Source organism: Peromyscus leucopus, chromosome 22, assembly GCF_004664715.2.
Source record: "Peromyscus leucopus breed LL Stock chromosome 22, UCI_PerLeu_2.1, whole genome shotgun sequence".
Classification (NCBI taxonomy): domain Eukaryota; kingdom Metazoa; phylum Chordata; class Mammalia; order Rodentia; family Cricetidae; genus Peromyscus; species Peromyscus leucopus.
This window is the reverse complement of record NC_051081.1, coordinates 31,227,445-31,299,533: the sequence shown is the minus strand read 5'-3', so window position 1 is coordinate 31,299,533 and position 72,089 is coordinate 31,227,445. Positions and strand designations below refer to the sequence as shown.

At 43.0% G+C, this 72,089-nt stretch overlaps 1 protein-coding gene across 1 annotated transcript; it reads right to left on the bottom strand.

The window, feature by feature from the left end:
- Nucleotides 1–16,969: 16,969 nt before the first annotated feature.
- On the bottom strand, nt 16,970–62,325 carry Srd5a2 (steroid 5 alpha-reductase 2). Its single transcript, XM_028873662.2, has 5 exons — nt 61,845–62,325; nt 33,839–34,002; nt 26,417–26,518; nt 22,701–22,851; nt 16,970–17,541 (listed from the first exon to the last, which is right to left on the bottom strand). The coding sequence occupies exons 1-5, from the start codon at nt 62,123–62,125 to the stop codon at nt 17,475–17,477; spliced, it is 765 nt and encodes a 254-aa protein (XP_028729495.1). The 5' UTR covers nt 62,126–62,325; the 3' UTR covers nt 16,970–17,474.
- Between the last annotated feature and the right edge of the window lie 9,764 nt (nt 62,326–72,089).

The following is a 72,089-nucleotide window of genomic DNA, read 5'->3' as shown; positions in this document are numbered from 1 at the left end:
GTCTGCTTTCTTCTAGAACCCAGGACCACCAGCCCAGAGATGGCCCCATCTACATTGGGCTGGGCTCTCCCCATCAATCACTAATTAAGAAAGATCTACAGCCTGATCTTATGGAAGCATTTTCTCAATTGAGGTTCCCTTGTTTCAAATGACTCTAGCTTGTGTCAAGTTGACATAAAACAAGCCAGGACAGGTCCTGAGGCCAAATAGGTTTTAAGTTCCCCTTCTAAACATTGTGTACATGCAGAAACTGTTTAGCCATTCAGTGCCCTTGTTTCTATATCAGTAATTAACAACAACAGGGAACTGAAAGCAGTGACCACAGATCCCAAAAAGCCCCGCTTTCTTCTACTGGAACATGATTTCCCTTTTCTGTAAAGCCTATCTAGCAGGGCATAGTTGTGCAAGACTGAAAACCTGCACCCAGGGAATGCAAGGGGGAGGGAGGTGGGGAGATGTCTCTGGAGCTCAAGAGATGGGTCAGTAGTTGAGAGCACTTTCTACTTTTCCAGAGGACCTAAGTTCAATTCCCAGCACCCACAACAGGTGACTCACACCTACCCATAGCTCCAGCTCTGGGGAGGATCCAACGCCCTCTACTGGCCTCTACAGGCATCTGCATTCATGTACCTACATGGAGACACACACACACACACACACACACACACACACACACACACACATACACACACACACACACACAACATAAATTTAAATAAAAAGACCCTATCTTAAAAAAAACTGGATTAATGCAAAGCCTATATTACTTGTACTATTGCAATAAGTAGCTATGCTTTATATTATTATTAATCAACATTAAAATCTATCATCTTATTTCCATATAATTTCAGGACATACTTACAGTAGTCTATGTAGATAAACAAACAAATAAATAAATAAATACCTATGGCAGAAATTGATGGCAAGCAAACATATAGCATATAGGATGTCACAGCCTGAGGATGAACATAATATCTGTCACTTAAATCCCATTTATTATTGTCACTTAAAAATTCAGACTTCAAGAGAAGATGAAAACCTTGATTTTTATTATTTTTTTTCAGATTTTGTATACACTGCTTAAACAAATGAAATATGACCTTGTCTCCATAGTTTTCAGCCTCTGTTTGGCTCGACCTCCTACTCCTTAGTGTAAGAGGAAGAGAAGCCCTATTGGCTCCCACCGGTTCTAGATGGTCACCACCAACATGACGTCTGTAGCTAGAGTTTTCCTGCCTTACCCACAGTCAGGACAAATCTTTGTCACCGCCAGTCCCACAGCCGCTCAGACCCAACCAAGTAAACACAGAGACTTATATTACTTATAAACTGTATGACTGTGGCAGGCTTCTTGCTAACTGTTCTTATATCTTAAATTAACCCATTTCTATAAATCTATACCTTGCCACATGACTGGTGGCTTACTGGAGTCTTTACATGTTGCTTGTCCTGGCGGTGACTGCAGTGTCTCTCTGCCTCAGCCTTCTGCCTCCCAGAACTCTCATCTCTCCCTGTCCCACCTACTTCCTGCCTGGCCACTGGCCAATCAGTGTTTTATTTATTGACCAATCAGAGCAATTTGACATCCAGACCATCCCACAGCAGACGTCACTCTGTTGCCCTGGCTTTTCAGGATCCAAAAGCTCTTGTCTGTTCCCAACTTTCTGCTCAAGGAAAAGGAGAGTGACCTTGAATATCAAGCTGTACGATAGGCATGTATTCCCAACGAAGTCTGCAGTAGTAACATTCCTGACATGTCATTTGCTGTGATCCCACCAAATGGGAACCAAGCATTCAAATAGCTGAGCCTGTGAGGAACATTCTCATTTAAATATGACAGTATGCTCCCCACCCTACCTTAAATCCAGACTCTGAATGGCCAACCATGACCCACATTCTTCTGTTTTCTAATCCTTCCTGATTTTCATCTTTCTTCTGATTCCCATAGCTGTGTGTGTGTGTTTATTTACTTAAAATATTGGACTTCTCCAATGTCTACAGCTCTGACTAAGAGATGTGTCTAATTGATCCTATTTCCCTTAGCATAGCACCCAGTACCTAGTAATCTGGTTACATAAGGCACTATGTTTTAAATACACTGAACATAGTATTCAACACATAGTGGATTCTCCCTTAACATTTGTCTTCCCTTTTGACTGGTTGGAAGGATGAATGGTTGTGTGTACAAACAGATGTGTGGGTTGACCTAGAGAGGAAGAAAGTTTTGTCTTGGGAGCACTCAAGTGAGACCAAACTGTGTACCTTTAAAATATATACTGTTGTATGTATGTGGAACCGATACACCCAATATCATTGTCATTTCAGGTAGCTAGCTGTCACTTCTCAGTAACTGGTGCAGGGCAGCCCAATGGAGAACATGCCGTGTCCTGTGGTTCTGGTCTCAGTTCGAGACTGCACGCTGGTCTTTTCAATATGTTGCAAATGAAGAAACATCCATAAAAAGCACTGCAAGAGCAGACTTTCAGATTTCAGAGATGTGTTCATGCTTCTCACAGAATTCACATTCATAGCTATTCTATGAGATCAATCAGGCACCTGTCTTTTTATACAATAAAGTTATGGTCGATTCCATGCTGCCAAAACATGTTAGTGCCCTTCACCTTCCTCAGGGATGCAGTTACTTGTGTTTAGTTTTGTTCTGATCTGGTAGACCTGTTCTTGGATTTGAAGTAGTGGGGAAAGATGGGTGTTCATGGAAGGTCCCAGGTAGAAATGAAAGGAATTAAAACCCACACTAATGGACATAAACAGACAGTTTGTGTAGTAACAGCAATGCTAGACAGTGGATGCATGATGTCACTGACCTTTATACCACTGCAAGGAAAACAGTGTCATCCTTATTTCCCAGATGAAAACATAATAACTTACTCAACATTTATAGCTAAGAAACAATCCAATTAGGATTTGAACCCAGATCATCTTCATTCGAAACTTTAGTATTTACCATGTGAATGATAGGGTTTATGTGGGCACCCCAAATTTCATGGATTGGAGCACCCACCTAAGACTTAATCTCTAAAGTCTTAAGCTAGTGGTGCCTCAGATGTGAGACCTTCAGGAAGTGACTGGGAACTGGGGATAGCTTTATCTGCGGTTTGTTACCCTAATGGTCTATGGGGAATCGCTTTGTGGTGGAAGCAAGAACTGTCTAGTAAGATCGCACACTGACTCACAATAAGATGCCCTGTGCCACCCTGAGGCTCTGCAGAGAACCCCACCAGCAAGGTCTTAACCATAAAGTTAAAAGACAAAAAAGAAAAATCTTACCAAATGCTGCACCAGGATCCCAGACTCCCAGAACTGTCAACTACATAACCCTCTCTTTTTCATAATTTCCTAGTCTGTGGTATTCAATTTCAGAAAAGGAAATGCATTAAGGAACTTGTGCAGTGATTTCTAATTCATGGGTGTGAACTGAGCCCCACAGTTGTGCTCTTATTAGATTGTTAGATTGTAACATATCGTGAAGCCCTTTCTATATCTAATTCTCCCCTCAACTCATTTTATATCCCAAGATAACCTGGAGCCGCTGGTCCTTCTGCCTCTTCCATCTTGCTGGGATTATGGACATGCACCACCACACCTGGTTTGGAATCTAATCTGTTGTGGGCATTCGTTCCGCCAATGACTTTGGGGGTACAAACCCTAGGGCATGGCTTTCTGTCTGCCTATGTGACCCCTTAAGAGCAGAGGAAGTGGAGTGGTCACGCTCAAAGCAGCGTGTGATCAGTCCCCAGCTTTCCAAGGACTCTGCAACTGGATTTACCATATCCTGTATCCGTGAGTGTGTTTCTCCATTTCATGTCTTAATAAATCCCTGATACCCCTTAAACAGACTCTCATGGATTTCACTACACTAATCTTCTGAAACACTGTCTCACACAATGGTTTCTTCACTTATTTTTCATCATGAACTACCTTTAAGTTAGAAAATACTATGGAGAATAATAATAATAATAATAAAATAATGATAATAATACAAGCTATGTCTTTGTACATTCTAGACAGCTTTAACAAAGTCCAAAAATTTCCCACTTTTGTCATTATCTTTTTTTTAAAGTAAGTCATTGATAATACATTTTGAGAAATGGCGATGTGTCTTAGTTGGTGGAGTGCTTGCCTAGCATGCAGAAAGCCCCAGGTTTGCCTCTAGAGCACCACATAAAACAGGAGTAATGGTACATGCCTCTAATATCACCACTTGGGAGGTCGAAGCAGGATGATGATTATGGTATGTACATATGAATAAATACATAAGATATAATAAAAATCAATATGCACATAAATTTTCAACAGAAGTTAGAGAGGTACCATACATGCTGCTCCCAGGAGACGTGGTGATTTAAAGAAAACCAAGTGTCAGTCACGTGACATCTCCTCCCTGTGAGTTATCGGCTATGGGGGACTCCAGAATACCCAATACAACACAGACTACAGCCACTCCTCTTGGTGGCCCAGCCTAACTACACAGTAAGACAAGACTGCTGAAGACACCATATGTTTTGGTTGCAGGATGTAGACAAATTAATCTGGAACTAACTAGAACTTTCCTAATACCCAATTTTCACAGTCCCAGAAGGTGCTAGACAAATGACTGGGGAAGAAAACACATCCTTGGTCTTATCCAGCCTTGGAGCCTGCATTTACAAGGTCAACCTACCAGACAAAGAGTGTTCAGTGGTGCCATAGTGGCATGACTGTTATGGGAGTAACAAACTGCTCTCTGATGGGATTTGGAGGCCTCCTTCACAGGATAGAATTCATGTTTAGTACTATAAACCTGGCCAAAAGCCCATGGCTATGGAAGCCATGGGCCCTAGGGGGAGAGTATTACTGTTTTGCTAAATGGCCATGTTGTCTACTGCCTTCTAAATGTGTGTGTTTATACCCATGGGTCTATGCTGCTCTCACCCTTGGTCAGAGAAGCTTCTTTTTGCAGTGGGCAGCAGTTAACAGGGGTTTATACCTGGTCAAAGTTCCAAGAATAAATGGCTGTGGTGTATTTAGCCCTGCATGGGACATTTATATCACACACACACACACACACACACACACACACACACACACACACACACACAAGGCTCAGGAAACTTTGTGGAAGAAAGAAGTAAGAGCTGCCAAATGGGAAGGGGTACTGTGAAATGCTGTTTTCTGGAAACAACACGACCATTACATTCATGAGCTCAAAGCAGCTGTGGTTGCCTGTACCATTTTGAGACAGTCAGAATTCTTGCATAAAAGGAGGGGCTCTCAAAGTTAGTTGGTTGCCACACTCCAGTGGATCTCCCCCTACACACACACACACACACACACACACACACACACACACACACACACACACACATACACACGCGCGCATACACAAATGTATGTATTCAGGCACAGAGGCATGGGTAGGCAGTATCAACTGGATTCAGTAGATTATATTTAAAAAGAAGAAGAGGAAGAAGAAGACATGAAGTTGGGAGGGGGATGTTTGAAAAGGATCCAGACGGAAACTGGGGGGAGAAGAGGGGAAGGACTTCATCAAAATATATTGTATACATGTACAAAATTCTCCAAGAAAAAATTTGTAATTACTTTAAAAAGTGAATATAAGTATACATAACCAAATACACATAGCATTACCATCGTGAATTTCTTGACTCAGTGTCTATGAACATAGATCTTTTTCAGTAACCTAATCTCTCCCAGTCAAAAACCATGTTTATCTTAATATTTATACCTCAAAATAGGTTTTATTTCTGCATAGGAAAGGCTCTAAAATTTGCTTCATATGAATTTTAGAATGATCTTATAAATCCCCATAAATTGTTCCATTAGAATTTTGATTCAAAATGCACTTCATTTACCAGGAAGTAGTTGAAGACTTGACACAATTACACTATTGAGCAGCCTTGCAGAGAGACGAAATATATATCTCCATTTACTCAGGAACAATTTGTCCTTTGATACATTCTGTAATGTTTTCTGTAAGGACTTGTACATCTTTCATTCATAAATAACTTTGGGAATTGCTGCTAGGTGAGCGATGTTTTTCATTCTGTATTGATTACTGCTAATGTAAGAAAGGCTGTTGATTTATATACAAAACTCTTTGTCAACAAATATGCTGCATTCTCCTTTGACCTGCACTCATTTACTGTGAAATGCTTTTGAACTTTCTATGTAGATAATAATACATCTGTAGACAGTGACCATTTATATTTTCATTTCAATTTCTGTACCTCATATTTTCCATGTCTTATTTTAATCGATGACTTACACTGTTGAATTGTAAAAGTAAGCACATTTTCCTTATTCTTGAGTTTTAGTTAGTAAAAATTATGCTTTCCGTGTTATTTGAAGCACATTACTTAACAAGTTAAGGGGACTCTTTTTATTCTCAGTTTAAGAGGTTTTTGAGGGGAGGAGGAGGAAAGCAGCTGGTATCCCAAATTATTCCACAAAATAGAAACAGAACGAACATTGCCCAATTCTTTTTACAAGGCCAGTTACCCTGATTTCTAAACCACATAGAGACCCAAGAAAGAAAGAGAATTATAGATCAGGTTCCCTTATGAACATAGATACAAAAATTCTCAATAAAATACTTGCAAACTGAATCCAAAAACACATCAGGATCATCCACCATGATCAGATTAGGCTTTATCCCAGAGATGCAGGAATGGTTTAACATACATAAATCAATAAATTTAACCTACCATATAAACAATATGATCATCTCATCAGATGCAGAAAAGGCCTTTGACAAAATCTAACACTGTTTCATAATAAAAAGTCCTGGAGAAAGAAGGAACATAGGGACATTCCTCAAAATAATAGAGGTAATTTACAGAAGCCCACAGCAAACATCAACCTAAATGGGAAGAAACTCAAAGCATTTCCATTAAAGTCAGGAACAAAACAAGGTTGTCTAGTTTTGCCATAACTATTCAATATAGTACTTGAAGTCTTAGCTAGAGCAATAAGACACTGAAGGAGAGCAGGGGACACAATTTATTTACAGATAATATGATTGTCTTTATAAGTAACCCAAAAAAAATCCTACCAGGAAACTTCTACAGCTGATGAACACTCTCAGCAAAGCAGCAAAATTAATACACAAAAATCAGTAGCCTTCCTATATACAAATGACAAATGGGTCAAGAAAGAAATCAGGGAAACAATACCTTTCACAATAGCCTCAAAAAATAAAATAATATTGTAGAGGTGGCTCTAACCGAGCAAGTAAAAGACTTATATGATAAAAACTTTAAGACATTGAAGAAAGAAATTGCGGAAGATATCAGATGGAAAGATCTCCCATGCTCATGGACAGGTAGAATTAATGTTGTAAAAAAAAAAAAAAAAAAAAAAAAGGCCATCCTACCAAAAGCAATCTATAGGTTCAGGAAACACCCATCAAAAGTCCAACATAATTATTCACAGAACTTGAGATGACAATCTTCAACTTCATATGGAAACACATACATACACACACAAAAAGTTAAAATGTTCCTAAATAATAAAAGAACTGCTAGAAGTATCACCATTCCCAATCTCAAATTGTATTGCAGAGCTATAGTAATAAAAACAGCATGGTATTGGTACAAAAACAGACACATGGACCAATGGAATCAAATTGAAGATCCAGACTTGAATCTGCACACCTATGGACTCCTGATCAGAAAAAAACACATCTTCAACAAATGATGCTGGCCAACCTGGATGTCTGCATGTAGCAAAACACAAATAGATCCACATTTATCACCATGCACAAAACTCACTTCCAAATGGATCAAAGACCTCATCATAAGACCAGACACACTGAATCTAATAGAAGAGAAAGTGTGGAATAGTCTTGAACTCATGGGCACAGATAAAGACTTCCTGAACAGAACACTGATACACAGGCCCTAAAATCAACAAATAATAAATGGGACCTCATGAAACTGAAAAGTTCCTGTAAGGCAAAGGACACATCAATTGGACAAATCAGCAGCCTATAAAATGGGAAAATATTTTTTGCCAACTACACATTGATAGAGAGCTAATATCTGAAATTTATTATAAAATGCAAAATAGAATGGTATTGTAAAATAAAATAAAAGGAAAAATAATGATAAAATTAACTTGAAAAACAAAAAAATAAAATGCAAAATAACTGGGCATTAAGAAAACACACACAGCCAATTTTAAAAATGGGGTACAGATCTAAACAGAACATTCTCAAAAGAGGAAACACAAATTGTACTTTAAAAAATGTTCAACATCCTTAGTCATCAGGGAAATGCAAATCAAAGTACTTTGAGATTTCATCTTATGCCAGTCCAAATGGCCAAGATCAATGAAACAAACAACAGCTCATGCTGGTGAAGATGTGGAAATACTCATTGCTGCTGGGAGTGCAAACCTGTACAGCCCCTATGGAAATCAGTGTGGAAGTTCCTCAGGAAGATGAGAATCAATCCACCCCAAGATTCAGCTATTCCACTCCTGGACATATACACCAAGGATGCTTCACCCTACTACAGAGACATTTGATCAACCATATTCATTGCTGCTCTATTCATAATAGTCAGAAATTAGCAAAAGCCTAGATGTCCATCATCAATGAGTGGGTAAAGAAAATGTGGTACATTTACACAGTGGAATATTAGTCAGCCATTAAAGGGGAAAAAAAGAATGAAACTTGCACATAAATGGATGGAGCTAAAAAAAAAAATTTTTAAAAAATAAAAAAAACTCATCCTGAGTAAGGTAAGCCAGACCCCAAAAAGACAAATGTGGTATATATTCGCCAATGTGTAAATGTTAGCTGCTAAGTCTTCAATAAGCAAGCTACAATTCATCGAGGTTAGGTATAAAGTAAGGGACTGGTGGGGAGAGATGGATCTCCCTAGGAAGGAAAATAAGATGGAAGAGGCGGGGAGACTGTCGTGGGAAGAGAATCAAACAGGGAGGGGGAGGGGAGTAGGGGGTGACGGGGGAATATGAGGAGGAATGGCTGAAACTAAGGGCTATTTGAGAGGCCGTGTGGAAACCTAATGCGGTAGAAGCCTCCTAAAATATATACGTGTATGAAGGCAATCTAAATGAAATTCCCAACCAACAGGGGAGACAGAGCCCCCAACAGGACCTCTCTCATCACCACATGAAGTTTCCAATGCTGGAAATGGGCTACATCTAATCAAATGGTTGGCCAAAGGGGTCCCATGGGAATCCCCAAGCAACCCAGGTTATTGGTAAGGCTATTAGTTGCTCTCCACAAACTAAGAGTAAGGCGCCTCATGCTGAGAGAAATTCAATGTTATAAATTGGGTTATAGCATACCTTTGATTGACGAGGGAAGGCCCAGTCCGTTTGCCATCCCTGGGCTGGTGGTCCTGAGTTCAATAAGAAAGGAGACTGAGCAAGCCATGAGGAGCAAGCCAGTAAGCAGCTCCCTTCCATGGTCTCTGCATCAGCTCCTGCCTCCAGGTTCCTGCCCTGTTTGGATTCCTGTCCTGATTTCCTTTGGTAATGAACAGTGATACAGAAGCATAAGCAAACAAACCCTTTCCTCCCCAAGTTGTTTGGGTCATGGTGTTTCATCACAGCAATAGTAACCCTAAGACAGGCCCTAATGCTGAAGCCAACACTTACACAAATCATTGAACACAGAGAAGTCAAGCTGGTGCTCGCCTACAGCCTTCACCCCTGCTGACTAGTGTTCATGGTACTGGAAGGTCCCTGCATGCTACCAAAGGAGAAAGGTAAACACCAACCAAGCTATAAACTCTTCAGTCTACAATGATGACTGCCAGGAAGATGTGCTTGTGTAACTGTGGGAAAAAAAAAAAAAAAAAAAAAAAAACATGTAGGAGTAACCAACCAATATCGCTGGAACCCATCCCTGACACTGCTTAAGTGGCCAAGAACCTGAGACCAGATAGGCCAGGGACATAGGGAGAAACCAAACACTAGTGTTCTGCTAAAGGAATGAAAACATAAATTGACAATGTTCTGCTATGCTGCTGGAGCCCACCGAGGTTTCCTAGTAGCTTTACTCAGCAGGGCTGCATAAAAGGATGATTGGACAATGGGTCTGAGTACCAGGTGATTGGAAGTGTTTGCACTAGGCTGTATCTAGCAAGTGGGAGGTCTTTTGCCTCACCCCTTGGCATTGGTATAAAAAGCCTTTTTGAATAAAGTTCTGGGCTGGTGGATTTTGACCCAGGCCCTCCCGAGGCTATCCTGTCTTTCCTCTTATTGTCTAGGTATCTCTTTCTATCTAAATATTTCCCACATCTCCCTGCTCAAGAGTTCCCTGGTCATAAAAGTTAGGCTGGTCCCCCACACTATGCTCAGTGCCTTGCTCGGCCATCATCAGAGAAGTTCCTTCCTTCAGTAGATGGGAGCAAATCCAAAGCAGAGACCCACAGCCAGATAATGTGCAGAGAGTGAGAAACCTTGGAACTTTCAGTCCTCAATGGGATGTCTCCATCAAACCCATCCCCTCAGAGTTCAAGGAACCCTGCAGGAGAGGAGGCAGAAAGATGTAAGAGACAGAGGTCGTGGAAGACAGCGAGGAAATGAGCTCTTCTAAACACAGTAGGACCGACACACATATGAGCTCACAGCGACTATGGCAGCATGCCCAGGGCCCACACAGGTCTGCACCAGCTGGGGCCCCAGCACTGAGAGGAGCATTGGACACAAGCCCTTATCCCTAACTCAGAGCCTACCGCCAATTGATAACCGCTCACAAATGGAAAAACAGGCTTTCTCTAACTTTAGGGATACAAACCATTTTTAAGGGCAGGCCCCATGCTTAACACAAAACGAACTCAGTGGCATCTTTGGAGGTTCCTTGTCTCAAAATGCTTTGTCAAGGCTTTTTTTTTTTTTTTAGCTTACAGATCTTTTGCTTATATATTGCGGTTTTCAATTTCGTTCTTCTATGGGATTCCGGTGTGTACAAATGTATCTCTGCATCTGTATGTGTTTCTTGTGCTTTTTCCTTGGCTCTGTTTCTCCTGTTGGTTTTGCCTTATTCTGGCTTGTTTGTTTTTGTTTTATCTTATTTTATTTCATCATTATTCTTTAGAAGCCTATTTCCTTTTTAAGGAGAAACAGAAAAGGTGGGGATTTGGGTGGGAGAGGGGGTGGAAAGGATCTCAGAGGAGTGAGGGAGGGGAAAACCATAATCAGAATATATTGTGTGAAAAAAAACCTATTTTCAATAAAAAGAAAAGTAGGGAGGGGAAAGTAACTAAGACAGACACAAAGAACACTTTTTAATGAGATAGTGTCCCAAACCCAGCTCATGATGAAAGAAAGCATTAATTAGCAGATTAATGACATTGAATTGGTATTTGCTATGTAATCAACATGCGAGAGGAGAATACATGCATCCCTATTAGAAAAGGTCAGTGGTTTGGTTTGGTTTGGTTTGGTTTGGTTTGGTTTGGTTTGGTTTGGTTGTTTGGTTTGGTTTGGTTTGGTTTGGTCTGGTTTGGATTGGTTTGGTTTTCTAGGCTCTGTAATGGAGGAAAATCAAGTCCACAAATACACTGGATATTCCCTTCTCCCCACCTACCTCACGGCATTGAATGCAACCACATCTCAGAATCACGCCTCGCCACTCTCACACAAGAATCCCTGCTAGCCAGATCAAAAGCCACGTTTACGAAGTGAGCTGAAAGAAACGCGGCTGAGTTATTTCTTGCGAGGCTCTGCCATATGGCTTGGGTTTAAGCAAATGTGCTTTCTCGTCTTACGAACTGTAAAAAGGGCTCATTCGAACCCTCAGGGGAATTTCTTTCCCTGGGAGCACATGGAAGGCATCAGGACCTTTGCAATCTGGACCCAAGGAAAGGGGGAAGCCTCCATACTAGGGGAGTCCTCCTGCCCATGGTCCTTAGCATTATTTTCATGCCAGCCTTCCCATAACCTTCCATAGAGCTCCTCACATGCTTCCTTTGTTTTTCTGCCACTTCCTCCCTCCTCCCAGCTCCAAGCCAGGTGAGACGGGATGCTGGACATCCCCCATTATCCAGGCTCAGATGGTACTCAACTGAAACAAACCTGGAACCTAACAAAGTCAGGCCAAAAGGAACCAACACAGCTGGACACACATTGTCACCTTTCCCAGTCATTTATTTCAGCTATCCCAATCCTAAACTACATTTGTGGGAAGGAGGGATGATATAAATAACATAGGACCTTATTAGATCACAGCTCTGTGGGCTTACAGAATAAACACATCATCCTACAAATCTACTCGATAGGCCTTAAATCATCCAAGCACCATACTGCCCCTTGGCTTCCTCCCTCTTGACTTTATCATGAGATAGTGTCCTGTTATAAACCCAGTAGCAGCCTGTTCCAGAACGATTGGCTTCACAGTCTTTGTCACCCTGCTCCTTGGCCTGCCTGGGCCTCTGACCACAGGCTGTTGGAGAACCAAAGGTCAGGCAGGAAAGAAAATGACAAGTCATCAAGCATAGAGGTCATCCCTACTATACTAAGGCTGGAAAGTCCTTTTCATGTTAGACAGATTCATGACCCGTGTACCCACCGATCCTCCTGGTGTGAGCAAAGCACATGACTCCCAGATGTGCAAAAAGAGCGCGTGTATCTGAATCAGGGCCCAGAACTCAGCTCTGGATAGTTTTCTCCTGTGTGACTCCTACGCTAACCCACACGGCAGCTTCGCAAGAGCAAGAGACATGTCTAATCCAACAATAGCCTCGGGGCTGTGGGTACAGCTCGGTGGTTCTGCATTAGGGCCTGGCTTCAACTTCCTGACCCAGTAATGTTTTTTTTTGTGTGGTAAATGTTTAATAGGTGATTCCTAGGCAGATAGGTTCGATCCATGGGTTCTGATGGGTCTCTCTTGCAGAAGCCTGCTGTGAAAAAGACTTCTGACCCACAAAGGGACACAATGATGCTCAGATTAGCTCGGCGCCTTGGGGAAGCATTTCAACCCCATAAATCCCAGGGTTTCCGTCTATAATATGAAGGCAGGGGACTATCTGATGTCTACTGTCAGCTTACACATTTTAAATCTAGATCCTGAAAATCAAATCAAGCCCACTTTCTCCAGGCCAGCAGGAATCATTCCCCCTGTGAAAGCTTCTTGATCAAAGGTAAGAAAATGCATCTTGGCAGTTAACCACCAGTAAGATGTTTATTTAATGAAAGCCACTCAGAGGATGCCTCCACTCTATTCCCTTGATTTTGTTGCACTCTGTTTTCAGGGAAAATAGAAATAGAGGAAATGTGTCTATGGAATGAGGACACATTCAGAATTTTATTATGTTTAATATATGCTTACATCCATACATATATACATATATGTATAAATATACATATCCATATATATCCACATATTTGAAGGCGCGTGCGTGCGTGCATGAGTGCGTGCGTGCATGCATGCATGCGTGCGTGAGTGTGTGTGTGTCTGTCTGTGTCTGTGTCCCAGCCTTCAACAAAGAACACTGAGGTTTGAAACAATAGCTTTAGATGACTGAGATTCCTCAGATGTCAAGGGAAGATCTCATTATATGAAAATAACTTATTTAAATTAGGAAGGTCTGTGATTGGGATGCAAGATGGCTCAGTGGGTAAAAAAAAAAAAAAGCCTGCTGCACAAATCTGATTCCTAGAATTTGATCCCCAGAACCCAGAATCTATGGTGAGAGGAACGAACTAACTCTAAGAAATTGTCCTCTGACTTCCAAATGCGCACAGTGTACACTCATGTGCACTCAGTAAAGTTTAATTTTTTTTAATGAAGATGTGTGGTTAATTTAGCTAAGCTGAAATAGTAGTAAGGTTTTATGGGATTAAAAAAAAATGGTAAATTGACTAAATTCACCTGAATAAAATTCTAGCTAGTGCCCTCCTGTGGCAAAAGCATGCAATTGCTGAATGGCAGTTTTGTCGGAGTACTAGGCAAATGGTGGTAGCCATTTACTGAGCATTTTTCACACTTCAAGGATTGACCTAGATTTTTTTCCTCACGTCAATAAGAAAAAAAAATCCAATTAAAAAATATTTTAATACAGGATCTTATGTATCTTAATCTGGCCTCTAAATAACTCCCTATGTCGCTGAAGATGAGACTGCATTTCTGATCGTCAGCCTGGACCCATGAGCACCACCTTGGTGCTGGGCATGGAACTCAGGGCCTCCTACATACTAGGCAATCACTCTATCGAGTTACCTCTCCAGCTCTAAAATAAAAGGTCTGAGGAAAGTGTTTTTCAATCATGGAGAAAATCTTTTATTTCAGGAGAATTGGCCACTCGCGTGAAAGCTTATATAGCTTGCGTCTGTCTTAGGGTTAGTTCCCAGCTTGGCACCACCACGAGGAGGAGGGAGAGCTTTAAGAGGTAGGATCTAGTGGGATGCTTTGGGTTGCTGAGGAGGGGAGGCACGTTCTCGAAGGAGGACTGTGGAACTCTGGTGCATGCCTCTTTCTCTCCCCCCCCCCCACCTCCTTCATTGGCTGAGAGGCAAACACGAATGTTCCACTATATCCTCCCATCAGAGTGTGCTGCCTGCTACAGACCCAAAGCAATTGGACCAAACATTCCTGGACTGTGAGCCAAAAATAAACCTTTTTTCTTCATCAGATGATTTATCCCAGTTATTTGTTTTAGTGAATGCTACTCAAAACACAGTGTATATCCCCCTCTAGGTATCATTGAAATCATGGAGATAGCTAACCTTGGCATATCTTCTTCCCACACCTTCGCTGTACTGCCTGGGATTCTGAACTGTGATTTAGAGGCTGTCGGTCATATACTTTATATCCTGCTCCTAGCTCCTAATTTCAGGCTGGCAAAAAATGAAGACAGAGGACAAGAAAGAAAAACAGCAACACCAAAAAGTGAGAGGGAAGGAAGGGAAGTGGGGGAGGGGGGGAAGCACAGCTTAATCAATAGATTGTAAACAGCTTCGGACGTCCTGTGTCTTTTTATTCAAGTGTTGGCGGTGATCATGACTTGAGAGACATTCCATGAACAAGAACACTTGCTTGGAACACAACAATCCGTATCTTCATATCCATCCTACTTCAGATCTCTCACCCCCCAGGTGTTCATTTGGAGTAGGTGTTTCTACCACTTGATAAAACTGGTGCTCAGTTCTCAAGCATGTTTCCAAACAGTGTTGAACCCACACACCTGAGGCTGAGGAGACACGCATTCAACCATTCTGTTTCAGAGTACTCAGTCCCTTCCTTCCAAAGCCCACACTTCAACCTCTTCAGGGGAGCCAACCCTTCGTGAGAGGCTGCAAAGTCAGGTAGTTCATTTGCTACTCAGTCGCAAGTTCTCACATGGGAATCAGACTCAGACTCAGTATGCTGAGATCCTTCAGCATATATCAGTGGCTCTCAACCTGTGGGTCATGACCCCTTTGGGTTCAAACAACCCTTTCATAGATATCCTGCATATCAGATATTTACATTATGATTCATACTGGTAGCAAAATTACAGTTATGAAGCAGCAACAAAAATAATTTTATGGTTGGGGGTCACCACAACATGAGAAACTATATTAAGGGGTCACAGCATTAGGAAGGTTGAAAACCACTGGCCTATATTCAGTGTCTCGTTACATTTTTTATATGTGTGTAGTGCTTCAATCACATTCACCCTTCCATTATGTTCTGTCTCTATGTCTCTCCCTCCAACTTCTGAAAGAAACAATGTCAAGGTTTCTGTTTATGTAGAAACCTCCTAATTTTCACAATTTGAAACTTGAAATACAAGACAAGATAAAATAAAACTATGTGTGAAACCCTGTCTGAATTAAATGAAACAGGTTTTCTGCCCAGGTGAACATCTGCTTGCAGAGCTCAGCTTCTGCCATTGGGACCTTTGGGGACCGATGTTCAAGCTACTGCCTGCCGGGACACGTCTTCTAAAATATGTCTCAAGGCTCATAAGGAAGAAATTCCAGAAGAAACTTGCTTGGAGCTTCCGAAATCCTTCAGACCATTGTAGACATCTCCTCAAGGTGAACGCCTATTGTTGCCTTCTGCATGAATTTCTCATACTTGATGTGTCCCTGATATTTGATATTCCCATCGGTTCCCCAAAACACGAGTTTACAATGTCTGTCGTAACACATTTCTTTATTTCCTCAGGAGCCAGTCATAGCTATGTATTTTTTGTGTGTGGAAAAAAAAAAAAAAAAAAAAAAAAAAAAAAAAAAAACCCTAACCATCAAGAAAATCCATGCCAGTGGTGTGGAGGAAGCAATGATAACACAATAGGAATTGTGAAACCTCCTGGGAGAGCAGAGTGTTCACTGACTAAGACACTTGTATACATTTGGACATGGGTCAGAGAAGGGAATTCCATTATTAAAGTTCTCCCTTTTCATATCGTCCTAATTAACTAATGAAGAGGAAGATCAGCACCTGGCCATTCCTAGGGACCAGGTGCCCATCATCAGCCCCTTTCCTACAGCCTGTCTCTTGGAAATGTTGATAATTGTGCAGATAAGTACAAAGTAATTTAGGCATGCTCTGGGTCTACGGCACTTAAAAATGTAAATCTCTGCCACTCTGTGAGTATACATAAAGGTATGCTTTTAATTACTCCTGTAAGCACTGCCCTCAGCCCAGACATTCTTTTTTTGCTGGTTGGCTAGTTGGTTGGTTGATTTATTTCAAAACCAGCATAAAAAGTAATGGGTTTCACTATGGCATTTTCATCCACACTATATTTTTGCCAATCCCCCTCCCCTCCTCTTCTCCTCTGTTCTCCTACACTTCTCTTGCTGATCCCTTTCCTCCCTGCAGCCGCCTCTCTCTGCTTTCATGCCACACATATTCTATTCTACTCTTTCTCCTCTTTTTCCTTTCTCATGATCTCCTTGCTAATTTAATGAACTATATGCCCCCCAACACACACATATAAACAGACACATATATACATATAAATTAAAATCTAGGATCTGCATATGAGAAAAACATGCAGTATTTATCTTTCTGAGTTGGGTTATGTTGCTTAATATAATCATTTCCAGTTCTACCCACTTTCCTGCAAATGCTACGATTTCATTTTTCATTAGGTCAGCCCAAAGGGTTTTGACTGCAGAACAACTTCCCAAAATTGATACAGAGTAAGAAAAAGTCACATGTCTTCAGATCATACAATGGAAAAAAAAATGAGGAATGGGGAAGCTTCTAGAAGGAATAGCTAAGGAGAAAATGTCTCCATGGAAGGGCCTCTGTGACGCTCCAACGGGAAATTAGGTCAGGGCTCCCTGGGCTGACAGAAGTAAAGGTTAAGCAGGCATGACTCAGTATGCCTCAGGCAACTGGAATAACAAAGATACCTGTTACCACACACATCATGATATGTACACGTATGAGCAAGACACAGCTCAGTTATAGTTTACAGTTTATCGTTTCAGCAGCTGGGCGGTTCCCCCGTAGAAGCTTTGTCCCTTAAAATCGGGGTTCCTTAAAAGACAAATGGAATAAGGGCTTTCCTAGATTTGGGGTAATCCTTAAACGTCTGGAGGTAGAACCTGAAAAGACAAGAAAGGAAGGAATACTGAGAAATGTAATAGAGTCATGGCAACAGTTGAGTTTGCACAGCCGTAACAAGGTAAGCCAGTTATTTAGCATCTGACCATTCCTGGGGACCATGTGCCCATCATCAACCCCTTTCCTACAGTCTGTCTCTTGGAAACGTTGGTCATTTATGTGCAGATAAGTGCAAAGTAATATCTGGAGGGTAGTGGTGATGATTTTACAATATTATGAACGTACTTGATATCGCTCAACATTTGAAGGTTGTTAAAGTGGTAAATTTTATGCTGTGTGTATGTCACCAGATTTTTTTTTAATAGACAAAAGGAAGTACTCACTACAAAAGGGCTCTCACTTTGCTGAAAACTACAGGAAGCTAGAGCCTCTCAAAAACTTTGGGCAACTGGTGAAATAGTAGCAAGTCAGTAATGGGGGTAACCAACTACTCTCTGATTGGACCTGAGGCCTACTTCACAGGAGGAAATCCACATCTGGGAATAAAAACCTGGACAAAAGCCCATGGCTGGGGAGATCATAGGCCCTACTGGGAAAGCTACTGCAACTGTTTTGCTAAATGGAAAAGACCTGCCCATCAGAGTGCACCCATATGTAGTGGTATTTGAAAAGATAAATTAGATATGAAATTTTAGACTCACAAAAATAAGATAGATGACAGAGTATTTTCTTTAGTTTTGCTAAATATAAATAGACTAGATATTGTAGCTCTAATTCTTGCTTGATAACCATTTTTTATATGTAATTTTACTATGTTAAGGTTAAAATCTTCCTTTTTGATTAGACAGAAAAGGGGAAGTACTGTGAGATGTCTTTCTGTATGCTGTGAATATGTGTTGCTTTGATTGGTTGATAAATAAAGCTGTTTGGCCAATGGCAAGGCAGAATAAGGTTAGTTGGTACATTTGAACTGGAGAGACGGAGAAGAAAGGAGAGTGGGGCAGACGCTGTGAGCCACCGCCAGGAGAAGCAAGACATGAAAGTACTGGTAAGCCACGAAGCCAAGTGGCAATGCATAGATTAATAGAAACGGGCTGAGTTAAGTTGTAAGAGCTAGTTAGAGAGAAGCCCGAGCCATTAGGCCATGCAGTTTGTAAGTAATATAAGCCTCTGTGTTTACTTGGGTCCAAGCAGCTACAGGACTGGGCAGGACACAGGAAAGCTTCTGACTACACCCATCGATCAGTGCTACTGTCAGCTTTGTTCAGAGAGGCTTCTTTTTGCAGTGGGCAGCAGTAACCGCAAAGACTCATAATGAGTCAAAGTGCTGAGAACAAGGAACGGCTGAGTTCTCAGCCACGAAAGGAACTTGTAGATCACTCTCTCCAAGACTCAAGGATTATCATGGAAGGTAGGGCAGGAAGAATGTGTAAGCTGGGAGAGAGATCAAAGTAGAATACTGTCTTTAGAACGTGGCTTCGCCATTTCACTCTTGATCCTACAGCAGTTGAGACCTGCGGAAGACCTGCAGCACAAGACTGAGCCTGTCAATATCCTGTCATGGTCCCCTCCCCCTAGGACCTAAAGGCAGATAATCATAGCTAGCAGGAGTTTGAAGGGTAGCCTCTCCCTAAGGATCTAAAGGCAGTTAATGGTTGCTGGGGAGGAGAGATGTTTTCTTTGGTGGGTGTGGCTACCTACAAGTATCCCATGCTCTTGTAAACACCCCTTTACACAGGATCTTGCAAGCAACTCTATGAGACTCACTCAGTCATGAAAGGAAATAAATAGCTAGACTAGAGAAATAGCTCAGCAGTGAAGAGCACTTGTTGGTCTTCTAGAGAACCTGAGTTTAGTTGCCAGCACCCATGTCCAGTGGCTCACAACTCTCTGCCTGTAATTTAGCTCCAGGAACCTGAGGTCCTCTCCTGGGCGCGCACGCGCACGCACACACACACACACACACACACACACACACACTCATACAAACACACAGATACACATAATACATATAAATAAGATAAAAAATAAACCCTTAAAAATAAGATAAAAACGTTTAAGAGCAGGAGGAAAACAATAAAGAGTAACAATGAATAGTATAAAATACATTATATATGTATGAAAATGTCATGAGGCTCACTATTGTGTCTAACTAACACATGCTAATAAAAAAATGAATTAACAAAAAGCTGTGGGCAAAGTTAACTTCAGAGAATTGGCAGTATTTTTTAGAAAAGATCTCTTTCTAAAGCTTGAGAATGCCACTATTACTGTAGATTTCTATGCCACTGTTACTATGGATTGCTATGCCGCTATTACTATGGGTTGCTATGGATTTTTCCCCCTAAAGGGTAAAGTGAAGTCCTCACTCCCAACCCCTGAAGATGCAATCTTGTTTTGGAACTATGGTCATTGCAGATGTAATTAATTAACATAGCTCATACCAATGCAGGGTGGACCTTAGTCCCATAGATCTGAAAAGAAACAAGAAAATCCCTGGGATGGGAAGGTCATAGGCAGACTGGCAGAGATTAGAATGAGGCATTTGCCCCAACCATGGAAAACCAAGAATTTTAGTCTCCACTAGAACTAAATAAAAGCAAGGATTCTTCCTCAAGCTATTCCAGAGAGCATGGCCCTACCTATACCTTAAGGCCAAACCTCTGATCTCCAGAACTCTGAAGAGAGATATTTCCCTTGTCCTAAGCCCATGCAGCTGAGGGTCATTTCTTATGCAGTCGAAGGAGATTAATGCATCTTACGAAAAGCCTCTACCCTGTGTGACCAAGTTGTCCTCTTAACTAGTTAAAACTAAAGGCCCTTGAGGCATAATAAAGACAAAATACACTCTGCTAAAGTGCTTTGGGCTTAAACTGGAAGACCAAATAAACAAATAAATAAATAAAAATGTGCCAGAAGTGCCTGGCCTGTACTGCTTTGATTTGAAAAGACCGTGTGTGCTCAACCTCCCCTGCCAAGGCCGGCTCTTGCTTCATGAGCACCTTCACAAAGCCCTCTTGGTCCTATTAAAAGAGACACCCCTGGCTCTTCCTCCAAGAGGAATATAACCAGATGGCCTTAATTTGGTTTTGACATTGCACCAGCTGGAAACTTCTGGTAGATTTCCTGACCAAGTACTTCAAGGTCTATGCTTTTTCAAAGACCCTCCTATGCACCAGGCCATGCCCTGACCTCTGCCATTCTCTCACTACTTGATGGGCAGCAGATTCTCCTAAAGTGGAAGGGCTTTTACGCTGTCTCTCAAAGGCCGTGCGTGAACCCTGGAAACCCCGTCCCTTTCAACCCAGGAGGTAATAGGAACAGGTCATGGGAAACTGCTGCTTTGTATAGTTCCGAACTGGTTTCAGTTTCCACTTAGAAGAAAGGAGCTTGTACCTCATTTAATCCTAAAAACTATTAGAGACATCATTAGCCAGACAGAGATGCCGAGGCAAGAACTTAAGGAGCTCTCAGCCCTGTTCTGTACGCCATGTGTTCCCTCTTGGTATCTAGGCTTTCTCTCCCTATAAAAGCTGCTTTAAGGTAAGCAGGGGAAGTAAACAATGCATTACCCTTCTCCCAACATTACTTTCAGTTACCTCTTTTATCCTACTCAACACCCCCCTAGTGGGTTAGAGGTCTAAGACCTTCCTCTAAAGGAACGCCTTAAATGCCTGCAGTTCCAACATGTACCAGCAGATGGAGCACTCAGGGCTCACCTGCTTACCTTACCAAGAAACTTTGGGATGTGCTGGCAATGGTCTCATCCATGGAGCACACATCAAGAAATACGATGGAAGAGAACCGAATTGAAGCATGGACATTTCTTCCACCTCTTGGCTCATTATCTGACATTTCCAGCCAAGTGGTAACCATCACCAGGCATGGAACCTGGACCAACCAACTCACTGTGGGAAGCCATCTTTTATTTTGGTTTTATTATCACTTGTAAATTGTACATAACATAGGCTTCGTTATGACATTTTCATACACATGTAAATGCACGCACTTTGATCATTCAGTTATGTTACCCTCTCTTGTCCTCTCCCACTAATCCCCTCCCTCTTCCCAACTACGTCCCTTCTATTTTCATGGTTTGTTTGTTTGTTTATAGTTCAATGAGTTTCATTAGAATTGCTCATAGGAACATGGGCACCTTACCACTGGCTACACCACTGAAGAAAATGTCTCTCTCCCATCACTCATTAACTATATCCTCAGGGAAGGAGAGTGAGAAACCCTCCTCAACACGGTGAGCACAATGGCTGCCCACCCATCGCTTCTGGTGCCTCTATCTACACAACCTTTTATTTTATTTTATTTTATTTTATTTTATTTTTTATTTATTTACTGCTATCATTATCCAACTCAATTTCAGCTTCAGTAAAAGCTTTAAAAGTGAGAGCTTAATCATACAATTTCATTATTATATCAAATTTCCTTTATGAAATCATTATCATGTCTTTATATATCTAATTCCACGTGCTAAATTTTTATTTGGAGAAGAATACTATGTCAATGCTATAACCTTGTGACAACATTAATTGTCAACTTGACTCCTAGGAGGTAAGCCTCTGGTAACACCTGTGAGGGACTGTTTATATTAAGGATAGCCTCAGAAAATGCCTGTGAGGGGTTGTCCTGATTAAGTTCATTGCTGTGGGAAGACCCATCTTAATCATGGGCAAGACTATTCTCTAATGAGGGACTCTGGACTGTATAAAATTTATACAGAGGTTCTCAACCTGTGGGTTTCAAACCCCTTGGGGTCACATATCAGATATCCTGCATAGCAGATATTTACATTACGAGTCACATAATAATAAATATTAAAAGTAACAAATTCATGGTTAGGAAGTAGTAATGAAATAATTTTATGGTTGGGGGTCACCATAACCTGAGAAACTGTATTAAAGGGTCGCAGCATTAAGAGGTTTGAGAAGCACTGCTATAAATGGAGAGGGCAAGCTGAGCATAGCACACGTGCATTAATTCATTTGCTCTCTGCTTTTGACCATGAATGAATGCAATGTGACCACCTGCTTCAAGTTCCCGCCCCCTTAACACCTTTGCAGTGACTGACCATACCCCAAAAGGGTGAGCCGAATTACCCCTTTCTTCCTTCAGTTTCTTCTGACGGGGCATTTTAATCACAGTGACAGGAAACAAAACGGAGACATGCCTCTGTTAAAATGTTTACCTGTGGTGGTAAAAAGCTTGCATCCCAAGGAAACAAAGTGAGAAAAATGCAAATGCAAGAGCTGGAATGGACCAGGTGGCCAAGGCATAGCCCATCCATTCAATGATCTCACCCAGGAAATTGGCTCCAGAAACATACGTAAACAAGCCACCTGTGTGCAGAGAATCAGACAGACAATACTCAGAACTGCAGTTCTATGACACTGTATCCCTGTGTTTTGTTCCAAAATACACAAAGATGGGTGTCGCTGGAAGTTTTTCTGTGTCCCACCTGACCTGGGGTCAGGACAAATCTCTCTCACTCGCAGGTCCCACAACCGCTCGGACCCAAATAAACACACACAGGCTAATTTTTAAACTATGGCCATAGCAGGCTTCTGATTATCTAGTTCTTATATCTTAAATTAACCCATTTCTATAAATCTATACTTTGCCACATGGCTTCTGGCTTACCGGTACTTTTACATCTTGCTTCTCCTGGCGGCGGCTGGCAGTGTCTTCTCTGCTCTGTCTTTCTCCTTCTTCCTATCTGTTTGGATTGTCTGCCTGCCTCTAAGCTGCCTTGCCATAGGCCAAATGGCTTTACTTATCAACAAACCAGAGCAACATATTCTCACAGCATACAGAAGACATTCCCCCATCAGATGGGTAAACAGATGTAAGATGGGAGGTCCCTTCCACAGTCAGAGTTTAGAGGAATTCCCTTAGAAATAAGGGGAAACAAAGCAGCAATGGCCCCTTGCCTTGCAGAATGTTCTGGAATCCTGGGGAGCGGCCCCATCTACTGATGGGCATTGTCCGGATCTCTTTACAACTTAGGCCACCAGCTTTGAGCAAGATAAGCAAGAGGTGCAGATGGCCTGCTTCTTGTCTTGTTCCATTTTAAAGGACATTTTCAGGTCACGCCTTACCTTCCCAAGCCTTTCCCTGGCAAGTCCCAAGAGCAATCTTTGTGGTACACACCAGTCACACAAAGTGAAACAACACACTTCATTGAAACAAAAACTTAACAGGTGTGAGAAACGATTTGATTCCTTTTGACCCTTTGATCCTCCACTACCTGGCCCCCTGCACTAAACACTGTTCAAGTTGAAAGTAGAGACCATTCGCCCTGCTGGGGTTGACAAGCTCTGCTGCTATTGAGATGTTTTACTTCCACCCACCAGATATCTCCTCTCTCAGAACTATCTAGACATCAAGACATTGCTAATGACGTTAAATATACCCACACGCCAGGCTTATGAGCCATATTAAACTAGGGAAGTTGTGACTGTAACAACTTTTCTCCTTCTGTAATGACATTAAAATGTGCTTTGGGGCCCTTCTCTCTCACTCTCCTAACTCAGTTGGAAACTGACCTTGGCAATAAGGTTTTTAAGAACTGTCCCAGCTCATCTTTACTTAATCATTAAGCTGAAGTTTTTAAGTGTTGGCACGATTGGAATGTGAGTGCTGTCCACGGAGTCCTGTGTGAACCCTTTGTCCCCAGCTGGTGGCACTGTTTCAGAAGACTTTTGGCTATGGGTCCTTGAAGGCTGTTAGGGGTGGTTTAGAAGGGGATAGATGGCCTGGTTCCTGCCCAAGTTCTCTATTTTCTAGTTGGCTATGGAGATGCAAGCAAGTAACCCCATGTTCCTGCCACCAATGATAAGAGCCCTCCTGGCACACCAGGTGTCCTCGCCTTCCCTGCCTCGACACTGTGAGATTACGGTACATCCGTCCAGTATTCTATCCCAGCTGTGAGAGAAATGGCTGAAACAAGAATCAAATTCCTTTACTATTATTTTTCTTAAGGTTGATACCGTGTCACATTGTCTTCCTGCCCATGACACCCTTGACTTTGTGAGGGTCCAATTTTCTATGGACATCATGAATGGTCTAGCTTAGTTCCTTAGATAACAAGGAATGAATAATACTTACTCATTTAAATGTATTACTAATCACAACAGCTTTGTCATTATTAATCAGTGGTGGTCGGTCTACGCCACCGTATCATAACCCAGGGCATTTTTTTACTACAAATGAGGGCTCTGTTTACATTCAGAAGGGTGGAAACCACTTTTGACTTGCCTGTGTTGAGCACCTGGACTTGAGTCATTGCCAAATGCTCATTCACCAGACTCTCATTCCTAGTTTCTTGGGACCAGTGACATTTGCAAGTTTTCTGTATCTTGATCTCTGAAGCAGCGGTCACATGCTGCACAGCGGCACGTCACGTGTCAACAACAGACTGCACACATGATGGAAACATCGCTAACAGACCTCAAGTGTTCACCACCTGGTAACATCACAGTCATTGCTGTGTGAGTCCAGCACACTGCCCAGGATTTGAAAGCTCAAGCCCAGTCATTCCTAGGCAAGCCTAAGGACCTGAGTCCAATCCCCAGGACCCACATAAAAGCCAGGCACAGTGGCACATGCCTATAATCCCAGTGCTGAGAAAGTAGAGACAGGAGGATCTGGAGCTCCATGGCCAGATAGTCTAGCTGAATCTAGGAGTGCCAAATCCATTGAGAGACTAGATCAACAAAATAAGGTGAAAGTGCAATTGAAGGGGACGCTTGACATCAAACTCTAGCCTTCACACGAATATGAACACACATGCTCAAGTGCCCACACACATACATGCACACACCAGACAAAATTTTTAAATTAAAAACTAAATTTTAAGGAAGAAGTACAAGCATATAATTATAGACAGAATTTAATCTTTGATAATTATATTAAGTGTCTATGTTCTGGTTTACATGCTTATTATGCTATTCATTGTTAGAGCATAATTCTTCAGCTTAGAAAAAAAGTTAACCATAAAATAGTCCCATGCTGTATCTGGGAGTGTGGGGGGGACCATCACTCCATGCATGCTGCTCCCTAGAGACCTTCCAGTGGACATGAAGGTAAAATACATGATATTGAAGATTGTGATCATGTGTAGTCCTAGACTAAGATATGTTTTTCTCTTAGTTTTTAGCAAAAGAAATGTTCTTAAAAATTTTAAATTTCAAAATAGGCTGTACACTATAACCTAGGTATGCAGTAGGCTGCCCCATCAAGGTTCTTGTAAGTACACTATGATGTTCACATGACAACAAATTCCTCAGCTTCATTGCTAACACAATGAGACTCACACTCTGTGTAAATGACAGGCTTATATACTAGGCTGTAATCTATTCTCCACTATTTATATCCAAGTCTGGTGCCCTCTGTCACCTACTATGATTTTTCCTATATGGGATGGGAAAGGGATCTTTTATGGTTCTCTCTCTCTCTCTCTCTCTCTCTCTCTCTCTCTCTCTGTGTCTTCTCTGTGTGTGTGTGTGTGTGTGTGTGCATGTGTGTGTGAACATGTAACAAGGCCAACCTTGAACTCACTATGTACTAAAGAATGACCTTGAACTCCTGACTCCTGATCTTCCTGCCTCCCCCTCCTAAGTGCTGGAATCATAGATATGTACCACCATGCCTGAATTAAGTGTTTCCAGGGTGGAACCCAGAGCTTCATGCATGCTAGGCTAGCACTCTACCAACTTAGTTACAGCCCTATGGAGCTTCCTTAGGTTCTGTGGAGGGGACAGGGTATGCAGGGGAGGCTACAAGCAAGTCACAGTGTATAGATTGCATAGTTGTGCTATCTATCATGAGCAATCCCTCCTGTTTGTTAATCACTGGGACGGGCTTCAAAGAAGAATGGGACTCTGGGATCCAGGGAGGCATTACCTTGTGGGATCTTATAGATGACTTCTCCAGGCTTCCTAAGCTGGCGCAGCAGGCAGTCACTATGGATGTTGATTCCCATTCCCAAAATAAATAGGAAGATACCTTGGCAAAGAAGAGAGGAAACAGATCAAAAGATACACTCTGCTTTGCTATTCTTTACACAAGATATGTTTCTTTTCTTCCTTTCTTAAAATAAAGTGAGGGGCATTTAATTGCCAAATCTAAGAATGGTATTCAGATATGATCTGAAACTTTTGGGGAGGAGAGGTTGTCCTGTCCCTAAGTTAAAATGTTAGCACTCACAGTGAAACGTGATGGACAGAGGTGGAAAGTGGGGCAAGCAGGAGGCAATAGCATTGTGTGTGTCAAATAAACCAACGTCATAAATCAATAGTGAGTAACAGCAAGCAAACACTTGGCTCATTCACAAAAGACCAACTGGCTGGCTCATCCACTGGCCGGTTCCACTCTGTCAAGACCCACAGAGGTTTCCTAGTGAGAACTTACTCAGGGTCCAAGAATCTGAACTTTCCTTACCCATCAGGGCTGCATAGGTGGACGATTTGACCACGGGCGTGGTTACCAGGTGTTTGGAAGGGTCTGCACTTGGCTGTGCAGTGTGCTCTGATCTTGCAAGGGGAAGGTCTTTTCCCCTGCCCCTTGACATTGTTATAAAAATCCCTTTTGAATGAGAAACTGACAGATTAAATGACTTTGGTGAACCTTCATAATTTCATTTGTAGATCTTTCCATTTCTAATTTATAAATACATTTGGGGCTATAAATTATAAATGTACTGCCTCCTGTCAACATTGTATACTTCTATTTGATGATTTCTGTGTCAAACATTATATGGAAATGTTTCCAAGTATTTTCTGTATTAACTGTGAATGAATAGAACAAAATAAATTGCCTGTGAAGAAAAAAAAAAATCCCTTTTGAATAAATGGAAGGGGCCACTGGGTAAGTGATCCAGGCCCTCCTGAAGCTATCCTGTGTTTGTCTTTCTTCTCATCAACTAAGTCTTTCTATCTAATATTTTCTTGCCCCTCTCTCATAAGAATCCTTCAAAAGGTGGAAGCTGGCCTCCCACAGATGGTGCCCAATGTGGGGCATGGGTGCAAATGATAAGAGAAGGAGGGGGCACCATGGAAGCAGGGGGACATGTCCGGTTATGAATTAAGGTTATGTGATAGTATTCTATTCTTTGGGAGTAAAACTGTATATATATATGATAAAGTTAAGCTGAAGCAAATAGTAAAAGTTAGGCTGCAGCAAATATCTCTCTCTATGTCTATGTCTATGTTTCCCTGTTTCTCTCTCTCTCTAAAGTTGTAAAAAACTTTGATGAAGTTTAGTTTGAAAAGTGTGGGCTTAGATATATTAGGGTAAAGTAAGCTTTAGGTCTAGGGATATGGTGAAGGTTTAATAAGAAAGTCACTTAAGGTAAGAGTAGCTTTTTCCCTCAAGCACAGACGGGACCTGGGATGCAGAAAGCAGCAGCAGGAGCCTGGGCAGCCCCATCCAGAAATCAGTGGCTGAGACCCATGGGGTATCATAGCTCGGAGATGCTGAGTGAGCCAGCACAAGCAGCAGGGTTCTGCATGCTTTCTGCTGCCATGAAGAAGCTCAGTGAAGAGAGAGCCAGACTGACATGGCTAGAGGCTATGGAGCAGAGATGCTGGAGGAGATATGAATGGCAGGCAGCAGCAGTGGCAGCTTGGAATGCAGCAGAGAGAGCCCAAAAGGGACACTGTGGTAGAAGCAGCAGCCAATCAGGCAGCTGAGATGTACCCCCTGCGTGGAATGGCAGTGAAAAATGCTGAGGTGCAAAGTTGAGTTCTAGGCTCAACAGTGGAGACATGCTGGAAGCCAGCAGCAGCCTGAGAGGAGGCTAAAGTGGCATTTGGCTGTGCAAATGAGGTACCACACAGGGGACGCAAAGACTGCCAGTGGAGCAGCTAATAGGACCCTTGGAAGCCACAACTTGTAGCGGCTGGGTTTCCCCCTGGACTGTGGTTGCTGCTGGAGAGCTGTAGCTCATAGCAGCAGGTCAGCATTCAACCATTCATCACAAAGTGATTAAGAACCCTAAGGTCAGGATGTGCCAATTACGAGAGGCACAGACAGACAGGAACTGTGAAAGCCAGGAGCCAAAAGCCTTGCAGTTTCTGTTTGCTGACTGTATGAAGGTCTCTTTTAAAAGGACTTTGCCCCAGCCAGCTAGCAGCTTTTGCCCTGGACCAGTTTTTACCTAGAGGAAAGCTAACTGAAAGTGCTTCTGTGGCTGAGAATGAGGCTTCAGAGATACTAGTTTGAACTGAGTTGAGTTGTTGCATTCAGGGGAAGTGCAATAAACTTGGCTAATTGGACTCCTCATATTTGGAACTGTTTGCCTAAGAGTTGGACTGTTAGACAAAGACTTCAAGGTGGTTGACAAGCCAGGCCCTGATCTTGGGATGTCAGTTGAACTTTGGGACTGGTATTAGAACTGACTTTTTGAACTTTTGCAAACCTCAGAAATGGGACAATTTTGATTTCACCTATATACATCATCAACTGAATAACTTATGAACTGTTTTTGTGTAGGCATATATGCTTTATTAACTGTGGTGACTCATGAACTGTTTTGTGTAAAAAAAAATGGAATTATCTGTTTTACGTAAAAATGGAGAAATTTGGTTTTTTCTACCCAGGCTCAAGTTGAAGCTTAAAAAATTTATAAAGAAAAGGGGGAGTTAATATTCCTCAGTCTATATATTTTCTTGTCATTTGAGTGAACTGATGTTAACTTGTGTTAATGTACCCTATGTTTTGTATAGTTCTATTAAGAAATTGCTTTTGGTTGTTTGCTAAAGTTTATAAAATGTAAGCAGTTATATTAAGAGATTGCTTTTAAATGTTTGCTTAAGTTTGTAAAGTGTAAATAGTGCTATTGAGAGTTTGCTTTTGGATGTAAGTTTGTAAGAATTGTAATTGTGTATAGTAATATTTATGCTAAAATTATGTTAGCTTGTTGATATTGATGAACCATGGTTTAGTGATGCTAAGAGTCTTTAGGTTTGATGCAGTTGCATCAGTTTACTGATGTATTTGATGCAGTTGTATCAAGAGTTTGTTGATTTATTTTTTACAAAAGGGCTTGGTCCAACTGAGGCTGCTATTCAAAACTTAGACCCATTCAAAAAGACATTCTATCTTAGTCATCCTCTACTCCTTTATTGGGAGGTGTGGCAGCCATATGGATTGCTGTGGTTGTTCCAGCTACTTCCAAGCTCTTAGTGGGGACCTGATTCAAAGCTGCATAGAGTTAAGCTCTGTACCTTCCCCTGCCAGAGGCTGGTAGTCAGAGACAGATAAGTCAACCTTGAGAGCTATCAACCTAAAACAGACAGAGTACACTTGACAGAAAGTGTACCTCAATGACAGGTAAGGCTGATTAGTGAAGAAGACAACCTAAGACAGACATAGTCTATCTGAAGGGTTTGAAGGACCCTTTAAAAATATTAAGAAGGAGGAGTTGAGGAGACCCACAGAGGTTTCCTAGTGAGAACTTACTCAGAGTCTGAGAATCTGAGCTTGCTTTACCCAGCAGGACTGCATAAGGTGATGATTTGACCACAGGTGTGGTTGCCAGGTGTTTGGACAGGTCTGCACTTGGCTGTACAGTGTGCTTTGATCTTGCAAGGGGGAGGCCTTTCACCCCACCCCTTGGCATTGTTATAAAACATCCTTTTGAATAAACAGAAAGGGCCATTTGGGTAGTGATCCAGGCCCTCCTGAAGCTATCCTGTGTTTCTGTCTTCCTTCTCATCAACTGTGTCTCTCTTTCTATCTAATATTTTCTTATTCCTCTCTCGTAAGAACCCTTCAGAAGGTGGGAGTGGCCTTTCATACACTCTCTTCTTTGTCATGCCCCACTGTGAAGGCTGGAAGTGGACATGCACATGCATGAAATTGTCAAAGAACAAACTTTTTTAATAAAAAAAAAAGTGATTCCATATTATTTGTGGTTAAATATAAATATTATACTCAAGGTAATGGGTTAATAAAAAAATGAATGTTGTTGGGAGGCAGGGTGGAAGAATTACAAGCTTTCAAGAGGGTTTGGATTTTTTCCCCGCAACAGGAAATCATCTGTAGGTGTTAAGTTAAGGAGAAATAGAGTCTTATTTCTGTCTAATATCGTTGTAAAAGTAATATTCATATGTATAGAATACTAGGCGTTAACGTTAACCAAACCAAATTACCCATTCCGATCACACCAAATCACCACCATTCAACAACTTAGTGCACATCCTTGGGTTTTTAACCTGATGTAACACTTTCATCATGCAACTTTTAGGCCCTACTCAAGTCCCTTCAGATGTCCCCCAAAGGCCTCTTACAGGTAGTTTGTATAAACCAAGATCAGAGGGTGCCACTCCTGGCTTTTGGTGTCATTCGGGTCCTTTTTTACCTAGTCCAGATTATAACACAAATTGCTAAACAGTCTTATTAATAAAAAAAAAAAACCCAGAGGCAAATATTGGGGTGAAAGCTGAAAGATCAGAGAAATAGAACAAGCCAGTCACATTCTTACCTCTATGAAATCCTCAGCCTCAAGAGAGAGACTTCCTGTTTATTCACACCTTATATACCTTTCTGTGCCCTACCATTAAACTTCCTTCCTAGTGCTGGGTTTAAAGGCATGTGCTACCACTGCCTGATCTCTATGTTTAATATAGTGGCTGGCTTTGTCCTCTGATCCCCAGACAAGCTTTATTGGGGTATACAATATATCACCCCACCAGACCTTTTTTTGGTCCCTCGTTCAGGAGATTACCATGAGAAGAATAGACAGTCATCCTTAGACTGTCCCTTTTTCCTTTGACTAGATGACTTGCTCATGGCTTTATCTGCTGTATTTTCTGTGGACTGGTTTACAATGTTTTCCAGTGTGGTCACATTAGCAGTTCAGTATGTAAGTACTTGGTGTGTCTTCTCTCAATTTGGGGGACTTTTCTTCAGTGCATTTTCTTCCTTTTTATTGTCTTGTGCACTTGTGCATGCATGCATGACTCTGTGTGTGTGTGTGTGTGTGTGTGCTCCTCCCCTCTAATACTTTTTCCATTTATATACATTTTCTATCTCATTTATACATAGAAAATCATAGTGTACAAGTGTTCACACTTGTTCATGTTTGTTTGTTTGTTTGTTTGTTTATTGGTTTTTCAAGACAGAGTTTCTCTGTGTAGTACTGGTGCCTGTCCTGGATCTCACTCTGTAGACCAGGCTGGCCTTGAACTCACAGAGATCCACCTAGCTCTGCCTCCTGAGTGCTGGGATTAAAAGTGTGTGCCACCACTGCCCAGCTGTTTTGTTTTTACTTTTTTAAGGTTTATTTTTATGTATTTGTGTTTGTGTGTGTGTGTGAGAGAGAGAGAGAGAGAGAGACAGACAGACAGACAGACAGACAGACAAACATATGTCTGCAGAGGCCACAAAAGGGCTCAGATCCCCCTGAAGCTAGAGTTATAGGTAGTTGTGAGTCACCCAACATGAGTGCTGGAAATTGAACTTAGGTCCTCTAGAAGAGCAGCAAGTGCTCTTAACTGCTAAGCCATCTCCCAGCCATAATTACTCTTATTTAACCCAGGGCTCTTCCTTCTTTGCTGTTTTGTTCCATTTCCTTGTTTGGTGGCCAGACAACACCCTACAGGGCATGTGTAGCAGTATTTCACAGTGAACTCTCTGGCTCTTTGTGGGTTTTGAATGTTCACTCTGACTACACCATGAAGAAGGAAGGGGCTGAAGGTCAGGATGGAGACAGGATTCTCAATGTAGAGGTTACTGATGGCAGACACCCAGGCTAGATGGAACTGTGGCTTGGTGTAGGCCAAAGCTAATACAGCTAGGGAGAAGAGAGCCTGAAGGGACTGGTTCTGAAGAAAGTTGAAAGTAGCAAGTCAATAGGCAGAATGTGACAGGTGATATTAATAAGGATTAAGAACGATCTCTAAGCCAGGCAATGGTGGTGCACACCTTTGATGCCAGCACTTGGGAGGCAGAGGCAGGCGGATCTCTGTGAGTTCGAGGCCAGCTTGATCTACATAGAGAGTTCCAGGACAGCAGGGGCTGTTGCACAGAGAAACCCTGTCTCAAAAAAACAAAAACAACAACAAAAAAAAACATAAAAAAACAACTGTGGAGTCCATTATATGTTGATCAACTACTCCTAAACATGAAGCCTGTCCTGGAGTGGTTGATATACCCAGTGTCACTCCATTAGAGAAAACTGATTTTCCCTCTCCCGGCAGATATAAATGACAATTCAGTTGTTAACCTTTACCCTAGTGGTTTGGTTTTCATTCATTCATTCACTCATTCATTCATTCATTTTAAAATATAATAAAATAAAATATAATGAGATAAAACAAGAACTACCACATCAAAGTTGGACAAGACAAACCAACAGAAGGAGAAGAGCCCAAGAGAAGGCACAAGAATCAGAGACCCAGTGGTTTTCACACTTAAGAGTCCCATAAAAACACTAAACCAGAAGCCAAAATAAAAGCTGAGAGGATCGAGGCAGTGGTGTCACAGGCCTTTAATCCCAGCACTCAGGAGGCAAAGCTAGGCAGATCTCTGTAAGTTTGAGGTCAGCCTGGACTGCAGACCAAGCTCCAGGACAGACACCAAAACTGCACAGAGAAACCCTATCTAGGAAAAAAAAAAAAAGTGGAGAGGACCTGGTACAGATCCGTGCAGGCCCTGTGCATATATATGCGTTCATATGAGCTTTGCTGTTGTTAATTAGAGGGTCTTGTTTTCTCGGTGTCCTCCATCCCCTCTGGCCCTTACACTCTTTCTACCTCCTCTTCTGCAGGAAATAGGAGAGACTTTTAAAGACCGATGTCTTCAATTATTTCAGGGAAGGTGTTGAGGAAAAGCCTCTTCGAGGAGGGGTAAATTGGTAGGGAGATGAACGAAGCAAGGGAGAGGCACAAGCCTCGAAGCTCAGTGAGCCACACCAATCGGAAAGGGGAATGTCCTGGACAGAATCGCTGGGACAAAACAGGTTTGACTCTTTGAATCCCAGCAGCAAGGCTTCTGGGGCTAGCCCAGAAAAACGGGGTGAAAGGGAGCAGGAAGAACTGCTGAAGTCAGAACGCCCCAAATCATTTGGGTTTTATAGGCAGTGGAACCTGTCTGTATCGTCGGAGCGGTAGAAATCTACTAGACCGTCTTGAGATGGGAGGCGGCACGACATATATTTAAGTGTTCTCCCCGGCTGCCTCCTGGGGAGAAGGCCAGAGGAGAGTCCTGAGTGGGAAAGGAGTTGGTGAAGAGGCTGCTGGAGGATGAGAAGGGACAGTGGTGACTGTCACTGTGGGGCTGGTGTTAGCTGGGAAGGGAGGGGAGCCGGTCAGATTCACTTACCCAAGCTAAACCGGACATCTGTGTACCAGTCCTGAGGGTATTCTGCGCAGTAAATCAGATAGTGGGCTTGAAGAAATCCATTTCCTATGCAGAAGACGGTGGCTCTCAGAAAGAATAACACCGGGAAAGGCCTCCCTCTGGTGAGCAAGGAGTAAATAAATGTTCTAGGATGGAAGAAGAGGGTGATTAAGAGTCTTTATTGATGCGGAGGGGAGGGGAGGGGAAGGAGAAGAGAGGTCAAACCATGAGATAGCCCAAGCATCTAACCACATCAAACTCATTATTTCAAACACATTCCCCTTCAATTCGGCCCAGTCAGTAAAGCGTTTGACTTGCAAGCGTGAGGGCCTGAGTTTGATCCCACAATCTGTTTTGTTTTGTTTTGTTTGTTTGTTTTGTTTTGTTTTGTTTTTGCCTACCATGGTGGCATGCACTTATTAATCTAGCACAGGGTACACAAAGACATGTATTGATTGGACAATTACTATCTAATTCTAGAACAATGATTTTTGCTGGGTTTTTTTTTTTTGGTTTTTAGGTTTGGGTTTTGGTTTTTTTTGGGGGGGAGGTTTATTTGTTTGTCTTATGACATTAAAAATGCATAGGAGCTACCATTTGGCACCTCATTTTACTTACACAACAGCCTTGAAAGGTAGGCACTAACTCCATCTAGCCATTGATGAAGGCAGAGGAAAAGCTGGAAGAATTTTCACCCCCATCAAAATCAAGGTAAAAATTGGCTCCACAAAAAATAAATAAATAAATAAAATGCCCAAACCAATTCTTCTTCAGCACTTTGGGTATTAACTAAAAACCTGCAGCAACCCACAGGACTCTGCAAAGAACAGGCTGAATTTCATCGATGACAACACACCCTGAGATGCTAACTTACCCTAGGCTCATTTACCACGCTCCTGGTCTCTGCAAATTCAAAACCAGGAGCCCATGTTCCAAGCACTGGTGAGAGCAGGAAAGAGCGGGGCTCTTTCATAGTCTCATTCCCAAAGAGAAGCCGTTACTACCTGGCTAGTGGCTCCCTGCAAAGCTCTGCTCCAAGGGCTTGTCTACACTCCACCTGACGCAATGCTGAGTGATTTAGAGGAGAGTTCACGCCTCTTAGTGTTTTCATAGCTTTGGTACCCTGAGGAGATGACAGGAAGAGTAAAGATAAACCATATAAAAGTTTAAAGGGAAAAGCTAGGGGGTGAGATGTTCACGGGAGTTGTGCAATGCTCAGAAGGGGAAAGGTGTAATTGGAAATATCAATACGGATAGGGAGTTCAGAAAAATGGCACTCTCCGAAGTCTGAGAGTACAGATCAGCAATATGCAACCAGGCCTTCATCCATCCACACCACCCCCTGAGGGAGCTAGGGCATCATGGAGAAATAGCTGATCCGACATCAAGGCTGGGGAGGATAGAAGGTATGTCCCAGGGGTTTTATTGAATTGGAAAGGAAAGGAACAATTGAAGAGGAACAGGAAGATGGGAGGTTACCCCAGTTATAGATACCAACTGCTCCACCAGCCAAACTTGTGATGAACAGGGTGTGGAAAAGAATAATGGCTGTAGATGATTGTGAATATTGGATAAATAAAGTTCCGTGAGTCCATACTGATTCACTAAAAATGTCCAGAACTTTGTCACTGCTAGAGGTGACTGTTACATTAGAGTCTTACTCTGATAAAATGTAACTAGAGGGACGTTTAAGCATTTATCCTACATCCCATGCCCCTCCCTTCTTATACCTGTCATCTTCAACTGATGAGCAAAAGCTTATCTTCTCAGCTGAACAGCAGCAAGTCAATGCTACAATTAGGAAAGCTGTCGTTCGAGGGACTCCAAAATCGCCCACAGACTGTCATCTTCCCATGACTTGTTTTAAAAGAGCTGCTAAGCACAAAAGAATCGGAGAATCATCTTGGACAGGATCATGAGGGAGGCCAGTGCCATCCCTTATTATAGGGACCTCACACAAGAAGGTGATCAGCACAAGCTAGTTCCTCCCTTGCTCTTAAATTCACCCCTGGAGAAACGGCAGATGTGTAAAGTCCACGAGAAGCCCCTGCAGGAGACCCAGCAGTGTCTGAAGCCAGCAGTGCTGGGATATAGCACAGGGCTTTTCAATGATGCTCTTGTTAACCCTTCCCCTCTTCCTTGAAGAGAAGTCCTAGGGACCACAGCCACTGATGTGGAGAACAGCTCAAGTCGCCTGGGATCTGCGTAGTCTCATCCAAAGCATACCAGGGCCCCACTAGAAGAGCAGTAATAAAAACAGACATGTATGTACGCCTGCAGGCCAAAAGAGGGCACCAGATCTCATTACAGATGGTTGTGAACCACCATGTGGTTGCTGGGAACTGAACTCAGGACCTCTGGAAAAGTAGTCAGTGGTTTTAACCGCTGAGCCATCTCTCCAGCCCTTCTCCTGTTTCTTAAGTTCACAGGAGGACACTGAATGGAGCCTGCTCTTTATCCCTAGCCTAGCTCACATGACAAAGACATTCCTCGGGAGAAATGACCAAGGCAACTCTTAGGAGCACAACTAAAGAAATAACCAACAGTATGGAAAATGCAAATGTCCTGAGTAAATACCGAACAGCATATAAAGTGGAATTACCACAACAGAACAACTTTAAATAAGCCCCAAAGTATCCTCTGAGAAACATTCTCTTCAAGGCAGGAAATGTTGGTTAAGAGGGAACTACGTGACAATGCAAGCTATGAAAAATACACTAAAGAGTGCACTACTTAGAATAAACAGTGGATGGTTTTGACCTGGAAGTTCGAGAAGGAACGAGTGAATGACCAGACTCAAGATGTTATGCATGGAGGTATGGTGGTATTTTATTTGTACTGAAATGTGATTTTAATTGTATGTTAATAAATAAAGTTGCCTGGGAGTCAGAGCTATTAGAGCCATAGCAAGAGCGTGGCGGTGGTGGCACACGCCTTTAATCCCAGCACTTGGTAGGCAGAGCTAGGTAGATCTCTGTGTGGTCAAGGATACAGCCAGCATTGGAGACACACGCCTTTAATCTCAATACCATAGAAGACCTGGAGGGCTGTAAAGACAGGCAGTGACAAGGCAGTCATGTGTTTGGGTTTACAACCAATGAGAAGGCAGAACAGAAAGACTATATAAAGACAAACACACAGGAAGTAAGTCTCTTTCGGAGAGGTAGGACCACCACAGGAGGAAGGGTAAGGTTTTAGCTCTGAGCTCTGACCTCTTGGCTTTCTTCTTTACATTGGTTCTGTGTTTCTTATTTAATAAGATGGATGGTTACATCTACATGGAGGAAATAACCACATCTGTTAGAACTTTTCTTTTCATTTATTTGTGTGTTTGTGTGTGTGTGTGTCTGTCTGTCTGTCTGCCTGTCTACCTGCCTGTCTTTCTGTGTATTATGTGGGAGGAGGGAGAGCAGGTGCATGGCACCATACACAGTGGTTAGAACACAACTTGTAGACTCAGTTTCCTCTTTCCACCTTTTCCTGGGGGTCTACGATCCAACTCAGGTCCTCAGGCTTTCACAGCTGGTGCTTTTGCGTGCATCTCTCTAGCCCATCAAGGTTGCATTTAAATTTTTCCCCCCGATTAGGAAAATGTTTCAGTACCAGAAATGTGGCAGAAGAGATGATGATGATATTCAACACATTTGTTTGAAAAGATGAGCAGGTGAGGCCTGGTTACGGAGTTAGGGCCACAACACACATTCAGTGCTGTCTAGGATGTCACACTGGGTTTAAGGCCAACGAGATAGTGATGGATTTTCAGAGGCAAATCTTCAGATCAAATTCCTGTCATTTTAGATATGGGAAAGCTAGAGCCTATGGTTAAAAATAATATGCCAATAATTATAGATTCAATTGATGACGTATCAGCAAGATCTAGGTTTTCTGGGTCTGAGGAGATGGCTCAGTCAGTCGGTGTTTGCAACAAAAGCATGAAAGCCTGGGTTTGGTTCCCTGGCACCCACATAAGAGCCAGCTGCAAGAACACACACCTGCAGCCTCCATGCTGTGGCCTCAGAGACAGGAGGATCCCTGGGGGCACTGACCAGGGTTTCTAGCCAAATTGATGAGCTCCAGGTTCAATAAGAGTCCCTGCTTCACAAAATACAATATGGGCCTGGGGAGATTGCTTAGTGGTTAAGAGTACTTGTTGCTCTTGCAGAAGACCTGAGTTCAATTCCCAGCACCCACAGCAATCTATAACTTCAGTTCCAGGAAATCCAATGCTCTCTTCTGATCTCTGTGGGCACCAGTCACACACATGGTATACAGACATACACACAAGCAAAACACTCATAAGATCTCTGCATGCACACACCCACAGGCACCTGCGCACACATATACAACATATACACACAAAATAAAGTTCAATTAAATTAAACAAATATAGTTCTTTTGCTAGGTTCAGTTACCTATGCTAAACTTGACTACTCCTGAATTGATGTTTTCAAAAGCTAAAACATACTGTTATATGTGAATGTGAATGTTACATGTGAATATATGATATGCTCATCACTGCAGTTAAGACTGAGACCTGTTACATCAAACAAGGCCTAATGACATGTTTACTTCTTCAAATATCCAGGTGCTCGAGCTTAAAAGGACACGTGAGCCACATTCATCACAGAACCAGAAACGTGTCTGAAAATCTCAGCCATTGGAGCCGAATTTCATGTGTTGGAAACTACATCCCTCAGGCTCTTATGTTGATGGTGCTTTGGAGATGGAACCTAAGGGGTGTGATTAATCTACTCATGGGTTAACAGGATGCTGAAAGCGTAAGTATGTTGTAAAAGTAACCCTTTCTGGTACATGTGTCCTGTCCTGCTGTGTGGTACCTCTCTGCCATGTTATAGTGCAGAAAGGATGCCCTCACCAGGTCCCATCTCCAAAACACCATCAACATATGAACCTGAGGGGTGCAGTTTCAAACACATGACACAGTATCATGCTCTTGAACTTCCCAGGCCCTAGCACTGTAATCTAAAGAAACTTCTATCTTTTGTATGTGACTGAGTCTCAGGTATTTTGTTATAGCAACAGAAGATGAACTAAGACAACTGTTACTTGGCTTTGTAAATTTCATATTCACTTACGCACACACACATATACTTGCACTCACATATGCATGCATACATGTACACACACACACACACACACACACACACACACTACCCTTTCATCTGATCATCTGCAGACAATAAAGAGCAAACAAGGTCTGGAGACTCTGACAGAAATCAGAGTCTGCACTTTAGATATGACTTCTAGCTCCAAAGCCCTGAAGCCTGCCCTTAGATCTCATCAGCAAGCCTAACCAAAGCAGTGGGTTTGGAGTCAGAAAACTTGGACCAGTTTTGCCTTGCCTAGAAACGGGGTCTTATTCCTTCCCTGTAACCTCCCAAGATTGCAGCGAGGTCAAACATGGTCATCTAAGCATTGCTGTGAGGTCACACTTGGTCATGTAAGCATGTAGTGCAGTGATGAAGAGCTTGCTTAGCATGTTCAAGGCATTGGGCTCTATCTCTAACACCACAAAAACCATTCAAATAATCTATGTAGATAGTCATTTAAACAGTAGCATGGTTGACAAAAGGATGTACACACATATTGTTTTATATCCAAGTCAAATTTTATGGACTTAAACAGCCAGGTAGTCTCACAGGCCCACACTTTTTGCATCTTGGCGCTCTTGGCAAACACCACCAACCCTGAAAGGGAACACAGAGGTTTCTCTGCCTTGCTGAACCTTCCCACTTTGTGGTCCAGTCTCCTAGCCATGTGCTGTATCATACAGAGGACCTTGAATTCTCTGTGTTCAGAACTACATAAGAAGGAAGAAGGGTCCTTTACCAGTATCACCTCTCTTAAAACTACAGGCTCCTCCTGACTCCCTAGTCCCCAATATTACATTCAGATGCAGGTCCCAACATCCTCTATGGAGCCCCCTATCTGTTCAATCACAACAGTGAGCACACTCATTTCCATGAATAAAAATCACCACCTCATGTCCTTCAAAATGCAAAAGAAACAAGAGGAGACTGCAGCTCTAACACCAGAGTATGTCTACAAGTCCAGTGGACTCAGGCAGGGACCTTTCCTCCTGGGCAGAGTAAAAATCTGGCTTGACAGATTCTGCTTCTCTATGACAGATCTTGGGCAAGCATCTTGTCTATAAGCTGAGGCTAATTGTAACTATAGGATTATCATGAAAATGAAATACAATGATGCAAGAAAAAAAATGATTCAAGAAACACAAGATTACTGCTGAGCACTCATTTCTCTCCAGATTCTCATTCTTGAGACCTTCGGGGGCCTAAAGGTAGATTAAATTCAAGGTAGGTTAAGCTCTCAGATGGAAAGGGTCTAGAAGGCCAACAGCAAGTCGTTTTAAAAAAATAACTGTTTGCCTCGTAACAGTATAGTCTTGTTGGTTTCAACAGTGTCCCCCAAATGAGACCAAATGAGTCCAAACACCCAGCTCATGATGCCTCCAAAGTGAACCATGTATCCAACCCAACCTTACGGCCTCCTAAATCAATAATCATTGCTTCCTAGCCAAAGGGATGTGTCAGGGCAGGCTGTCTACAGTACAAAGTGCCGGAGGTGTGAGACGCTAGGAGTTCCTTTGTTGTTTACAGCACAGCACAGTTGGTGTACAGCAGTGATGCTTGGGTGTACAGCCATTCGGGGCTCAGGCTCTTCCAGGGGGGTCTTAGGCATGTAAGTGAGCAAAAACAAGACTGTGGAGGATTCTGCAAGTTGACTGAGAATCAAGCTTCGGGGTGGATGTGGCATCTATTATTACCAACCTCATTCATTTTTCCCCTCACACAGCCATAGGGGAAACTGGGAAATGTAGTGCACTAGTTCACCCAGTGGGAAAAGGAAAAGAAATTTGGTAACTCCAGATAATGGCAAGCCAGAAGTCCTGGGGAACAAATAAAGCTCTTAGGGTACAAACGACTTTGCTTCGGGAAACTGGAAGCAATTCGAAATAATACATAGCTTGGTATAGAAGAAAAGATCAAAACCATGCAGAGAAGAAAAGGAGCTGGCTCTTAAATCAATACCAGAGAGTCGAGGCAAGTTCCCCCTTCAGGTTCATGATGGTTTGGGTTGTTTATCAGCCTGGCAAGAATCTAGAATCCCCCCGGGAGATGGTCCTCTGACCTGCCTGTGAGAAACTATCTTGATGACGCTAATGGATGTGGGAAGGTCCATCTTAATTGTGGTCAGGACCATTCCCTGAACCGAGAATCCCAGACTATACAAAGTCTATACAGACTATAGAGGAAGCAAGCTGGGCATTAGCATGAGTGCACTTACTTACTATTCTCAGCTTCCTGATTGTGTGTGTGATGTGACCAGATACTTCAGGTTCCTACCATCCTGCCATCCCAACTGTGATGGACTGTACCCCGGAACTATGAGACAGAATAAAGTGGCCCCTTCTCCCTTAAGTTACTTTGTCAAAGTACTTTATCTGACACTTTTTTTTCAAATGTTATTTATTTTTATTTCTTGCATACCAGTATTTTGCCTGCATGTATGTCTGTGTGAGGGTGCTGGATCCTCTGGAACTGGAGTTACAGACAGTTGTCAGCTGTCATGTGGAATTGAACCTGGGTTCATTTGGAAGAGCAGCCAGTGCTCTTAACCACTGAGTCATCTCTCTGGCCTATCTGAAACTTTATTATTATTTTATATGGATTTGTGTATGTATGTATATATGTATGTATGTGCAATATGTGCATGCAGTGCCCACAGAGGCCAGAAGAGGGCATTAGATTTCCTAGAGGTGGAGTTGTATGTGGTTGTGAGCTGCCATGTGGGTGCTGGGAATTGAACCCAGGTCCTCTGAAGGACAGCCTGTGAGTGCTGTTAGTCACTGAGCCATCTCTCCAGCCTGAGTAGTTTCATCATAACAACAGAAGAAACTAAGACAGCATGCTATGCCCTCCTATACTCTATTGCTGTGGGAGGGTCTGTATGTCAGATTGCTCTGATTGGTCAATAAATAAAACACTGATTGGCCAGTGGCTAGGCAGGAAGTATAGGTGGGACTAACAGAGAGAAGAAAGAACAGGAAGGCAGAAGGAGTCACTGCCAGCCGCCGCCATGACAAGCAGCATGTGAAGATGCCGGTAAGCCACAAGCTACATGGCAAGGTATAGATTTATGGAAATGGATTAATTTAAGCTGTAAGAACAGTTAGCAAGAAGCCTGCCACGGCCATACAGTTTGTAAGCAATATAAGTCTCTGTGTTTACTTGGTTGGGTCTGAGCAGCTGTGGGACTGGCGGGAGACAAAGATTTGTCCTGACTGTGGGCAAGGCAGGAAAACTCTAGTTACACTCTATGGCTATTTCGATGGTATGGGACCATGTGTCTTTAATTCCTTCCTACACTTCTAATGTAAATTTGAATTCTTTTATGTTCACTCAGATGGAGGCTGATAAGTATTCTGTAAATATACAGCTTTCTGTCATTGCTAAGTAACTGTTCAGTTGGGGGTGGATGGGGCGGGGGGACACTCTCATTGGAAAGGGTTAATTGGAATTGCAGCTCCAAATTAAAACCAAAGGAAGAAGCTGAGAAATAACACATCTTGTGTCGACCAACTCATATTTAACTAAATCTTCTTCAAATATAAGTGCTATTGCTAAGATTATCAAGCCAATCAAAGACTCTCCGCTATATGAAATTTTTTACTTCATTGTCAATCAAAATAAATTCAGATTCTACAAATACGTCTAAAGCTTCTGTGTATTATACTTAGCTGTTCTATGCAGTGACCCTGTGTCCTCTTTCATTCACTGTCCCATTTCCCTGGTTTCTTTTACAGCAAAAGTCCTCTGAAGAGCAGCCCACACTTGTCATCTCTATAGTGTTCTCTCCTCTATTTACCTCCTTCCCCATAAAAACACATCTTGGCATGGTCACCCAGCACCACATTTCCAGACCAAGATCAGATTTTCAGCTCTCTTCGGGCTGGACAAATTAGTCACTCCTGCCTCGTGGAGACAGTTCCAGCAAGCACACCACAGTCCCTTGGTTCTTCTACTTCATTGATTTGTCCTGATTTTCCTTTGTGGGTTTCTCCTCAATCCTTTGTCCTCCAAATATTGATGTCCCAGGTCTCAGGACCTTTTTTCTACTTCATCAACCATCTCTATCGATGTAATGACATCTCAAATATTAAAAAGTGTCATTATGGTCTGATTGTGTTTCACCCTTAATCTCCTCCATGAAACAGCACTGGAAGGTGAGGTCTTTGGGGAGGTGTGTAGGTCTCCAGGGCTCTACCCTAGTGAATGGACAGAGTCCTCTACTGAAGGGTTTATGGGAGTGGCCGCTTGTTCTTGCCTTTCTAAGCCCCGACACGTGAAAACACTACAAGAAAGCCCTCACCAGAGGCCAACACCTTGGTACTGAATCCCTCAGCCTCCAGAACTGTGAGGGCTAAAATTCACATTCATTACAAAGTGTCCGGTGTGTGGTGCTGTCCTAGAAGAGTAAAGTCAGCTAAGACAGTCATCCACCCAATCAATCACTCAGACTCATTGACTACTCATAGGCAGCTCCCTGCTAGATGTTTTCTGCCATGAATGTCATGGAGAGTTCAGTTTTAACCTACCCAAACAAGGCTCGGGATCCCCCACCCTCCTCAAACCTGCACCTCCTCAAGGCTTCCTCATCCCAGGAAATTCCTAGTTTAGTCTTCCAATTCCAGTCGAAAGATCTCTCTCCCTCCCTCTTCCCCTACATCCCTCCACTTCAGGTAAATTTATTAGCAAATTCTGTTATCAGTATCTTAGAACTTTAAGACTAGAATGCAGCTGTATCTCACCCAGTCCTCTACCTTGAGTTCACGTCACCACTAAGACGCTCCTTGAACAGCTTTGCAAAATCCTCCTCACTCGAAGTCCACACTCCTTCCACTATGGTCTAATCTCCATGTGGCAGAACCAGCTAAGCCCTACGCTGGGTCACACTACCTCCCCTCAAACCCAAGTCCCTCTTGCAGCTAAAGAAAAGCACCAATTCTTAGGATTCCCTTGGAGAGTCCAGATTCCCTAGGCTGGGCTCCCTAATGACATCTGCAACCTCATCTCCCATCATTTCCTTCATCTGCCTCCCTCCAGCTGCTCTGGCTTCTCTGCTTTACCCAGGCAAGGCCAGCCCACACCATCTCAGACCTGATGTCACTCAGGCATCCACGGGGCTTAGTCCCGCCATGTTCTCTGTTTGTTGTTGTTGAGTGTACTCAGACGTCAGCCTCCCCGACCATCCCGTACAAAACAGGACCCTCAAGCCCCTCCCACAGTGCCCTTGTGAGCTCACTTGGCATTTCTAATGGCTCTATTTGCAAGGCAGCAATGCAATGTCCTAGGTCGCTTATTAATTATTTGTTTACACTAAAATGTACAGTTCCTACGTGGAAGAAGAGGCCGAAAGATTGTAAGAACCAAGGGGGATGAATGATACCAAGGAAACAGTGTCTTCCAGACACAACAGGACTGACAGACATATGAACTTCCATGTGCATGCATAGGGACTTCACAGGTCCAAACCAGTCAGGATCCCAGTGCTGAGATGGGAAAATAGACATGAGCTCCAACCCCTCACCAAGATGCTATCTCCAACTGATAACTGCTCACCAAGGAAAAATTGGTCTCTCCAAGGGAGTCTCACTGGATACTCAGTGGGTATATAAACCACACTTAAGGCCAGGCCCCATGACCAACAGTAGATGACCAACACAAAACAAACTCCAATGTGTTTGCCGAGATTTTTGTCTCATTCTGTTTTGTTTGGGCATATTTTTTTTTTAACCTTACTGGCCTTTTGCTTGTATATTATAGTTTCTGTTTTTCTTTCTTTATGGTGTGTGTGTGTGTGTGTGTGTGTGTGTGTGTGTGTGTGCGTGTATATGTGTGTTATGTGTTCTTTCTCTTTTTTCTTTGTTAGTTTGTTCATTTTGTTTTATTCTTGTTTGTTTCATTTGCCTGTTTATTTTCTTTCTGTCTGCCTTTTTTTTTTTTTTTTTTTTTGGTTTTTCTGAGACAGGGTTTCTCTCTCCTGGATCTTGTTCTGTAGACCAGGCTGGCCTCAAACTCACAGAGATCCTACTGGCTCTGCCTCCCAAGTGCTGGGATTAAAGGCATGCACCACCACCGCCTGGCTGCCTGTTTATTTTCTTAAGAAAGAGAGAAAGAAGGTATAGAGTTTAAAGGTGTGACATTGGGGAGAATCTAGGGAAAGATGAAGGGGAATCAGTGATCAGAATATATTGCATAAAAAATTATTTTCAATTAAAAAATGCAAAATTCCTAAGGAGTGTGATATTATCCATCCTGTTTAACCATTGTATCTGCAGTGCCTGGCACACAGAGGGTATGGAATGGACTTGGAATGGATGAGAGTCTGTTGCCAGGTATAAGTAGAAGACATCCAGTACACAAATCTTGAAATTCTATCCCCCTGAAGATGTACCCTAACTTTCATTTCCAGGATGGTGAGCTACATGTACTTTTCATCTGTTCTTCTTGCTACACACAACAAAGTTGCTGGACATTGTTCATAAAACAAATGTAAGAGACTTCCAAGTGGTGGCCGAAGAAAGGTACCTAGCAAAGATTTAGAAATCTGAAGAACAAGACAAAGGCAAGTCCTTGGCTTTTCCTCTTGCCTCCTCTTTCTAGAGTTAGGGTTCATGGAGCTAGCAACCATGAGATAGAACAGAGACACAAAACACAGTGGAAATCTTCCCTTTCCCACTCCCTCTCTCCCTCCCCCTCTCCTGAGACCAGAAAAAAAAAATAGTCTAGCAAAATAGAAAACTTATAGGAAATGGGTGTTCTACCACAAGGGAAAAAATGTAGACCCATTCCCACCCACCAACAGAATTCAAGAAAGTGATATTCCCCACTTCCCGACCATAGTGAGGCTGCTCACTCCTACTCCGTGGAGTCGGGAGAGACTATGTGAGAGGAGAAAGGAAACACCAAGTTTCCAACCCGGCAGATGTCAGAGGAGGACAAGGATGAGTCCAGAACTCCCAGCCCCCGCAACTATACCAAGGAGTCTTTGCATTCAGGTAACCTGGACTTCTGCCCACACCTGGCAGCAATGTGGTGCTGCTCCCACATCCTTAGCTAGAGCCGTGGTGAGGAAACACTGGTGCAACAGAAGGCTCCAGGCTGCAGGTACAGCTCAGTGAATGAGCATATGCTTAGCATGCATAAACCCTGGGCTCAGGCCCCAACACACACACACACACACACACACACGAGAGAGAGAGAGAGAGAGAGAGAGAGAGAGAGAGAGAGAGAGAGAGAGAGAGAGAGAGAGGCACCAAAGCAGACTTTAGCAAGATGCAAAGTTTCATAATTCTCATATGTCACAGTTGAAAATCATTCATCATCCCAAGTACTAGGAAGATCTCGAATTGAAAGAAAAAATAATTTAAAGGGATGCCAAGGCACTATCACATGTAATTCCTGGGGCTGAGAAGATGGTACAGTGGGTGCAAGTGTTGTATCACACAGGCATTAAAACATGAGTCAAATCCCCCAGCGCCCACATAAAAGCAGAACGCTGTAGTTCCAGAGTTTGTAATGCTAGCGCTCCTACATGGAGAGGGTGTTAGGATCCTGCCCTCACTCCAGCTATATGTGCAGCAGCTCAGGGTCTTGCGTCTTACGTCATCAGGGTGTTGGCATCTACGTGGTCATGCAATCTGTGCCTTAAAAAGCCAGACGCGGGCCCCACCCTCTCTCTCTCTGTTCCCTCTCTGCTCTCTGCTTGGCTCCTCTCCCTGCTTCCCTCCCCTGCCAGGTCTAGCTGTCCTCTCTTTCTCCCCCACCCCCCTCCCCACACCACCCCACCCCACCCCCACCCCCGCCTAAGCTCCAAAAACTAACATTGGGTTCCGTTGTGACCGTGACCTTCCCACGCAGTAACCAGCACTGCCACCAACGCCACTTACCTATCAGATGGGAGACAGGAATGGAAGAATTTTAGCCTGCTGTTAAAGAAGAAAAACAACAGAGACCCTGTCTCAAACAAGGTAAGAAGGCAAGGACCCATACCCTAGCTGGTCCTCTGACTTCTACATAAGCGACATAACCATTCACATATCTGCAGCATTCACACACAGGAATGCACACACACACATACTCACAAAACTCAAAAATAAATTTTTTCAAGAAAAATGACTCCATGGTTGTGCTGGATAGTGTTATTTCAACTCAACACAAGCTAACGTCATCTGAGAGGAGGGAACCTCAATAAGAAAACGCCTCCATAAGATGGGGAAGCCTGGAGTGCATTTTCTTAATTAGTGATTGATGGGAGAGGGCCCAGCCCATTGGGGGTGGTGCCATCCCTGGGCTAGTGGTCCTGGGTTCTATAAGAAAGCAGGCAGAACAAGCCATGAGGAGCAAGCCAGTGAGCAGCACCCCTCCACGGCCTCTCCCTCAGTTCCTGCCTCCAGGTTCCTGCCGTATTTGAGTTCTTGTCCTGACTCCCTTTGACAATGACTGTGATATGGAAGTGTAAGCAAACAGAGCCTTTCATCCCAAGTTGTTTTGGTCATGGTGTTTCGTCGAGCAGTAATTACCCTGACTAAGACAGTGGCTGTGTACACTGGCAGCTCTTGAAAGAGGATTTAGGTTTAATTCACAGAAACCACACGGAGATTCACAACCATCTGTAACTCCAGTTCTAAGGGATCAGATTCCCTCTTCTGGCCTCTGCAGGCACAACACGTACAAGTGGTGTACAGACATCCATACAGGCAAAACACACATGCATATAAAATAAAAAAATTTAAATATGCTAACAAGGATACAGAGAAAGGAGAACTGCAGAGAATTCGTATTCACTGTTGATGAGAGTGCAAAGTGGTGAAGCCACTATGGAAATAAATATGGAAGTTCCTTTAAAAAGAAAAACAGCTAAACAGAACTATCCTATGATCCATCTACATCATTCTTGGGACTATAGTCTGAGGAGCACTACATCACAGACTGCAACCCAAAGATACCCACTTACCCAGTGTTTGTTGCAGAACTGTTCACAATAGTCACTGCTGAACCAGCCTCGGCCTCTGTCGATGATGAGTGAAATTTTAAAATGTGGCCCATTATATTCACAACAGAGTTTTGTTCAGCCAAAAAGAAGAATGGGATCATGGCACTTGCAGGAAAACAAATGCAATTGGAGACAATCACATTAAACAGAAGAAACCAGACTCAGAATGACAAATTATGACACGTTTTCTCTCATACGTGGATCCCAGATTTTGCATAGATACATGCAATCCATACGCACACACACGTACATGTATACATGATGTGAGGGTGGAAAAACTGTTTGTGGGGAAGAAAGAGAGCTGGAAGGAGGTGGGGAGGGGAAGAAAGGGATTGAACATGGTCAAGGGACATAATATAATTGAATGAAAGGTCTTTATGAAGCTTGCCAACATGCACACTGAAAACACCAATAAGAAAACTACAAAAAAGAAATATCCCAGGGTTCAGTTGCCCTAATAAAAGGGCACAGCCTTCAGAGATGGACCCACCTCCGTGTAGCTACTTTATACATTGATCTCCATTCCATTGTTTACTTGGACAAAAACAGAATAAGGAAAAGCATATTGAAATTTCTATGGCTTCGTTGAGTGAAAGTTTCGGGCCTGTCTGTCATCAGCATTACTAGTATCTCCCATTCTATATTCTCTGCTCTGGGGCCTTGTAATCTCATTGCCACCCACAGCAACATGAAGTACAGGACTCATGGAAAGGAAGTCCTCAATTTTCCATCATCTGTAGCCTCCCACAAGTTTAGAGACACACAGGATAGGGCCCAAAGGTTTTTGTTCATCAAGTGTGAGAATGGATGAAGAAATAGAATTAAGGGGCTGGAGATATTTCTTAATGGTTAAGAGCGCTTGCTGTTCTTCCAGAGGACTCAATATGGGTTCCTCACACCCACATCAGGTGGTTCATGACTGCCTGTAACTCCAGCTCCGGAAGATCTGCTGCCATCTTGTGGATATGGTACACACACACACACACACACACACACACACACACACACACACACACAAATTTTAAAGAAAGAAAAGGATTACAATGGAACATAATAGATACCCTGGGAAAACTGACGCTCAGTTTAGAAATACAAACAATAGCTGGTCAGTGGTGGTACATGCCTTTAATCCCAGCACTCAGGAGGCAGAGGCAAGTGGATTTCTGAGTTCAAGGCCAGCCTGGTCTACAGAGAAAGTTCCAGGACAGTCATGGCTACATAGAGAAACCCTGCTTCAAAAAAAAGGAAAGAAGGAAGGAAGGAAGGAAGGAAGGAAGGAAGGAAGGAAGGAAGGAAGGAAAGAAAGAAACAAAGAAAGAGGAAATACAAACAATGGGCTTAGATATGTCATGAGCATAAGCAGAGACCACACAAACCCACAAATCAGCTAGTACTGAAAATAGTCAAATTAGCAAAGATGAATTATAAACCCCACTGTAGATACTACTGCTTCCAGTAAATTTGGAATAATGGGAACTGGATTTATCCTTCAGCCTGGAAATACGCAAGACAAATTATATGAAACAATTAACATTAGAAAATGAAAGATGGTGTCTTCAATTCTTTTCCTGCTCCTGTGATAAAAATACTCTCTCAAAAGCACCTTAATGGAGGAGGAGTTTGCTGAGTTCTTGGTTCCAGGTCACAATGCATTAGAGCAAGGAAGCCAGAGTGACAGTTAGCAATAAATGTATGCATGTTAGTGCTCAGATTATTTTCTTCACGTATACAGTCCAGAGTCCACTGCCTAAGGAATAGTGCTACCAACCAAGGGCAGGTCTTCCCATCTCAATGAAGGTAATCGAGATAACCCTCCACTGACATGATCATGGGCCATCTCCCAGGTGATCCTCCATCTTTTTTAGTTGACAACACCAACCATCACATACAGGGATCTCTGAGAAACAAGGAACAAAACATATGAACCTTGTAACTAACCTAGACTGCTGTCTTGAGATATTTCTAGGCTGAAGTCCAAGGAAGGGGGATTCTAAGATAAAGCTACAGGATTCTTGAGTCATGAGATTGAGACATGTGTAACGCTCATTACAGAGTACTGAAGAGAGAGACACAGAGTGCTGAAGAGGGTCTTCTTCAATTATTCAGTGATGCTAACTGGTGAATTTGTGTAAGAAAAGAATCACCCAAAGACTAAGAACAGTACCCAGCACTTACATGTGACCAGGCATAGGGTCCATGTTCACCAGCCAGATAGAACACTCATGATCCATGAGACACTGGTAGAATACTCATAAAGACCTTATTTTAGAGAAGATTAATCAATCCTACCAGGGCCAGCACTCTTCCGGAACTACACGCAACACATCAATCAAGACCTGAAAGGATTAAATTGTTTCCAAATAGCTTCCCTGCATCCTAGAAGGAAGATCAAGAATATGTATAGAAATGTAAAGATTCCTAACCTCAACACGGTAATTTCTTCTTTTGTTGCTGGTCTTTGGAGGCTGGGTCTTGACTATGGATATAGATAGATAGATAGATAGATAGATAGATAGATAGATAGATAGATAGATAGATAGATAGATAGATAGATAGATAGATAGATAGATAGTGAGTCAGTCCTGGCCTGGCTCTTCCTATGTAGCTGACGCTGGCTCAAACTCATAATCCTCCTGCTTCAGTATCCCAAGTGGTAGGACGATGGTAACTTACCATCCCATCTGGCTTTAAAGAGCTACAATTTCTGACCATCTAATGCATGCAAAAATGGAGGGGGGGGAATATTGGTCATAACTGGAATAATTATCAGCAAAGTGATAAAGAAATGGCGTAGAAGAGCCACTAAGAGGCGCAGTGAGTTAAGGCACTTGCCACCAAGCCTGATGACCTGGGTCCCATCCCTGGGACCCATAAGGTGGAGGAAAGAAACCACTCTCATGAGTTGTCCTCTGACTTCCATACACACACACATGCATACACCAAGAAAGACAGAAAACTAAAAAAGGAATGGCACGGATATTAGGAAAGCAGACAAACATTAAAATGACTATTATAACTATATTCCACATATTCTTATAATTAAGCCAAGACATAAAAGATTTTCTAAAAATTCTAACTTCTATGCTTGAAAACTGCAGTTGGGAGGGGAAAGGTCTATTTGGCTTATCGTTTACAGTCCATCAGGGAAGCCAAGGCAAGAACTCAAGGCAGGGGCCTAAAATAGAAAACCATGAAGGGATGCTGCTTACAGGCCTGCTTGCTCTGGCTTGCTCAGCTACATTTCTTTTTCAGTCCAGGCCTGTCCTGCCTAGGGATGGCATTGCCCACAGTGGGCTGGGTCCTCTTGCATCAGGTAACCATTAAGAAAATGTTAGGATCCTGCCCTCACTCTGGCACATGTGCAGCTTGGGGTCTTGCATCTTACGTCATCAAGGAGCACTGGGGGCTACATATGCACCTTAAAAAGTTAGACACAGACCCCCATCCTCTCTCTGTGTTCTCTCTCTGTTCCCTCTCTGCTCTCTGCTCTGCTCTGATCCCTTCCCCCGCCCAGACCTGGCTCCCCTCTTTCTTCCTCCCCTTTCCCTCCTAATAAAGCTCTAAAACTAGCATTGGGTTCTGTTGTGACTGTGACCTTTCCACGCAGTAACCAGCACCATTATCAGCGCCGTTTATGATAACCATCAGAAAAGGCCCCACAGACCACTCTGATGGAGGCAGTTCCTCAGTTAAGGATGCTTCTTCCCAGGTGACTCTCGTTTGTGTCAAATTGACAAATCCTAGCTAGCACGATTATGACTGGTCCTGGTTGTGGAAGTGGCCAGTGTGGTTGATATATTGTGCACCCCAATAAACTTATCTGGGATTCAGGGAATAGAACAGCCACTAGGTTAGGTAGAGAGGTCAGATAGTGTTGGCACACACACCTTTAATCCCAGGATTTGAGATCTCATGTCTTTGCTTGGGAAAGACACAGGCCTTTAATCCCAGGAAGTAATATGGCAGGACACAGAAAGATATATAAGGCATGAGGAGACAGGAACTCACTCTCTTGAAGCTGAGGATTTCCTAGAGATAAGACGTGGCTGACTTGCCCTCTGATCTTTCAGCTTTCACTCCAATACCTAGCTCTGGGTTTCTTATTTAATGAGACGTTTTAAGATTTGTGTTATAGACCAGATTTTTTTTTTTTACTAGTAGCCCTGTATCTATGTAACATTTTTTTTTCTTTTGGGGAATGTCCTTTGAACATTTTCCTTGAGCTCAAAATTTAGGTTCTCTCTCTCTCTCTCTCTCTCTCTCTCTCTCTCTCTCTCTCTCTCTCTCTCTCTCTCTCCGTTGTACCCCCAAAAGTGAATTGCTTTTCCAATCTCATTAAACATTACCAGATTATTTTTATAGAAAACTTGAATAATTTTCAGTGACATGTGGCCATACACACAGAATTTCAAATGTTTTTTAAAGGACTAATTCAGGTATATTTAATATAAAACTGAATGAATGCTCTTAAACTATACAATCTGATGTTTTAGATGTGTGCATATCCATGACACTGCATCACATCAAACACAGCCATCACCACTAAGAGATCCTTCATGTCTTCTGTACCTTCAGCAAACCGCAGGGTATCACTTAGGGCACCATAGACTATTTGGACCTTCTAGAAATGGAATAATAAGCCAGGAGGTGGCGGTGCACGCTTTTAATCCTAGCACTCGGGAGGCAGAGCCAGGTGGATCTCTGTGGGTCCAAGGCCAGCCTGGGCTACAGAGCAAGATCCAGGATAGGCACCAAAACTACACAGAGAAACCCTGTCTCAAAAAAAACAAAAAGAAAAAAGAAATGGACTAATAAAGCATGAATTCATTTTGGCTTGATTCCTTTTTCCCAGAATTATGTTATCCTTTTTCCATATTATAACATGTGCCAACATTCCATTCGTTTTATCTCTTAGTAACGGTTCATTATATATTTATACTACAGTTTATTGCTTTCACCTATTGATCAACATTCATATTATTTCCAGTTTAAAGCTACCATCAAAAGAGCTACTGCAAACATTCCCACTCAAGTCATTCTACAAACATGTGCTTTTACTGGGGCAGAGAATAACTAGAAATGAAATGTCATGAACCCAAGAGTGTGTAAACACTTCTTAAAACTTTTTCAATGTTTAACTTTTTCAAACACTGTCAAAATATTTTCCGAAGGACTTACCATTTTACATTTCAATCAGCAATGTATGAAAGCTTCATATGGCTACATATGCTTTTAGCCCACTTAGTAGAGTCCTAATGATATCATAGTTTAATTCTCGTTTTTTCTAGCTAGCTCATGATGAGAATCTTTTCGTGTTCTTATTGGGCATTCAGCTATTTTCTTGGGTAAAATATGTATTCGTGTATTTTTTCCATTTAAAAAATGTAAGGTATGAAGTTAATTACTAGAGGAGAAGAACATATTTGTAATAAGTAGCACTGGGACAACTGACTGCCCATAGGCAGAAGGACTTTTGATTCACATTCTAATGCTACAGATAGCAGTAACTCAAAGTGAATCATAGGTCTAAAAACAAAACTCGAAACTGTACAGCTTCTAGAAGGAAGTCCAAGAGAGTACCCTTTTGACAGAAGGTTAGGCAAAGGCTTCTTAACCAAGACAACAAACGTGCATGGATAAATGGGAAGGCTAGAGCAGCTAAATTAAATGCCCCTGTATAGCAAGAAATTCACGGGAGTCTGCTTAAGGAGTATTAGGGAGTTTATTAGGATATAAATTGAGAAGAACAACCCGCTAAACAAGATAAGGCAAAATCATCACAGAGCCCTGGAAGGCTGATGGTCAGTCCCGCGCTGCTTCTGCGGCCTAAGCGAGTCCACACTGTCCAAGTCCACAAGGGAGAGGAGAACGAGGTTATGAGCCGCTCAGGTCTTAAGCTAGCCCCAAGGCCACACCCTAGGGGCTGGTACTTCAAGGTCGTAGGTGATATAGGTACCCACTACACCCTGCTTTTCAGAAGATAAAGAATTAAAGAAAAAGAAAAAACTACAAGCTGAGAGAGAAATACTTGCTAAGTGCCTACCTGACAAAAATTTTGTGTTCAAAATAAATAAATAACCTTAAAATTTAATAAGAAGATAATTGAGGGACTGGAGAGTTGGCTCAGCAGTTGAGAGCATGGACTGCTTGCTCTCCCAGAGGACCCAGGTTCAGTTCCCAGCACCCACGTAGCAGCGCACAACTGTCTGTAAATCTGAGAACTGACACCCTCACACAGACATACATGCAGACAAAACACCAATGCCCATAAAATAAAAATAAACAAATTATTTTTTAAAAAAAGAAGACAACTGAATAGACTTCTATTTAGATTTGTCCATTACATCTGTAACTTTAGGCAGGTAAAGGACCCTCCCTGAGAGACGGGGCACAGAGCAGGGGAGGCCTAAAGCATAGAAGCTCAGTCATCCATGTTGTTAAAAGATGAGAAAAGCAGAGAGGCAGAGGCTTTCTACCAAAAAGAATCTTCAGATGGTTCATAGGAGAAAACAGTACCCTGCTTTGTTCAAAGTACCCCATTTTGTAATAAAGAGTCAGCCTGGGCAACCTGGATCAAATATAATGGAACAATTTTGAAAATGGCCCAGAGCTTGACTTGAGGCTTTGGTAATAGGACCAGTTGGTAGATACAGATGATGTTTAGAGTTAAAAAGTAGGGAGACAGTCCAAAACAGAGTGTATAGAGTGCAGGATGGTTCTAAGCCAGGGGTCACCAGATGGGGCCCCCTTTCATGACAGAGTATTACATTTCCACCCACAAACCCAGAGATGGACCATCGTTTTGGGGAGCAGCTCAAGCACTTCCCACGGCCACTCCACTCCACTCGCCCACCACAGTGCTACATGTACTTACTGAGGAATAGCACAAGCCAGAACAAGATGAGATGACCCATGTAAATCATTAACATAATGCCTGGAACAGCCAGAGCCCAATAAATATTGGCTTCCCCTCCCCCTTTACCCTGCTTCCATAATCAAATGGAAGGCAAATTGAACTGTTGGCCCCAATTCAGAGGTTTTTAAATTTTAGAGCTCCTGTGTTGGGCTGAGGTTCATTAGAGGGTTCTAGGTTGAGGACAGAAACTTCTGAAACAACTTGAGTCAGGCCTGAGGTCCCCCCTCATTGATCTACAGAATCAACAGCAGGGTGGAAACTATCCCAGGTTCCAGAAGCAAGTTGTCACATCTTGGCAAAACTCCTAAGATGGAAAACTGGTGTATTCCGTGTAATAAAAAGAAGGAGGAGGAGGAGAAGGAGGAGGAGGAGGAGAAGAAGAAAAAGGAAGGAGAGAAAGAAACAAAGAAAGAAAGGAAGAGAGAGAGAAAGAAAGAGAGAAAGGAAGGAAGGAAGGAAGAGAGAGAGGAAGGAAGGAAGGAATAAAAAGAAATAAAGAAAGAGAGAAAGAAAGAAAATGAAAGAGAGAGAGAGAAAGGAAGGAAGAAAGAAAGAAAAAAAGAAAGGAAGGAAGGAAGGAAGGAAGAAAGAAAAAAGAAAGGAAGGAAGGAAGGAAGGAAGGAAGGAAGGAAGGAAGGAAGGAAGGAAGGAAAAGAAAGAAAATTCACGTTTCCCTTTCCAACTGTCCTTGGCCCATTCCTCTTCATGGGAGGAAAGGTGAATTACTCAATTGGCCAATGTGAGAACAGGATCTCTCAGGGTGTGCACAGTTCAGTCTTTCTGTCTTCTCAGAGCAAACATGACTGGGGCCAAACCCTAGTTGCCCAGCCATGGTTGCTGCTGGTAGTTTGAAGCTACAGTGTTAGAAGACCCACGTGATTCCGATTTTCTCATTTTCTCCTAAACCAGCTTTGCCAGTAGGAAGTGTGGTGATCTGTCTCTATCAATTCTCGGTTCTGTCCGGGAGGCAATATTGGAGCTGTCCTGGGACCCCTTCAAAACCCACCCACAATCTGCCCCGTCCCATGTACACTCAAACACAGACAGGCCCCGGGGCTCTCAATGTGTGTCAGTAACATAACTGTGTCCCCCTCGGACCCCTCCCCCTCTGTTCACATTTTCTGCCTCTCTCATACTGACATGCTACCACCCACGTTTCCACCCAGAAAGGGTGCCAAGCATGCACTGGTGGCTCTTACATGCTTTTCCCCTGGAGGCAAGCACCCAGCAGAGTAGTTCCTTTTGTCTCCCATAAGACTCGTGCCTAGGGACATTCAAGACTCTGGCAAAGATCAGGAGTTCAAACCCCACGCTCCCCTCCTTCGTCACGTGACTTGGTGCCCATCACCTCGCCACACACCTGGAACCCTGTTTGTTTCTGCTTGTTCTGCCTCAGTGACCTAAGTTAGCTTTAACATGAGCAAGGAGCTGGCCCTTCCTGCCGTGTGTAAAAGTGAACTGGTCGAGAACCCCACGGAGTGTTTACATCTTGGTAAACAACTATCTATTCCTTCGAATGTGCTTATGACGTCATCCCTTTTAAAAGGAAAATGAGTGCTCTCTCCTGCAGGCATTCACATAAAGGGCCAGGAGCCTGGGAATCCTCAGGACACGACGTTTACTACCAAGTCTCTAAATAAATATAACACACGCTTTTTAAAACACACCTGATGATTTGCTATAGAATTTAACCAAACTTTACTATAGAATTACCAGGGCACTGAATGTAAACCTAGGTCACTCGTTTTCTTAAGGGTTGCTAAACTGTTGTCCCAAGGCCAATCTGGACCACTACCTGTTTTTGTAAACCGAGTTTTATTGGGGCACAAGCGCACACACTCATTTGCTTACATAGTATCTACCACGGCTGCTTTTGGCTACATCCCAACCAGGGGGCCATTGATTGCAACAAAGAGACCAAGTGACTACAAAACCTAAAATAGTCATGGTCTGACTTTCAAGTTAGCTGTGGTCAAGAATGGTGGCACACACCAGTTAATCGTAGCACTCAAGAAGCTGAGGCAGGAGAATAGTGAGTTCAGGCATGGGTTACCTTAACATTCTGTCTTAAAAAAAAAAAAAAAAAAAAAAAAAAAAAAAAAGTCTGCTGACTCTCATTCTAAAAATTCTTTCAATGGATGTTAATAGGTAAACATTACATATTATGAATGTCCTCAACACATAACCACAAGTATGTTGCTTATCTCGTGATAATCTGGAAGAACAGAGATCTGCCCATTGTCACCAATGTAGACATTAATCATCACTGGTTAATTCTCAGCCAGTGAATTGTCTCAGTGAGCCTTAGTGATCCCGTTCCTGAATATCTGAGACATCTGCACCTCCAGAATGATGACGGACCCGCCGACAGGGGCCATCAGGACTTAGATCAGAACCTCATTTTGCCGTTCACCGGCTCAACCTCTGGTTGCGTGGCTTCTGCAAAATGGAGAAGCTGGAAAGGAGAGGAAGGGAGTTGTGAAAGTTGGACAGAGTCTTCTTAGGCTCAACTTTAACCCCTGTGCAAAGGGCCTTTGGGAAACTGAGGCATGGCATCAGAATAAGGTCACTGAGTACGGTGGCTTCTTGCAGGAAATGATGCCTAGCCTGAATCCCAAATGATAAAGAAGAATTTGTGCTGCTGGAGTGTCAGTGGAGATAACAAGATGTTTATTAAAGCCATCCTCTTACTTAGCTGATTGGAAATAGTTTAGCAGCTCTTAGAATTCCAAAGACTCCAATATGTGAATCTCACAGCCTGATACCTTCTAACCTGTTTTCATTTTGGTTTGGGTTGGTTGGGTTTTTTGGGTTTTGTTATTTTGTTTTGTTTTTTGGCGCAGGAGTTTGCATCTGCAGCCCTGGCTGGCCTGAAACTCACCATGAAGACCAGACCATGATGGTCTCAAACACACATAGATCTTCCTGCCTCTGTCTCCCAAATGCTAAGCTTAAAGGCATGCACTACCATATCCAGCTCCTTCTAACCTTTTTGGGGGGGGAATGGTTTTTTTAAGTCACTTTATTATTACTGAGGTCACTTGCAAATCTTAAAGAAGATACCATCTATGACAGGTACTTAAGTATACTGATGGTTACAATGTAGGAGGCCAAGTGTTTTCTTGGGACAGAGAATATCAAAAAAGAATTTGGACAAATAGCCATTCCAGGGCTGGAGTGGAGGTCAGCAGGAGGTGAGATAACTCTGCCCACAATCAACTTGGTAGTAGGGTTAGGCAGCATGCTTACACAGCAGTCATTTCCATCTGGCTAAACATTCACCACAATAGACTCTGAAAAAAAAGACAGTGGTATGAGTTGATCTGGCCATGCGACATCAGCGATAATGATTCCTAAGGGATTGCCAGCATTCCCACAATGCCGTCTGTTGTTGACGGTCGAGTTCATTCCTACTGTCAAAAATTTTTAGTTGAGTGCTAGCTGTATACTAACACTGTGCTCCAAGAGCACAGGGTGTAAAGGAATGATACAAGAGAAAAGAACGGCTTGACCTTATGGAACATATTCTCTAGTGTGTTATCCTTGTGCAAAGGGAAGTAGACTGAGCTTTAACGCCCACCCCATAGAATGAGTAGCTTCTGCAAGGAACAGTCTGCAATGGACACTTGGCAAAAGAAATTGAGCCAAACCTGTGCCTTTCATCTTCCTAATAACTAGTTCCCCCCCCCTCATCTTATCCTCTGTTGTAGCAAGACAACCTGATGCTGCTTACTTAATTATTCTTGTACCAGGAACCTAAAGGGTGTTCACAGCGTTATAACCACTTCTGAAATTCTTATTCTTTTTCTTTTTTTTTTTTTCAGCACTGGGATTTGAATTCAGAACTTCACAAATTCTAAGCAAGTGCCCCATGACTAAGCTAGCTTCTAAAATGGATTTAGATACCAAAAAAAATGCACACTACCTTTTCATCTAACCTATCTATTAAAAAAAAAGTCATATTAATTGTACAACTATCAGTGAGTAGATAGGTAAACCATAGCTTTTACATGAGGTTAAATCCAAAGCAGCCACTGAGAAGATATGTTCAAAGAGTGTGCAATAATGTTAATAAAATGTTAACAGACCCCGAATATGGGTCAGTAGGTAAAAATGCTTGCACCACAAGCCTGACACCCTGAGTCTGGATCTTGAGAACCCACATAAAAGGCTAATGTAGTAGTATCTGTAAACCAGAACCCCTACCTTAAGATAGAGGCAGAGACAGAATTGCTCACAAGTTCTTGGCCCAAGTAGCCTGGAATATGCATTGCAAGAAACACACACGAGCGCATTAATTTTTGAAAGCCTCAAAATGTTAATCAGGTAGAACAAAAAAAATCATATATTCGATATAAGAAGCGTGTGTGAAAATCTGTTAACACCTATAAAGAATAGCAAACATGTTTTATACATGAATAGCATACATATCGAAAGTATATTTCTATTCTTTTAAATTCCAGTTTTTGCTTTAGTGAACATGAATTATCTTGTGTGACTAAAACAATCATAATGTTAAGTCTACGGCTTTTAAAAAAGCAAGAACAAGTTATGAGCAGCCTATCACTGTGGCCAGAGCCCGATATGGGAATCCAAACTGCCCAGGTATCAACTTAGAGTCGTCAAACTGCTGTGTATTGGGGGGGGGGGGGTCGAACAGACAACGATGGGGGGGGGAAGGGGAGGATGGGGGACGACGACTTACTGAACACAGTCCGCTGTTCATTTCAACTGCCCATCTGCAAAATGGAGGTGATCATCGTCCCTGCCTATCCAGCTGGTATAAGGATTAGTATCTACATCATGTGGAGTGTTTGGCGCAGAGTCTAACATCTAGAAAGTACCCACAAACAAAAGCACAGGAAGTGTCCAGGGTCTCAAAGGCAGAGCTGAAACATGGGTGGAAAGGTCCACAGATATCATACCCTTGTGACTTAGTGACAAGTAACTCAGAGCTGTGTTTTCAGGGGGACACATTTCTCTCAGACAGATTCAATCTCCAAACTTTGTACTAACACATTTAAAGTTTCTCTGAAGATGATAGACAACACGTACATATTTGTTTTATGGGCACTTACTTCCTCGTTTGTTTTAAAGGGCACTGGTCATATTTTGTTGCACAAAATGCCTTTGGGGTTTTAAAAAAATCTAAAAACTATGTTTATAGGATTGCCAGAAAACATGCATCATTTTTCTATATGAAATGGCCTCGTAAAAATACTGTTTATAGCCAGGCTATGGTGGCACGTGCCTTTAATCTCAGCACTCGAGAGGCAGAGACAGGGGGAATCTTCTTTGTGAGTTCCAGGCCAGTCAGGGCTCGGGCTATGTTTAAAACTCTGACTAAAAAAAAAAAAAAGTGGGGGGGGACTGATGTTAACAGTAGTAAACTTGAAGATAATAAATGTCCATACAATTGTATTTTCTTGCCAAATATCTATTCCCAAACAAGTAAAAGCAAATGCTTGTCTTTTATCTCCCACACCTAACATCCTTCTTTCTGTACATCTATATAAAATTAAGTGATATTTACCCTGGGATCTTGTCCACAACGGGCTCTTGGTTTACTGGACAAATATTCATGTATTACTACTTGCCAATGCTTATCTTTTTTAAATGATTAACCGTTAACACTGCATGATTACTAAATCTTGACCAATAAAGAAGACTCCCTGGGAGTTAAGAAAGAATAGGTTGAAATTTGTATGTCTGGCCCCTCCTTTCCTGGAAATGAGGTGTTCCTAGAGAGGAAATCCTGTCTTAGGCTCCCAGAGACTTTTTTTTTTTTAATCTAACTTCTTATCTAAATTGATTTGATCTCCTGACCTGAAGAATTCTCGGCTCGGAGCCGTACAGGCAGCCTTTGGCAGCCTTTGGCAGCCTTTCCCTTCCCATGGTCCCTGCTATTTTCCAGCGTTTAAAAAAAAAAAAAAAAAAAAAAAAAAAAAAAAACGGAGTATCTACCGGTTTTTAAAGGTGGGGGCGGGGGCGGGGCGAAGGAAAGGAGGGGGGTGGAAGTAGGGAGCGGGGAGGCTTGAACTGAGGTATTCATGGGGACTCTGCCAGCCACCTGCTGTGTCGCCCTCCTTCTGTTACATAACCTTTCTCAGCCTCGGTTTCTTGGACTGTACAGTGGGTATATGAAGGACGTCTCACAAGTTTACAGTGAAGCCCAACAAGACAGCAGATGTAAATGGGCATAAGCAGGTGCTTCAGCAGCCCGCCCCCTTCCCCTGGTAGTCTCTGTTGGAGGCCACACAGTCCCCGGACTCCCAGTCGCTCTTGATCGCCTTCCTGTCTCTCTCCCAAGAGAAGCAAAATTCTCTTGTCTCTCGCAAGAAAGGCAAAATTCTGAACTCCGAATTTTTCATTTAGAACATTTGCGCTCTCCATTAGCCAAATTTGACTCGCTCACCTTTTAAGTCCTGGAGGACCTGGGAAGGCAGTGAGCGCAGTTTCTCTGGGGTGAGGTCTAAGCAGAAACCCCATCGTATCCTGCTGTCATCGATGAAGTCCAGGTTGGACTCTGCCTTCCTCTTCAATCACTCAAAGACTAAACTGATAGAAGAACTTCGGAGAGTTCCAGAGATATCGCCTCCCCAAATCCCTGAACCAATCTAACCTGGCCCTATAACAAAAAGATGGAAGTCTAGAGACTGAGCAGGCATTTGGAAAGGTACCTGGGTGGAGAGGGAAGCGCCCTGGCCACTAACTCCTGCCCAACCTGAGTTCCCCAGCTTCCCCAACCCACTCTTGCCTCTGCCACCTCCTCTCCAGCGCTGCTGCCGCGGGAAGGTTTGGAGCAGCCGAGGTGCGCCCCAACTCTGGGGAGTCCAGCCTGAAGCCGGGCTCGCCCGGCACTCCAAACCCGCCTCACTCCGAGCTCCTCCCCACCGAGCACGCTGCCCGTCGACGTTCGTTCGTTCCTGCGCTGGAGCCCAGCAGGGCAGCGCGCTCTGCAGAGAAAACGCTAACCTGTGGAAGTAATGTGAGGAGAAGAGACCCAGCAGCAGGTTCCCGGGCTGTCCGAAGAGGGAGCGGGGCTGCCAAGCGAGCATCCCTACTGACACGACGAAGGAGGGAAGCTCCTGCAGGAACCAGGCGACGCGTGCTGGCAGGAGGGGAACTCTGGACGACAGGTTCTGGCTGTGTTTCCCGTACCTGCCGGGTGTCCCTCTGTACAGGATCAGGGTCCCCATGGTAGCCAAAGCGGCGCTACCTGCTAGCACCAGGCCCTGGTGGCACACGACCGTCATCTCGCCGGTGTTCACAGCTGGTGGCTGCTGCCCGCGTGGCGGAGAGCGCGGGCCCTTTATGGAGGGAGCATCAGACGCCACCCCGCGTCCACCCTTCGGACCTGGGTTCCCTCCCCGCTCTACCCCCCTCCGGTGTGCCTCCCACCTTGGCGCAGCCCGCCCTGGCTCTGCTTAGAAGCAATCAATGCCTATTTCGCCCGGCTGGCTCTTTGGTTTGCAGCTGGGGTACCAAAGCTCTTGTAGAGTCAAAAAGTATTTGGGGGGGGGGGGAGGGACGGGACGACTTCCTCCGCCCGTGCCCGATGCAGTCTGTCTGCATCGATTTCAGCTCCGCTCCTCCCTAGGTAGCCCTAGGATGACTTGCTCCTCACCGATCAACTTCTGCAACTTCTGGGATCAAGCAACAGCGCAGACCAAAGCGCTGATGCTTTCCATCCCTTACGCACACCGTACACCACCAGCGCTGTAGCCAGGCAGTGCGCACCACAGATCGCCCCGGTCCAGGACTTCCCACCTGCTCCGGTTGCCCATGTTTCTTCCCTCCCCTCAGTTTCTACCCAACCCCGGGTCCTTCCTGGACCCCAGACTTGGCATTCTGGTGCTTCGAACCCCTGCCATTCCCTCTGTGCTGGGACCTCCTCTCCTTTGTCGCTCGGCATCAGTGCTAGCTCTGCCTCACCACGACCCTCTCTCCATCCCTCAGGCAGGTGCCAGCCTCGAGGGTTAGCGCCCTAATTCTTCCGTGGCTTCCCTTCGCAGCTCCTCGGGGCGGGGGCGGGGGGGGTGCTCAGGGCTGCCCGCCTTAGCGAGGAGTAAGTCCCTCAGATGCTCTGGTTTGCCCTACATCCGCGATCCTGAGAATGCGCACACACTCTACCCCGCCCTCGGGTTCCTCCAAAACTGGCTCACACTCTGCCTAAAGTTTCGGGCTTCTCTCTTCTTCCCAGTTCTGAGCTGGGCTCCACGGGGTGATAAGGATGCTCTCTGGACTGTCCAGCCTTCGCCCTCGGGACCGGGTTCTTTTCAGTTTAGGTTTTCCTGTAGCGGTATTTGCTCCGCCCAGCCGTTGACCCCTAATAAGGAGCAGGGAGTAGGGGCATCTGACCCCAGGAGGACCCTGGGGCCAGACTGGACTGGAGAAAGTTAACCATTCACTACATTTTCCTTTTCTCACCCTTCCCTCAACCTCCACACATCCCGCCCCACCTCCGTTCTCTACCTTTTCCTTGAGTTCTGCACCCAGCTTTTCTTGGCTGCTTTTTCTTCCTCTCTTCCCTCCTTCCTCCCCCTCCTCTGCCCTCTGTTTTGGCCCGACCTTCTCTTCCCACCTGCTGTATCCTTCTGTCTTCCCTTTTCTGGTCTCAGCCTTCTTTGATTACTTTGCACCTGTTCCCCCCTCTGGTCCCTGCTTGGAGCACCATTCACCTGGCTTTCTCCGTTTCTCTCCTCACTTATTTGGGCCTTCCTCTCCCCCTAATTCCAGCTTAATTCCAACTATAGAATCACTCTCATTTTCCCCCTCCACCCCAGCCAGTCCTGGGGCTAGCCAAAAGAATGCACATCCCCGGTCTGCTCCAGGTTAGGGATGTTCCATGTGACAGATGGGGATGATTTAGTGATAGAGGACATCCTCTTCTTGCTGACCAAAAAGTAGTAATATCACCCAGCTGCATTAAAAATAAAATAGTAGCCGGGCGGTGGTGGCACACGCCTTTAATCCCAGCACTAGGGAGGCAGAGCCAGGAGGATCATTGTGAGTTCGAGGCCAGCCTGGGCTACCAAGTGAGTTCCAGGAAAGGTGCAAAGCTACACAGAGAAACCCTGTCTTGAAAAACCAAAAATAAAATAAAAAATAAGCGGGGTGGCGCAGTAAAGCATGGAGCAGAGAGGGATCTGTGAGTCGAGCAGCCTGGCTACCAAGTGAGTCCAGGAAAGGCGCAAAACTACCAGAGAAACCCTGTCTCGAAAAAAACAAAAAAAAATAAATAAATAAAAAAAAAATAAAATAAAAATAAATAAAATAAAATAGTAACCATGTTTGTTTGAAAATGATCAGCACACAGAAAACGCTCAGACTGACCGGAGTACTATGGTGGTTTGAATAGAAATGGTCCCCACAGGCCCAAAGGGAGTGGCACTATTAGGAGGTGTGGCCTTACTGGAGGAAGTGTGTCACTGGGGACTGGCTTTGAGGTCTCAGATGCTCTCAAGCCAGGCTCCATGGCTCACTCTCTCTTCCTGCTGCCTGTGGATCTAGATAGAGAACTCCCAGCTACCTCTCCAGCACCATATCTGCCTCCAAGCCACCCTGACAACAAGAGACTAAACCTCTGAACTGTAAGCCAATCCCAACTAAATGTTTTCCTTTAAAAGAGTTGCCGTGATCATGGTGTCTCTTCACAGTAATAGAACCCTAACTAAGATAAGCACTTTCCATGGAATAAACAGGTATCCATATCTCAGCAGCTTCCTGCAATTTGAACACTGGCTTTCTGTATGTTCAGTACTAACTTCTCAGTTCCTACCTGCCCTTTAAAGATGCTCAACTCTAGATTGCCAGCAGAAAACCCAACCATGAAAACTGCACTTTCTCCATGCTAGAAAACTCCATGTAGATGCCTTTCAAAGACTTCAAATTCAACCCATTTATCTTCTCCCCTCCATTCTACCCAAAATTTCCCTCTGGGTTTTGGCTATTACCTCTTCTCTGCCTTCAGCAGTCATAGGCTCCTTGGGAGGTTGGCTTATTGAGCTGGGGAGCTATGGATGTCATGGCATCATAATCAGAACATTGCTGCTGCATTCCAAACCAGCTCAGTAGAATAACTTTGAAAGAATGAAATGTCTCCACCTCAGTTTCATCCTCCCCCTTTGTGCAGCTTTTCCAAATTTGAGCGTTAACTGTCCTTTTTTTTCCCACTCCTACAGCAATGCTTTGCCAGTGAACAACCCACACTTAACACCAATTAATTGCATGATAAAACCATTAACCTATGTGTCTGTGGGTTGGTCAAGAGTGGTTGATCCAGGCTGAACTTAGCTGATGTTGACTGTGTTGATGCATTCCTTTGTGGAACACCTCAGAGCATAGCTTTAGGCAGGACCTTAATCAGGAAAGAGCCTTAGCCCAGGCTTTCATCCTGGGATGAGTACATTAGACCCACCATTCTATATATATATGATGTCACTAAATTATAATAACTTAAAAACACACACACAAGAAACACCTCAGCAATTTTATAAACTTTACAGTGCAATATGTGTTCCTTTTCTGAGGCAAACCAAAGGTATATTTCTCAAGGTTCTGCTGCTATCAGCAGCGTTGATGGAGGATCTTTTATACATTTGTAATAGATAGAAATAAACCAGATTGCAGTTTAAAAAAAAAAAAAAGAAGCACCTCAGACCTGTTGAGGCACGGGCCAAGAAGACCTACCACACTCTTGCTTCCTAGTCATTCTATTGGCCAAATCAAATCACATGACTGATTAATTCCCATTGCAGGAGCAGAAGACTTATTGCAAAGTTACCCAGCAAAGGGCAAAGAGATTCAAGAAGAGAATTGAATCCAAAAAAGGTGACTGTGTGCATTAGACACACAAAAGAGGGGATCCAATTGCAAATGTCAAGTTTGATTGATTCTCATAAAGGGAATATGTTCTCAGAAACTATACCTAGGTCAAGAGACAAATCCTCATTCCAGGGGCTCCCCTCCCGCCTCCTTACACCCTCTCACAGAATAAGCCATTAACCTATTCACTTCAAACACCACAAATTAACTTTTTTTTGCTTCTGAACTTCATTTAAATGGGATCAGATAGTATTTGCTTTTGTGTGTGTTTTAATGGCACTTGGAATTTATTTTACTCAGTGATTGTCAGACACAGAGACACAGCAATGATGGTCATGAGGGGAAAAGTTGACATTCTTAGGTCCTTAGAAACAGGAGACATAGCATGCCACACAAGACTCCCCGAGAAACAGCAGGGCCCATTAGGAAGCATCAATACTAGACAGATGAGGCAGAATAAAGAAAGACTATTATGTCCAGTAGATCAGGGGTACAGAAGCTGATCCTGGCTGGCTGTCTCCTGACCCTGGACTAATTAAAACTGGCATGTAACAGCCAGAACTTGAAAGCCCAACAAAGGATGTTTTGGCTTGCTTATGAAAGGTATGTTATGGTCATTTAAATTTTGGAGAATTATTTTTCCTTGGGAAGGTTAATTCCTGCCTTGTCAGCAAGGCGTGGTGTGTGTGTGTGTGTGTGTGTGTGTGTGTGTGTGTGTGTGTTTGTGTGTGTGTGTGTGTGTGTGTGTGTGTGTGTGTTTGTTTGTGTGTGTGTGTGTGACCCACATCGTTGTAAATAGTTCTGAATTATTTATTCTCAATTTGTAGCATTCCATTAAGTGGGTGCATTTATTACAACTGACCAAAAAAAAGCAATATAAGAAAGGAAATGCTACTTGACCCTCACAGTCTGAGGTGTAGTCCGTTACGGCAGGGTGGCTGGTCACATCACATGGCAGTCAGGAAGCACAAATGAACAATGGTACTTAGTTTTCTTTCTGTTTTCTTCCCTTTCTGTTCAGTCCAGGACCCAAGCCCATAGGATGTTGCTGGCTACATTCAGGACGGGTCTTCCTTCCTCAACTAAACCCCTCTGAAACACCCTCTTAGGTTTGCCCAGGGGTGTGTCATCCAGATGATTCCAAATGTAGTCACACTAACAATGAGAACGAATCACAAGTTTACCCTTGCTCAACTTGACACAAACATCCCTAAATCATAACATTCCATACCTCATCCTCAAAGGCTCATGGCATTATCAGAACACAAATTTTATGTTTTTAAAACAACTGAAAATTTCATTTTTTCCCATTAAAAAATGAAACACCATGCTCAATAAAAGTTAAAATTTAGAAAAGCATGATAATGAACACCTTTGGTCACAATACTTGGGAGGCAGAGGCAAGCAGATCTCTGTGAGTTCGAAGCCAGCCTGGTCTACACAGTGAGTGCCAGGCTAGCCAGTGCTCAGCCCTAAATTGGAGTAACCCTCACAAGACTAAGGGAGTATCCTAGAAGACAGGGAGGAAGAATATAAGAGCTGGAAGACGAGGAGGAGTACTGTGGAGTGCTGTGTCCTGGATATGACATGGCCTTTGCTCTCATGAGTTCACTGTAGTGATGGTTGCTTGCACAAGAGCAAGCCAACAAGACCCGTCAATATCCCAGCAAGCAGCACAAACTGGACTCAGGAGCTTATAAAAATATTTCTTAGGAAAGAGCACACAGGTGTGAGAGGGATATGTCGGATTCATGGAAGTAGAGAGGAGAGTACTTAGGATCAAGCTACATTGTATATATTATGAAGTTGTCAAAGAATAAGTCAATGATATTTTTAAAGGAAAGCAAAATTAACTTGAAGATAGATTTTTACAAAAAAAAAAAAAAAGATGGAAGACAAGTAGTCATCAATGACTTTCTAGATCAGTGGTTTTCAACCTGTGGGTCATAAACTCCTTTGCAAGCCTCTATTTCCAAAAAATATTTACATTATGATTCATAACAGTAGCAAAATTATAGTTATGAAGTAGCACAAAAATAATTTTATAGTTGGGGGTCACCACAACATGAGGAACTGTATTAAAGTGTGGCAGCGTTAGGAAGGCTGAGAACCACTACACTAGACGAAATCCAACAATCAAATGTACATAAAATTAATATTACCAGAGGTGAAATATTAAAAGTAAGCAAATGAATAATAACTGAACTAATCCCTGAGTTGGCGAAAGGCCCCATCTTTATGAATTCAAGCCTCTTAAAGAACAGGAAGCAGAAAAAAAATCATCTCACACTGAGGTATAATACACATAATTTATGGGAGGCTGGGAACAGACTGCAAAACTTTCAATTTATGTTATTTATTATGTATGAAGTATTCAGCCTGCATGCCAGAAGAGGGCACCAGATCTCATTATACAGAGTTGTTAGACATCATGTGGTTGCTGGGAATTGGACTCATGACCTCCAGAAGAGCAGTCAATGCTCTTAACCTCTGAGCCATCTCTCTATCCCTCAGACAGCAAAAAAAAAAAAAAAAAAAAAAAAAAAAAAAAAAAAAAAAAAATTTCAGAGTTGTTACATGCCTTTAATTGAAGCACCCAGGAGTCAGAGGCAGGCAATCTCTGGAGTTCGAGTCTAGCCTGATAAACAGAGTTCCATGACTGCAGAGCTACAAAAAGAAAGTGTATCTTTTTTTTTCTTTAATTTTTTATTCATTTTTATGTACCAATCACAGTTCACCTTCCCACCTCTCCTCCCCCCGCAACGCCTCCCACCCCCAGCCACTCCCCATTCCCCATCCCCTCCTCCAAAAGGGTAAGGCCTCCCATGGGGAGTCAACAATGCCTGGTACAATCAGTTGAGACAGGACCAAGCCCCTCCCCACTGAATCAAGGCTGAGCAAGGCATCCCACCATAGGTAATGGGATCCAGAAAGCCAGTTCATGCACCGGGGATAGATCCTGATCCCACTACTAGAGGCCCCAGAAACAGACCAAGCTATCCAACTGTCTCCTACATGCAGATGGCCTAGTCTGATCCCATGCAGCCTCCACAGCCAGACCGCGAATCTTAAAAGCTGTAACAGCAACACGTCTTCTACGGAGAGTAATTGCCTCGTTCACAGCTAACTTCTCATTGAAAAACATGGAGCATAAAAAAATACAAAATAGAGTTCGAGGCCAGCCTGGTCTACAGAGCAAGATCCAGGACAGGCACCAAAATTACACAGAGAAACCCTGTCTCGAAAAACAGAGACAGAGAGAGAGAGAGAGAGAGAGAGAGAGAGAGAGAGAGAGAGAGAGAGAGAGAGAGAGAGAGAGAGAGAGAACAGAACACCTTTAAAAATGCTCAAAGAAGAGCTGGAGAAATGGCTGGGTGGTTTAGAAAGCTCGCTGCTTTTGCAGAGGTCCGGGTCGGTTCCCAGCACCCACATTGGGTGGTACACAAGTGCCTGTAACTCCAGTTCCAAGGCATCTGGGGCCCTCTTCTGGCCCCTGCAGGCACCTGCATGCAATGTGGTTCACATGAGCTCATGAAGGTAGGTGTGATATACCTAAATTTTAAAAATTGTTTTAATGATCGAATAAATAAACATCAGCCTAGAATTCTTCCTATATTCAATAAAAATATTATTCAATAAATGAGACAAAATACCCTTCAATTTAAAAAAATTCTAAGAGAATTAATGACTATAATAAAATAAATGGTAAAGGATTTTTTTTCTAGCTAAAAAATGGATACCTAATTAAAAAAACATGGCCTTCAAAAACTTCTAACACATCAGAATATATTTGGGTAACACACACACACACACACACACACACACACACACACACACGGGAGAGTCTTGAGACAGGGTCTGTGGAGCCAGCCCACATGGAATTTACTACTTAGCACAAGTGATCTCAAATTTTCAGTAATCTTCGGCCTCCTAAATGCTAGGATAATAAGGATGAACCACCATACTCAGCAATATTATTTTTCTTTTCTTATTTTTTGTTTTTGTTTTTGTTCAAAACAGGGTCTCACAATGTAGCTCTGGCTGTCCTAGAACTCGCTTTATAGACCAGGCTGATCTCAAACCCACAGAGATCCACCTGCCTCTGCCTCCTGAGTGCTGGGATTAAAAGTGCATGCCACCGGCACCCTGCAATATTCTTAGTCTTTAGTCCATGTATTATGGATTTAAGGTTGGTGTCTCTCAAATTTATATAGTGTAGTGGTTTGAATGAGAAGTATCCCCCATAGACACATGTATTTCAACATTTGGTCCCCGGCAGGTGGCACTGTCTAGGAAGGTTTTGGACAGAAGAACTGTTCTTGGGGAAGAACTGCAGATGGGCTTTGGGGGTTTATAGCCTCACCCCACTTCCAGGTCTTGCCCTCCGCTTTCTGCATGTGGTTAAAGATGGGATCTCTAAGCTACCTTCTCTGACCTCCCATTGCCAAGCCTCCCCCACCACGGTGGACTCACCCTCCTGAACAGTGAGCCAAAACAAACTCTTTTTGAGAGTCACTTTTGGTCTTGGTTATCACAACACAATGTAAAAACACAAAGCTCTCCTCAATGGGGTCAAGAGACAGTTTATTCTGGAGCCAAATATGAATGACCATGGCCTGGAAACATAGATGTGGTGTCACATCCCTTGTTCCAACATGGAAGCAGTTTATAGCCACAGAACATAGAAAATAAAAAGATCAAAGTACGTTTCAAGTACGTTAGTGGAAACGTTAAGTAGGTGGTTACAGTCAGGCAAGGAACTATTAACTGTAGGGCTCAGACACCACACACCGACACTCAGCCTTTCAGTCGGTGGAAATCACGGCTCTGTTAATACCTTCCAAAAGGTTTTTATCTGTTAGTCACGGGATGTTAGGTCCACCCAAAGATGGGGAAGGAATGTCTATTTAGGGAGCTAAAGATAACCCAAGGTAAATTATAATTAGACTCTGAACCTGTAACATCCCAACTCTTCGTGGTTACTCAAGTTCTAGTCAGTTAACCAGCCTGGGGGCAGTTTCCATTTGAAGATGTGCTTTCTGTCTTGGAACTTTTGCTCAGAGTTCCCTGTTGGCCAAGCATCACGCTTTGCGCCTGTGGAGGCCACGTATCATTTATTAAATAATATGGTATGTCCCTCATAGTTAGAAAGACTCATTCCTCAGATCTGATGTAGATGAGGCTGGGCAGTAGGGAGGACAACAGTCTTCAGGAGAGAGGAATAGCTAGAAAATCCATTATAGAAGAAACTCATGGATCATATCAGAACTATTAGCCATCGTGATCTGAATCTGCCCCCTACCTTTTTAAACTTTTGTCCATCTATATCTGACATAATTTTTGCATGTAACATATAATTTAGAATTAAAATAATCGAGAACACTGTTTTGAGCGAAGGTAAAAGGATGAAGGAAATACATTTTAAACTACAAAATTTACATATCTTTAAAACTAGATTAACTGTGTTCCCCCTGGACTTACTATTATTTGTACTTTATGAACTATCTCGTGTATTTTCGGAGTATTTGAACAAATCTGTTGTATTTTACTTAGTTTTTCTAGGGCCTGTGACCTCCCTAGCCATAGTTTCTGACCAGGCATGGTCAAAAGTATACCAAGGTATGCATTCCTTTCTGTGGAGCGGGCCTCAGTTGGACAGCAGTTGGTCAGCCCCAGGAGATTCATGAACTGTTACACTCATATGAAGTATGAAGATCCATGCAACTACGACACAAAATGCATGTCTCACCTGACAGGTCAGTATTGTGGCATGTAAGACCCATAGCTGGGCAACAACACTATGGATCGCCTGTCTCCTCCTGCAGCCTGCCTAAGACTTTCAGAACTACAGACGCTACTGAACAGAGAGGAAGCTGTCGGTTCCTCAGTTCTAGCATGATTTCTTCGTGTCCAGAGAAATAGAAAAGTGTGTGGTGCCTTCGGTAGTAGGGTCTAGTTTAACTGTCTAGTTCTGGTGCATAACCAGGGCAGTGGCAATATCCTATATTGTTTTGTGAGCCTCTGAAGGCTTCCTGGCCAACAACTCATAGGAGAGTATCCCCCACCAGGCAGTGGGATTCTGGCTTTAAAAACATATTACTTCTGGGTGATTGCAGCTTTAAATATTTTTATCGTCACTTCTTATAGAACACAACTAGGGTGGGCAAGTATACAATCAGGTAAAAATATTGACTATAAGAATATAATTAGTGGTTTTGCTGAAATGGAAACAAATGTATAATAAGTAATGAATTGTATGTGCCCTTATTATTTATCCAACTATCATAAACTTTGATGTAGGCATGCATGAACTGACTAAGTAGCATTGATAACTAATATTTGGTGAGCATTGATATTTTGATAAGTGCCGATCAGATATAAACTATGGTTCGA

Bases quoted from the DNA above. Each gene is read 5' to 3' on its own strand.
- Srd5a2 (XM_028873662.2), bottom strand. From the start codon at position 62,125: ATGACGGTCGTGTGCCACCAGGGCCTGGTGCTAGCAGGTAGCGCCGCT. The intron at 26,519-33,838 runs GTAAGTGAATCT...TTCTTTGCCAAG, and splicing joins AGATGTCCGGTTTAGCTTGG to GTATCTTCCTATTTATTTTG. The intron at 22,852-26,416 runs GTAATGCCTCCC...CTCTGCACACAG, and splicing joins CATCTATAAGATCCCACAAG to GTGGCTTGTTTACGTATGTT.